This window comes from Malania oleifera, chromosome 1, assembly GCF_029873635.1.
Source record: "Malania oleifera isolate guangnan ecotype guangnan chromosome 1, ASM2987363v1, whole genome shotgun sequence".
NCBI classification, from domain to species: domain Eukaryota; kingdom Viridiplantae; phylum Streptophyta; class Magnoliopsida; order Santalales; family Ximeniaceae; genus Malania; species Malania oleifera.
The window spans coordinates 111469594-111541682 of NC_080417.1; the positions used below are offsets into that span (position 1 = coordinate 111469594).

General features: G+C 34.7%; 2 protein-coding genes across 5 annotated transcripts; both read right to left on the minus strand.

Moving 5' to 3' along the window:
• Positions 1-16590: 16590 nt before the first annotated feature.
• LOC131154200 (zinc finger transcription factor YY1) lies at positions 16591-37807 on the minus strand. 4 transcript variants are annotated; one of them, XR_009136388.1, is made up of 7 exons: positions 37394-37721; positions 31734-31792; positions 22233-22432; positions 19404-19493; positions 18754-18897; positions 17176-17853; positions 16591-16716 (listed from the first exon to the last, which is right to left on the minus strand). XR_009136388.1 is itself a non-coding variant. In XM_058106833.1 (7 exons), exons 1-6 carry the CDS (start codon positions 37477-37479, stop codon positions 17317-17319), a joined length of 1116 nt encoding a protein of 371 aa, XP_057962816.1. In that variant the 5' UTR covers positions 37480-37721; the 3' UTR covers positions 16591-16716; positions 17298-17316. The 4 variants fall into 4 exon arrangements, 3 of the variants coding, with proteins under 3 accessions (XP_057962816.1, XP_057962796.1, XP_057962805.1); XM_058106833.1 differs by having other exon boundaries at positions 17298-17853; XM_058106813.1 differs by lacking the exon at positions 16591-16716 and having other exon boundaries at positions 17123-17853; positions 37394-37526; positions 37674-37807.
• Positions 37808-41230: 3423 nt separating this feature from the next.
• LOC131159082 (syntaxin-132-like) lies at positions 41231-58605 on the minus strand. Its single transcript, XM_058113858.1, has 13 exons — positions 58143-58605; positions 56988-57098; positions 56743-56799; positions 50378-50426; positions 45403-45491; positions 45261-45334; positions 44458-44500; positions 44307-44367; positions 44176-44201; positions 44022-44099; positions 43304-43384; positions 41831-41896; positions 41231-41681 (listed from the first exon to the last, which is right to left on the minus strand). The coding sequence occupies exons 1-13, from the start codon at positions 58158-58160 to the stop codon at positions 41508-41510; spliced, it is 927 nt and encodes a 308-aa protein (XP_057969841.1). The 5' UTR covers positions 58161-58605; the 3' UTR covers positions 41231-41507.
• Positions 58606-72089: the final 13484 nt, after the last annotated feature.

The window sequence follows — 72089 nt, forward strand, 5'->3', positions numbered from 1 at the left end:
AAGAGGAGACCATCATTTATGGTGGCTTTCAAATATCTGAGTATGCGCTTCATCGTACTCCAATGAGATGCGTTTGGGGAATGCATGAATTGACAGACCTTGTTGACGGAGAAGAAAATGTTTGGTCTTGTAATCAAGAGATATTGCAAGCCTCCCACAATACTACGATATAGAGTAACATCCTCAAAATCTAGAGTATCTGATTTGGACAATTTTCGGGAGGCAGCCATGGGTGGAGAAATTAGTTTGGCATGAAACATATTAATGCGGTTAAGAATATAACAACCCGGCCCACTAAGTGAGCCCAATGCCACGTCATTAATCCATCTAAACTTGATACTTAATTCAATCACGCAGCAGAAAACACAATTATAATCCTTCAACAATAAAATACCAAAGTTTCTAACTATAATTGTAGTGACCCAAAAAATAATAGTTTTTAAATAATAAGAGAGAGAGAGAGAGAGAGAGAGAGAGAGAGAGAGAGAGAGAAATAGATACAGAAACAGAAGGGGAGTGTAGACTTCGTCGACAACATTGCATTTTGAGGGAAATAAAAATTTCAAAAATTTCCAAGATTTCGTTGACGAATACAGGGTTTCGTCGACGAAGGTATAAAGGATTTTATCGACGAACACAGGTCTTCGTTGACAAGAAAATACCGAGCGATGGTTCAAGCTGCTCTGAATTTCGTCAACGAATATAGGGTCTCGTCGATGAATTTTATGAAGGGCTCGTCGACGAGGTGACGGGTATCATCGACGAACCTGGCCCTATAAATAGTAGAAACCCGGGATATTTATCATTTTCACCGCGCCTCTCTCTCTTTCTCTCTCTACGTCTCCCTCTCCCTTCTCTCTTCGATTTCGACCCCACCAGTTGTCAGATCGACGATCCAAAGCTACCACGACACTCCTGGCGGAGTTCTCTGCAAATCTATCAGAGTGGATCGTCGGGAAAACAGAGTTGAAATTCATCCCAAATTCAGGGTAAGGCATTTTAGTTCCCTCTTGGCCTTATGACAATTATAGGAAATGATGTAGGTAGAGAAATACTGATATTATGTTCTAACATATATTATTTTTAGGGTGTTTTGTAGGAGGCCCTGCGGGTGTTAGGCTGGTATTCTGTAGAGACTTTCCAGTAGTCAGGTAAGAGAAATATGCTATGCTAGGCATTTTTAAAATATTATGCAGTTTATTAATTGATGAAAATTATGTATTACAGTATCATGTGGCTTTTGATTATGAATATAGTACGAATGTATATTTTATGATATTTCAGTATTTTGATTTTACGATATTTCAGTACCATGATTATACGAATATCAGTATTATGATTATGCAGTTTCAGTATTATGATTATGCAGATGATAGTGTTATGAGTATACGATTCTCAATATTACGTATGAACTACAGTTATAATTTATGCAGCATCATGGTTATTTTAGTACTTCAGAATCATGGTAAATCGGATAGATATGTATAGAAATATATATTATATGATATCAGACCCTGTTGGACTTACAGTTACAGAGCACGGTACCGTTGCTACAGACATTATGTTACTTTATGAGTGCAACCACCTATTTAGATAATACGTGGTAAGGTCGATCACCTAGGCCCTTGAAGAGGTCAGGCTCCCCATCCAGATATGGGTTGAGGTGGGCAGATCGACTGACGGAGGATAGTGATTTATTCCTAGTTAACCAGCTAGGGTAAATCCAGCCTACGGACCGCACAACCCTGTCATGAGGGGGCAAGTCATGACACACAGATAGCCACAGGGAACAGTTTCAGTTACTATTACATACGTATGGATTTACCGAAACAGGGACCATACTTATGTACACTAGAAGTACTTTGAATTATAATCTATAATACTGCTATGTTAAGCAACATGGAAAAGGGGTGGTGTATTTTATTATTGGTACTGTGCTTTGTTTTCAGTTACTCGTGTTTATATGAAAACAGATTATATATATATATATATATATATATATATATAGTAGCTCATTTGCCACACACTAGTAATAGCATATTTCTTCTTACTGAGCGTTGGCTTATCCTAGTGTTGGTATATTTTTCAGGTGATCTAGGTAGGCGAGCAAACCAGGCTCGCAAATAGAAGGGCTTCAGTAGTGCCCTATCAGGGGAGAGTGAGTATATTTCTAGGAATGATTTTGTAAACCCTCAATAATTGAGGGTATTTTTGGGAACAAATATATGTTCATATTTGGGAAAAACATGGTAGTACTCTAGTATTGGTATATATGATATGAACGTGTTTATTCATTTTATGCTTTTCGCTGCTTAGGTTAATAATTGGGTTTTTCTATAGTATGGTATCAGAGCATGTTAGACATCATGGTATAAAAAATAAAATAAAAAAGCCCTAATTTATTAAGCAGGTCGTTACAATAACAACCTAAATAATCCATCCATCAACCTGCATTTACATATATATATATATATATATATATATATATATATATATATATATATATCCAATAACATAATCTACAACTTCCAGTACTCACAACCATTCTTTTCTTAGAAGACTTAAAACATATAACATAAAATATATACATCCCAAAATATCATCAAAATTATACCCTTTTTCTAAAAAAATGCTATAATAGCTCGAGCTCTCTAAGCTCAATCTAGCGGAAGTCGTGAAAAGATAAATTCATATTTGACTGAGACACATCTCAGTAAGGGAAGAAATAATATATTAAAACAGTGTGTGGCCAACATGAGGTTTGTATATAACATACTATTCATCATTTGCAAATCATTAACATAATTTCTAAAATCATTTTCTAATCCTATTCAAACACATGTAAGGTATTTTACCCATGAGATTACCTAAGGATAGGGATAATTACCCGCCCATACAAGTAGCACCCCTCTGCTCTGATACATTAGGCAACCCAAAGGTCGTAATTGAAGCATACTAGAGCACTCACCTTACTCAGCAAGCCCTTAAATGATAGATTAATCTCGTACTCACACAGTTCAAACAAAAGTTTATTGACGAAGGCTCCCAAGAATAGCGAAATCTACCCGCTCATACAAGTAATTTTCCTGCGCCCTAGCACATTATGCAACCTACTACTACACCTGATTCAACCAGGGCACTCGACTTTCTCATTAAGCCCTCGAGCGAATAGTTTACCTCGCCCAAACGTAACATGTTCTACTAGTATAAATACTGATAATATCATAATACATTATTTTGTTTGTCATTATTTTGCATTTCTCAACTAATCATGTTTTCATCTTTTACATTTCATTTCACTTCATTTCACTTTACGTAACTCTTCCCCATTTTACATTGTTTACATTTCACATTTCATTTCCGTTTTATTCATTTCCATCTTCATTTCATTTCATAACATACCCAGCATCTTTCAGCTGTTTTACCCAACATTTTTCAGCTGTTTTACCCAACATCTTTCAACCATTTTACTCAGCATTTTTTAACTATTTTACCCAACATTTTTCAATTGTTTTATCCAACATCTTTCAGGTTTTACCCAACATCTTTCAACTGTTTTACCCAACATCTTTCAACTGTTTTACATGGTTGCATTAACACTCACATGCAGCATATTTCATATAACATTTTCATATTCAGTTTATTTCCTGTATATCCTACATCTCATACACGTAACATATTTCCACACAGAATTCCTATTACTTATGCCACACTATTTAGCAATAAAACTCTTATATATTTCCTATAAAGTAAGTCAACCTACATTTAACATTTATATGCTAAAAATATACCTTTCATTTCTTACATAATTATCTTCAAAACATATTTCACTTTCATCAGTTCAATTTCACATATACGTATCTAATAAAACAACCCTAGACTTAGAAAGCATAATTTAAACGGTTGGCATTTTAAACTCATACAAAAACATATACACATATATTTATAACATATTTCATTTCCCAATTGATTCATAAAAATCTGGTTTAATATATATATTCCCCCTTACCTGGTTTCTTGAACTACGCCAACAAGGACCCCTAAAAGATACCTGCTGCGTTTACCCGAGTCCTGAAATAAAAATCCTAATTCCATTAAATCAACCCTAAATAAAATACTATTTTAATATTTTCTAGGCTCATAAATTCCAAATAAATAATTATACTTTCAAATATAACCAATTTATTTAATTCCCCAAATTTCACTTTCGCTTTGAAGTGGTGCTTAGGAAACCCAAATTAAAAATTCACTCTGGCCAAAATGACGACGATCGCGACTAGAACCCCGTGGTGGTGCCCAATCGTCAATTTAGCGACAGATTTAAGGAGAAATTGAGAAAATAGAGAAAGTTACCTTACCTCAGGAATAGTGTTTACGCCGCTCTCACGATAAATCTGTTTCGATAGAAATGTCGGTGGCGGAGTTTGGAACCCAATGGTACCTTTTGTTTCTCAATCAACCAAATATCCGCTGAGTAAAAGAGGAGAGAGGGGAGGAGGGATGGAGAGAGACGAAGAAAGGAGAGAGTGAGAGAACAAACGCTAGAGGGGGGGGGGGGGGACTCTGTTTGCGGCAGAATGAGATTTCAATTTGAAATCTCTTAGGCTTCTAGCTTCCTTTTCCTTTTTTTCTTTTTTTTCTTTTTCTTTTTACTTTATTTTATATGATATATATATATATATATATATATATATATATATATATATCACTTATCCTTATATATTTAGGCATATTTATCTATAACCATCATATTATTTAACTTAATTAATTCTATTTAATAATATTTAATTAATTAATTAATTTTTAAATTTTATTTTATTATTTTATTTTATTTTTTTTACATTTTCATGCATATTATTTTCTGGGACGTTACATTCTCCCCTTATAGAAATTTCATCCTCGAAATTTATAAACCGATAATTCTGTGTAGATTCTATTATTAACAAACCACTCCATAACAAATATTCCAATATACTTAATAACTACAAATAACTACATTAATCTAAAACCAAAAATAACGATTGCTTATCTCATAATATAAATTTATTACCTGTTCCTGTGCCACGGCAATGTCCGCACCAGTCGGAATACAAATATTAAACTGGAGAATCAATAAACGTCGAAAATCAAAGTTAGTGCTCAGAAACATCACTGTCAAAGGATTTACCGTGGTTTTCTGAAACTCACGACTGGATCAGAAAATCACAGAAATCCGTCAAGGGATTTCTGCCTCCAAGTTACGTAAAACAACTCAGAATTCTACGAAAAATAACTCAGAATTCCTAACAGTATCTTAATCTACCCATTCCTATCCTCATCCTCACTCGATCTTATACTCTGGTATTAATCCATCCTAGAGTCTACAGAACCTAACAACCTAAAGCTCTGACGTTTCCATAACCAAGCGATGTGAATCTCATCACACTTCAAGCTAGACATTGCTCTGATACCATCTATAACGCCCCGACCCACTAAGTGAGCACGGTGCCACGTCATTAATCCATCTGAACCTGATACTCAATTCAATCTCACAGCGAAAAACACAATTATAATCCTTAAACGATAAAATACCAGGGTTTCTAATTATAACAACCCAAACAATCCATCCATCAACCTACATCTACATATATATACATCTTCAATAACATAATCTACAACTTCTAGTACTCTCAACCATTCTTTTCTCAGAAGACTTAAAACATAAAATATATATACATCCCAAAATATCATCAAAATTATACCCTTTTTTCTCAAAAAATGTTATAACAGCTCGAGCTCTCTATGCTCGATCTAGCGGAAGTCCTAAAAAGATAAGTTCATATTAGGGTGAGACACATCTCAGTAAGGGAAGAAACAATATATTAAAACAGTGTGTGGCCAACATGAGATTTGTATATAATATACTATTCATCATTTGCAAATCATTAACATAATTTCTAAAATTATTTTTTGATCCTATTCAAACACATGTAAGGTATTTTATCCACGAGATTACCTAAGGATAGGGGTGATTACCAACTCACACAAGTAGTACCCCTCCGCTCTGATACATTAGGCAACCCAAAGGTTGTAGTTGAAGCATGCCAGGGTACTCACCTTCCTCAACAAGCCCTCAAGTGATAGATTAATCTCGTACTCACACAGTTCATACCAAAGTTTACCGGCGAAGGCTCCCAAGAATAGGGAAATCTACCCGCCCATACAAGTAGTTTCCCTCTGCCCTAACACGTTATGCAGTCTACTGCTACACCTGATACAACCATAGCACTCGCTTTTCTTAGTAAGCCCTAGGGCGAAGAGTTTACTTCGCCCAAACGTAACATGTTCTACTAGCATAAATACTGATAATACCATAGTACATTATTTTGTTTGCCACTATTCTACATTTCTCAACTGTGTATGTTTTCATCTTTTACATTTCATTTCATTTCACTTCACGTGACTCTTCCTCATTTTACATTGTTCACATTTCACATTTCATTTTTGTTTCATTTATTTCCATTTTCATTTCATTTCATAACATACCCAACATCTTTCAACTGTTTTACCTAGCGTCTTTCAGTTGTTTTACCCAACATCTTTCAACTGTTTTACCCAGCATCTTTCAATTGTTTTACCCAGCATCTTTCAATTGTTTTACCCAATATCTTTCAATTATTTTATCCAACATCTTTCAGCTATTTTACCCAACATTTTTTAATTGTTTTACCCAGCATCTCTCAGTTGTTTTACCCAACATCTTTCAGCTGTTTTACCCAGCATCTTTCAGCTATTTTACATAGTTGCCTTAACACTCACATGCAGCATATTTCATATAACATTTTCATATTTAGTTCATTTCCTGTATATCTTGCATCTCATACATATAAAATATTTCCACACAAAATTCCTATTTACTCATGTCACACTATTTAGCAGTAAAATTCATATATATTTCCTATAAAGTAAGTCAACCTACATTTAACATTTATATGCTGAAAATATACCTTTCATTTCTTACATAATTATCTTGAAAATATCTTTCACTTTCATCAATTCAATTTCACATATACGTATCTAATAAAACAGTCTTAAGCTTAAAAAGCATAATTTAAACAATTGGCATTTTAAATTCATACAAAAACATATACACGTATATTCATAACATATTCATTTCCCAATTAATTCATAAAAATCTGGTTTACTATATATATTCCCCCTTACCTGATTTCTCGAACTACGCCAACAGGGACCCCAAAAAGATACCTGTGGCGCTCACTCGAGTCCTGAAATAAAAATCTTAATTCCATTAAATCAATCCTAAATGAAATATTATTTTAATATTTTCTAGGCTTATAAATTCCAAATAAATATTTATACCCTCAAATATAACCAATTTACTTAATTCCTCAAATCCCACTCTCGCTTCGAAGTGGTGTCTAGGAAATCCAAATTGAAAATTTGCTCCGACCAAAATGACGATGATCTTGACTAGAACCCCTTGGTGGTGCCTGATCATCTATTTAGCAGTAGATTTAAGGAGAAATTGATAAAATAGGAAAAGGTTATCTTACCCAAGGAATGGTACTTACGCCGCTCCCACGACAAATCCACTCTTGTAAAAATGTCGGTGGCAGAGTTAGGAACCCAACGATACCTTTCATTTCTCGATCAGTCAAATATCCGCCGAGTAAATGAGGAGAGAGGGGAGAAGGGACGAAGAGAGACGAAGAAAGGAGAGAGTGAGAGAATGAACGCTGGGGGGGACTCTCTCTGTAGTAGAATGAGATTTCAATTTGAAATCTCTTACCACACGAAGCTTCTAGCTTCCTTTTTCTTTTTTCTTTTTTTCTTTTTCATTTTACTTTATTATATATCGTAATAATATTATATTATATTTTATATATATATATATATATATATATATATATATATATATATACTTATCCTTATATATTTAGGCATATTTATTTATAACCATCATATTACTTAACTTAATTAATTCTATTTAATAATATTTAATTAATTAATTAATATTTTAAAATTTATTTATTTATTTATTTATTTTTATTTTATTTTTTTTACACTTTCATGCATATTATTTTCTAGGGCATTACAAGGAAGATGCTTGATATATTTTCTTTAGGATAAGACAAAACCATGAGCGGTGTAATCAACTTCAATACCCAAAAAGAATGATAGAGGACCAAGATCTTTTACCGGAAAGGAAAGTCCCATATCATTAATGAAATCAGTGATAGCGGACTCTTTGGAGGATTTGATGACTATATCATCCACATATATAAGCAAGTACATATGAAGATCATTGCAATTGAGAATAAACAGAGATGGGTGAACTCTAGAAGTAATAAAGCCAAAATCAAGGAGCCAGGAACTTAACTGAGCAAACCACGCACGTGGTGCTTGCTTAAGCCCATAGATAGCTTTCTCAAGCTTGCAGATGTGGGAAAGCCGAGAGGAATCCACAAAACCTTGAGGTTGCTGTATATGGATATCATCAGTGAGCACACCATGTAAGAATGCATTTTCAATGTCAATTTGATGCAAACACCAGCCACGAGAGAGAATAATAGATAGAATAAGCCGAATGGTGGAGGGTTTTACTATGGGGCTAAATGTGTAGTCATGGAAGTCAACACCTTTTGCAACAATAAGAGCCTTTCATCTCTCAAAAGTACCATCAGCTAGAGTTTTGGTGCGAAGAACCCAATGACATCCTAGTATATTCATGTGAGGTATAGGATACCAAATTCTATGTCTGATTCCGAATGAGAGCTTTGTATTCTTTGATCATGGCCTCCTTCCATTCTGTGTGGTTGATAGCCTCGGAAAAACTTGAAGGATCATATGGTACACCTGCAGAGACAGTGAGACAATTTCGAGTAGGGTACAACATGGTTCCATCAGTAAAACTCCGTAGATGAGATGAGTTGGTATAAGATCGAGTGATGATAGGGGAACGAGGTTGAAACTCACCTCCCCCATCTATTTGTAAAGGGATGAGCTTGGTGTTAAAAATTCTTTCAATGAATGGTAAAAAGGTGGTGAAAATATGGAAGCCATCAGACATTGACTTGATGGGAAAAATCCAAGTGAAGCGTGTAAAAGAGTCCACAAATGAAAGATAATATTTATAGCCATTTCGTGAGACATAGTGGACTGGACCCCATAGATCAGCACATAACAATTGTAAGGGCTTGTTATAATGGGCATGTTTTGAGGAGAAAGGAAACTAATGACATTTTGTTGGGGGACATTCAAAACATAGAAACACATAATCAGTGGGAGATAATGGAAGGTTCTTGGACAGTAGGACTTGAGAGACCAAGGTTAAAGAACGGTGACCAAGCCTTCGATGCCATTGATCCATGGAGGTTCATTCACCAATATGGGTTGATAGAGATAACGAAATGGTTGTAGCCGATGGAAAATGGTAGAGACCATCACGGGTTGGACTAGTGAGGAGGATTTTCTGGGTTGCCTTGTCCTTCACCAGAGTTTTTGATTGGAAGTCCATTGCCATCATCCACCTATATGGTCTCACTACCTGCATATGCTTCAGAAGATAAGTTCAAGCTAGAAAGGTCATTTTTTAGAGTTTTTTCCCATTTTATTATTAAAAAAATAATACTCTTATTGGGAAAAAATTTCTCAAACTGATGCTCACGTAATCTTACAACTTGGTGCTGCGAGATTTAAAAGTCCAGCGAGTGAGAAGCTGACGCGTGACACGGTTGCAGAGAAAATCTCGCAGCATGAATGTAAAGACCCAAAAATTTAAAAGGATTAAAATAATTTGAAAAAAAATAATAAATAAAGTAACATATAGATAAATAAAAGGAATGGTGTGGGAAAAAGAAAAAAAATTAAAAATAAAGAAATTAAATTAAATTAAGATAAATTAAATAATTAAATAGCTAGTTGTTAAATTAAATATTATTGTATTGGATTTAAAAAAAATAATTAAAATAAGATATATATATATATATTATATATATATATATATATATATATATATATAAAGTTACTGACAGAAGAAAAGTAAAAGAAGAAGAAAGAAGAAAGAAGAAGCTGGAGAAGAGGCAGACACGCCCCCCCCCCCTGAATACTTTCCTGCACGTGCTGGCCCTCCGTCTCCGCTTCTCTCCTTCTCTCAATTACTCGGCGAGTTTGCGACGGATCAAGAAACGGAAGGTGCCGTTGGAATCCTAGTTCCGCTGCTGACATTTCTATTGAAGCAGATTTTTCATGGGAATGGCTTAGGCACTACTCCTAGGGAAATGTAGTTTTTCCCCCATTTTCTCAATTTCGCCGTTAATATGTGGTTAAATCGACGAACAGACACCACCACGGGGTTCTAGTTGTTGTCATCGTCATTTTGACGTATGTAATTTTTCAATTGGGGTTTTCTAGGCCTTACTCCAAAACGAGAGTGGGATTTGGAAAATTTGGCAATTTGGCTAAATTTAAGGGTATTATTATTTATTTAGGAATTATGGCCCTAGGAAATACTTAAATAATATTTTATTCAGGAATAATTTATTGGAAGTAGGAATTTAATTTCAGGATCCGGGTGAGCGCCGCAGGTATTTTTCGGAGTCCCCGTTGGCATAGTTCAAGAAACCAGGTAAAGGAGAAATTTATATATTAAATCAGATTTTTCATGAATTATAAATGAACTTTTGTTATTTATGTATATATATATATATATATATATATTTTTTTTTTATGTGAGTTTAAAATGTCAGCCATGAAATTTATGTTTTCTGAGCCTAGGATTGTTGATATAGTTATGTATGTGTGAAAGTAAACAAACGAAAGTGAAAGAAATTTTCTAAGAAATTATATAAGAAATGAAGTGTATTTTGACCATGTAAATGTTAAATGTGGGTTGGCTTATTTAATGAGAAATATGTATGAATTCTACTGCTAAATTGTGTGGCATGAGAATTTGTGCAAATTATATGTTAAATGTATGAGATGCAGGCTAAGTAAGTAAAACAATGAGAATAAAATATGATATAGACAATGTTGCCTGTGTATGTTAAATACAATCATGTGAATGTAAGACAGCTAAAAGAGAGCCATGTTAGCAAATCTAGCACACTTCTGTGTAGACTAACTGATGACAACTAAAATGAGCTGTGTTAGCAAATTTAGCACGTTTCTACGTAGACTAACTGATGATGGCTAAAGACCAACTATAGTACGAAGTAATGAAATGAAATGTTATGCAATGAAATGACTAATGAAATGGCAATGAAATGAAATGACAAAGGCAAATGATGTAAATGGGAAAAAGTCACTTAAAGTGAAACGAAATGTAAAGTTAAGTTATGAATAGGAATGAATGTGCATGAATGTATAATGACAGAACAGAATGATGTATTATGATATTAGAAGTACGTATGTACGAAGAACATGTTACGATTGGGCGAGGCGTACCTTTCGCCTGAGGGCTTGCTGAGTAAGGCGAGTGCACTAGTAGCTACAGATGTGGCAATAGCCACATAACGTACTAGGGCAGAGGGAACCTATTTGTATGGGAGGGTAGAATTCCCTATCCTTAGGGCCTTTGCCGATAAACTATTATTGAATGCGTGAGTACGAGATTAATTTATCACTTGAGGGCTTACTGAGTAAGGTGAGTGCCCTGGTATGCTTAAATTGTGACCTTCGGGTTGCCAAATGTATCAGAGCAGAGCGGTGCTACTTGTATAGGCGGGTAATCACCCCTATCCTCAGGAAATCTCATGAGTTAAACATTCGCATGTGTTTGATTAGGATCAGGGAATGCTTTTGAAAATTATGTTAAGGATTTTCAAATGTTAAATATTATGTTATATATAAACTCATGTTAGCCACACACTGCTTTAATATATAGTTTCTTCCCTTACTGAGATGTGTCTCACCCGAATATAAATTTATTTTTTTTTTCAGGATTTCATTGAGATCGAACTTAGAGAGCTCGAGGTTTTATAACATTATTGGGAAATAGTAAAAGAAAATGGTATATTTCTATGTTAATTATGAGATGCAAAAATTTATGTTTTACGTCCTTATATTTTAAGTCTATAGAGAAAAGAAAGTTTGTGAACATACTGAATTATTTTGGGAGTTATGTATATTTATGAAAATGCAGGTATTGGATGATTTAATATAGATTATAGTTAGAATTAGTAAACTCTGATATTATGTTATATGGAGATTATGATCATATTTTTCCGCTGCGTATGTTTTGGAATATGATTTATGAGGATATGATCAGGTATAACGCACCGGACCCGGGTTTAAGGGTTCGGGGCGTTTCAATGAAGCTGCGAGATTTAAAGGCTCAACCCAATAGGGTGATGACGCGTGGCACTGAGCAAATCTCGCAGGTTAGTCCTGCGAGATTTACCGGCTATATATATATAGCATAACATTTGAACTTTCCCTCTTTACAAATTTAAATTTAAATAATATATTATTGTGATATTAAAAAGTACTTATTAATTACAAACATGTATTTTATTATGGAAGTGTTTGTATACATTCAATTATAAGAAAAGTGATTATCCAATAATTAATTATTGCCAAATGCAACCTGATCAATCAAATAAAAAAAATCCTCACATAAAGAAATTATTGATTATAAACAAGTATTTTGTCATAAAAACTTGGATAAAATCCAAAAAAAAAATTCAAAATACGACTCTAACCCCTGAATTTTCAAAAAAAATGCTAAAAATTTTATTATAATTTAATTTTATTGACGAAATGAATATTTTGTTAGTTAACTATTAAGTGCATGTGGAATAACAAAATTTGTCCTTAATAGAATGATATTTTAAAATGACATTAATTTAGTAAATAAAAAATATATATGATTAATATAATGATTAATGTCAAATAAGTGGATTAGGGACCGAACAAAAATTTTGAATGGACTACTTTGATGCTTTGGGTCAACTAATTATATAAGTATGACAAAATAATTTGTATTATTTCAAAATTTTTTAAAAATATAATTGGAAATACTCAATAAGTTATAAAAATGTCTAGTAATTATAATGCTGCAAAATGTTTATTGGATGTAATATTTAAAATTAACAATTAAACACATCATAAAATAAATAAAATATAATTTAATATTTTTAGAGTCAAGTAATGTATCAAATATAGTATTAAAAAAATGTATTATTTAAATTTAAATTTGTAAAGAGGGAATGTCTTATAATTGAATGTATACAAACACTTCCATAATAAAATACTTATTTGTAATTAATAAGTATTTTTTAATATCACAATAATATATTATTTAAATTTAAATTTGTAAAGGGAGAAAGTTCAAATGTTAAGTTACATATTTAGCCCGTAATTTTGCAGGACTAACCTGCGAGATTTGCTCAATGCCACGCGTCACCATCATGTTGGGCTGAGCCTTTAAATCTCGTAATTTCATGTTAAGAGATTTTCTCTGCAACCGTACTACATGTCAACTTCTCACTCGCTGGGCTTTTAAATCTCGCAATCTGATGCTGCGAGATTACGTTAGCATCAGTTTGAAAAAATTTTTCCCAAGAACATTATTTAATATTTTATTTTTTTTTAATAATAAAATGGGAAAAAACTCTCATTTTTTATATGATGAGTGGCTGCAGAATCGGGGTACCAAACAGATTCAGAAAATGGAGTCTAGGTAGTGTAGTGAGCGGAGAAATTGTTGGGAGCTTCAAATTGGTACGCATGGTTTTGAAACGTTGTTGGCACTGAAGAGCAAGATGGCCGGCCTTGTTGCAAACCTGACAAATTGGTCGGTGCGCATTGTAATGCTGAGATGAATGGGAAGGAGATGGAGGTCTACCACCACGACCACTGTTGGAGTACCGACCTCTGCCACGACCTTGGCGTCCTCCCCAGTTAGGGCCACGACCTCGTTGGTCTCTTGTAGATGAAGAGAAATGGGCAGATGGTTCGAGAGAAGTAGTGATGGATCAATTTGCAAGAGCGAGGCGATATTCATGGTTGAGGAGAAGTTGATAGAGCTCGTGGAAGGAAACAGGGGTGGGTTTGGTGGTGATGGAGGTGACGAAGTTTTCGTTCGAGGAGCCAAGCCCATTCAACAGGTACGTGACCAGATCTTTATCAGAGAGAGGATTACCAGTCACAGTGATGGGGTCAACAAGGAGATGAACTTTGCCAACGTAATCGGAGATGGACTGATCAACCTCGGGGCAGATTTGTGAGTGGGAAACGAATTTGGAATTCTTTGGCATGAGCTTGAGTGAAGAATATGGACGAAATGGAGGTCCATAGTTGATGGGAGGTTTTGGAGGATAGAACGTGACCGAAAATGGAGTCTGAGAGAGATGAGAAGAGAGTGCTAAGAACCAGCTGGTCGAGACGTCTCTAAGATTGAAAATCAGGATTGGGTTTAGGATTAGATTGGGAGGAATTTGGAAGAAATTCTGAGGGAGGTGTGGCAGAACCATCGACAAAGGGAAATAGATCATGTCTGTGAAGGTAAGCTGAAATTTGAGCATTCCAAAGCATATAATTGTCTGTGGAGAGTTTTGTTGTCACTATGTGAGAGAAGGACGAAGTAGCTGAGAATTGAGGAGAAGAGGAAGAAGATAGGCTGGCTGCCACCGAAGGAGGATCGGCGAGACTTGTGGTCTATGGCTCTGATACCATGTTAATCGAATGGGAGATTCAAAATTTTGAAATTCTTCTCACTGTATTCTCATTGATTATGCAGGTGTATATATATATATACACAGTAAAAGAGAATAATCAAAACAGAAAGAATTTGATACAATTGGTTGAGTAAAACAGAAAAAGGGAATAAAAGAATATAAAGCAATAACAAATTACGGTGGTGCAGATTCTTGCACAACAACTGTTTGGGAAAATACATCCTTGTGTGCAGCTAGGTTGTATAGCTTAATACCCGCGGTGCACGTAAGCTTTGCTTGTGTGCGTCAATTTTGAATTGTGATATGAGTGCTTCTCTTGGGAACTTGTGCATCCGCCCTCTCTCCCCGAGGCTTCCTTGGGAGCTGTGAGTGCGTAGGCGCTGTCTGCGTGTGAACTGGATCGTCATCCTCGTCTCCGTCACCTTCTTCGTCACTCGCCATTGCTCTGTCACCTTCTTTGTCTCCCTCACTCGTCAATACGTAGGAACATATTGCATGCGTCAGCCCCTCCTATGATCACTAAATCCGAAAATTCGTCTTTGCATGAGGGATGCTTGCTTGGCATTGGGGAGTAGATTAATTTTTCAAAACTGATCTGGGCTTGTCTGCTTCGAGCTCCACCTTAAAGCTAACGTCTCCGTCAACCAGGAAAATGGAATCTAGGATTTCATTCGTTCCCTTCAATTTGATTTTGATGTTTTCTCCCATCAAGTAATCGACTATTTTTCCCCCACATGTGACCGCGATGGCCTCCGTGGTTGCCCGGCTTGTAATCAAGGCAAAAAGCAAAGGGGATAAGCGCTCATGGTGGTCGTAGGAGGCCAGTCCACCTATGAGTAATCGACTATTTGTCCCCCACATGTGACCGCGATCGCCTCCATAGTTGCCCGGCTTGTAATCGAGGAAAAAAGCAAAGGGGATAAGCAATCATGGTGGTCGTAGGTGGGTGTCAACTGTTACTAGTGGAGGGCGATACAAAAGCAGAGGAGATGCGCAGGTAGAGTGTAGTACTAGCTTTGGGGGTTGGGGAGACCTAGTTGGCTTGTAGTCTGAGGCAAAAAGAAAAAGGGATAAGCAATGCTAGAGGTATCACTAAAATGTCATTTTAGTTATAACGTTATTCCACATCATGAAAATGAAAATGACACCATTTTTGCTTCATTTCCTACATACTCTTCCGCGACAAGTATATGTCCACCAGCCTACGAAACCAAATTTTCTTTCCCAATCATCCTTTCACAATGAGACTAGCAAAGTCATCCTCAAAGGCATATGCTCTTAAGGTTTTGGCGGTGATTATCAATTTCATCCCTAAAAGGGACTTCCTTTTAGGGATGATAATTAATTTTTCTCTCTAAGTATTTGCGCTAAAGATACTATCCAAAAGAAATAGACTATTAATGATCGACCAAAACTATCGCGAAAAAATAAAAAATAAAAAATTGTCAATTCATTATCAAAATAATACATCCAAGACTACAAAACAATAATTGTAAAATAAACTAGTATATAATTTAACAAATAGTGTCTAAAGAATTTCAAAACAATATAATAAAAAACTACTCAAAATATTTACTAAGACGCATGGAACCATCTGACTTTGAACTATATATAAAAACTAACTCAGTTTTAAGTATACTTCAAATCTGAAGGCATTTTAGAATACCATGAGCTCCAACGTCACGAACGTCTCGAAACTAATCCTGCTTGTAGACACCCCATTTTATTTGGAGCATTATACACCAAAGTTATTCTTTTAAGTGATAAATTTGGGGTGGCCCATTTTTTTTAAAATAAAAAAATTTTAATATAAGGTCTCCTATAACGTAGCCCCTCTGGCATTTTGCATCTCTAAACCCCACCCCCCCCCCCCCCCCCCCCCCCCCCTTCTCTTTATTCTCGCACACAATGAAAGCAAAGTTCCACCATTGACATTCCTCTTTACATAAACCACCATCAATACATACATGCATACATCATAAACATACACAAATATTGCATGATCTTCAAGCCTTCATCCACATAGCATCATTATCACCTGCACAAAAGATCATTGGAGGTTAGGACTGGTATTTGGGCTTTAAATTGAGGCCCAATCTGGGCCTTTCTTTGTAAATGAAATCCAAATCAGGCTATTGTGTGCAATCGGAGGCCTTTACTTGCAATTGAGTACCAATTGGGCCTCTGTTTGAAATTATAGCCCTTTGTGGACTTTGGTTTTCAACTAAACCCAGCATGGGCTTGGTTGGAGTGGTGAGGCCCATTTGGGCCATTCTGGGAGCCAGTTAAGCTGAACTTCTACTCATGCACAACCCCACTCTCTTCCTACGTGGGCAATCCCACATGTGCTGCAGCCACCCAATTGGAGCAAAAACCAAAGGGAAAATAAGAGGACCCAAAAAAAAAAAAAATTCGGAATTTGGTGCCACTTGGCGGCCTCCTAATAATCCAAAAAATAAATCAAATTGAAAAATATTCTCCCTAACAAAATCCCCACCTAGCAGCTTGTCATTCCGTCAGCAGATATCCCATTTTCTGAGAATGAATATGAAAGCTAAATAGACTCGTCCCAAAAAGTAAAGCTATACAAGCATCTATGGCCCGAGGAGGAAAGCATACAGAATATCCCAAATAGGCTTTAGTCTTCATACTCGGTCTCCTCATCATCATCATCATTATTTTCAGTATATCTCCATCGATCCTCAACGTTGTCACGGTCTTCCTCTGTTTCTTCACTATCTTCATCATCCTCGTACAATTCTTCTTTGATTGGCCATTGCTTTTTTATTATATTGGCATTGGCAGGAGATGGGCTAGACCCCTTGCGCTGTGCCATTTTTGAAGGAGGCAATTTCATGTTTGGCTTGGACCTGCTTTGTTTCATACTTTTTCCATTGCTTCGTTTTCCAACATATCCATCTTGGTCACTCGCTTCATCCACCTCATTATCAACATTCAGTGGGGCATTCTTAGCGTTATCTTCTGGAATATGGCCAGGATGCTCTCTCCTCAAGTGCAGGTTTAGCTTGTATTCATGTATGTAGGACTTTTCACACCCTTCATAAGGGCAAGAATATGGACGGTCTGACGATGCAGAGCCATAAGCTCCAGCAGGTTTAGAAGTTTTCGTTGGCTTCTCTGGCACTGGAGCATACTTTGTTGCATCAACCATATTCTAAAAAAAATATATTTATAGAACATATCAAAGAGGGAAAAAACAATTTCCTTTGGACAATTAAGAAAAGCACCATATTATCTAATACCCACAAATAAAACACAGCTGTCAAATCTCTAACCATCGTATTTTACCAGAATTTGAAATCTGTCCTCTGAATTTTATATAATTCAAAATGAGACAATTCCACACATGAATAGCTCACGTTGATGAGATTCAAGGAAACAGTGATCATTTAACCATATGTCTAGTATTCAAGAATGGAATGGAATCACCCCCAGGGTATGGTTCAGGTGGTAGCGTGGGCTGCGGGAGTGCCTCTGATGAGGTTAGGTGTTCAAACCCTCCTGGGCTCATTTCCGCCCCTGAACTCCTGAATTTATCCTCCCTTTGGAGTTGTGGGATCAACTTCAAGGGACGTAAGATTAGTCACGTGGACCGTAAAACGGACACGTGGATACCCGGTGCGTAATCCAAAAAAAAAAATGGAATGGAATCAAATTTATCACTTGATTTTTTGCATATTTTTCCTTCAGTTTTTCATTCCATTCCCTTCCCACCCCTTCCGCAAACCAAACGACATAAACATCCATTAATAATTTTTTCATGATTAACACCAATTCTTTGCAATGTCTCTAACTTCTCTATCAAGCATTCTCTGGCACATGATTAAAATCACCCTTTTCTATAACACCAATTCTTTTGTGTATCGATCACAGAGACACAAACTTATTAATATTGTCCGAGTTAATAACCTAAATCAAAAAAAATTAGAAAAATATATTCTAAAATCAATAACTTGGATTGAAATTTCATAATAAGGGGCTAAAGAACAGATGCCCTTAAAAAGAACAGTGGTCACTAAGGAATTACTTCAAAATGAAGGAGAACAATTAATACCTTTTCGTGATGAGAAATTATGTGATTCTTAAGCTTGTACTCATGAGCGTATCTTTTCCCACAATCCACAAATGGGCAGATATGATAGTTCTCTTGCGAATGTGTCTTCATATGTGACCTCAGGTTGAAATCTAGAGAGAAAGCCTGCATTTTTTGTATTAAAAATTTATCAGATGCATATATATATATATATATATATATATATGAAGTGCATGCACGCACACAAATAGAATCACAAGTTGGCCGGACATTGAGTATAGGACAATACATACAAGTTCAATTTATAACTCTCATGAAAATGCAGGCCCATAAAAAAAGTATAAAGTTGCTATGCTTTGATAATCCATTCTCTCTAGATTACATAACTCAATGTTGACACTAATCACTATCTACCAGTAAAATGTTAATCAACACAAACACGTCTTGACTTCAGACACAACTTGGACAGAAGTGCAGTAGCAGAGTAAATGCCAACATAAACCTATAGTTCAGATATGGTACAGGTGCAGAACTTTAATTACACCAGAACTAGACAACATAATTCAGGCATACACAAGCCGGTCATGATGGGGTGAAGACCATGCTGACAAAAACCAACAATGTGCATTGGAAGAATGTAATGGAATCATCATAATGGATAGATTGATCACCTTACCACAGCCTTCATGAGGGCATACAAAATCTCTCTCCCCTGTATGAATGAGGAAATGTCGTTTCAGCTTTGAACTATCCAAAAATTTCTGCAAGACAGAGACGACTGCTTTAAAGACTGTATAACAAGCCCCAAACCAGGCCACATACATGTAATAATAGAGTTTATGCGTGAAATTTTATTCAGAAATTCCTTTTCTTGTAAAGAAGTAAATTCTATTAAATACATCAAAACAGAAAAGAGAAATAAAAATTGGTAAAAAGAACCTGCCACCATGTGTAAGGAAATTCTCGAACTATTAATTCCAGAAAACCATAATAAAAAGGCGTCCCCGGGCCATAAGGCTCCCTGCTTTGCAAGGGTAGGGGGAGGGTCATCAGTGTATGCAGCCTTACCACTGCTTTTATGCAGAGAAGCTGTTTTCTTTGACTTGAACCCATGACCAACCGGTAACAAAGGAGCAACCTTACCATTGATCCAAGGCCAGCCCTAGCAAAGCAGGGAGCCATAATCTAGAGAATCAAAATTATGCTATATATATATATATATATATATATGAGTGATTTTTCATATATTTTCTAAAAAAAATTGGTGCACATGTATTGAAATTTAACTATTGTACATTAGTCAAACTGGCTATACAACCAATTTTCCATATCATGTCTTCATATCATACTAATACAATGCACCATAAAACACGTAAATATAAAAAAAATAAAAAATCAATCAAATTGATAATCAAAACAAACACTAATACTACGGATAAAATAATATCCATGCACATCAAACACAAAATTATAGGGTTTCATTAAGATATATTTTTTCTCATCAAAATACAATTCAAATGTCGTTCATTGCATCCTGTTCATAAACAAAATGCTAGTAAAGTGAAGGCAATATTTTTGGATGTAGGCATTCTTTCTTGCCACCCACTACCCTACACAAAATGCTAACCCAACAAAATCCAGTTCTGCCCAGATTAGTCAATTGCAATCTTCTGGGGTTCATGCATGCATTGTTCCAATTGAAGAAACTGCACCAGAGCAACAATTTACCATTCTTCAATGGAAAAATCTTCAAATTTTAACAACCTTCCATAATATAATAGAAAATGTTATTCTGACATCAATTTTGCATTAAAATTTTATATTCAATGCATCTCAATTATCAGATGTATCAAAGATAAAAGCCCAACATGTGATGCATAATTGACAATGCTCTTACATAATTACATTTAGGGAAAAAAAAATTACATGATCATGCATCACAAGTTCACTCCAATGATTCGCAGCCCACACCGAAACAGTGCTTTACCCCTTAGATGTCCAGTCAACTGCTGTGACTCCTACAGGGGGCAGCAGTGGGGAATTTTCCGCCGGAATCGTTAGTAATCACCGGTCAGCCATACAGCGGTCTATCATCGATCAGAGATTTCTCTATGAAAAATGTTTTTCTATAAGATAAGAATTTGGTTCGGTAACCTATGGAGGAAAACTCCAGTGAAATTACAGCAGTTAGCACAGAAGTGTCTTGGTTTCTTTTTAAGATAACAAAGAACATTTTTCATAAAAGAAATAAATTACCAAAGAAAGAAAGAGACAAAGAATGTGAAGATGTCCACCAAAAGCAAATCAAAAAACAAAGTGAACAATAAAAATATCAGTAAAGCAACTCCCACCAATCCATTTACATATCTGCCACCCAAAGTACAGAAAGTCAAGCAAGAAAACAATTCTACTCAAAACCAAGTCAGAGGAATTCTTCTGACCTTTAAAAGTTCTAGCATTCCACGCATATAGCATGTCTTGTTTAAATGTGAATTCTAAGCATAGTTATCAAATCAATATTTGAATCATGAATCGAAATTCCAATTTGAGGAATTGAGAATCGAATTGAATAATAAGATTCAGCACAAAAATCCAAAATCAATTCCAAAATATTGATGTTCAAACAAGCAGCAAAATAGAAGAAAACATTGAAATTTTGACAGCAGAAAAGAAGAATCATATTTCATGTATATATATATTTATTGAAAAAAAAAAAAAGCCAGCCCGGTGCACAAAGCTCCTACATATGCGGGGTCCAGGGAAGGGCCGGACCACAATGGAAGAGAGTTGAGAAAAAAATTAATAAATAAAATTAACTATATTTTGTTTAAGGGAAGAAATCAAGAAAAAATAAAAAATAAAAAAACTGAACTTTTGGTGCTTATCGACAATTTAAAAAACCATGTTTCATGCATATCCTTTCTCTAATTAAAAGAAAGATAACAACTAATATAAAAACTGATAATAATTAAACCAACTTTTAAATCTTTACAACACAATTAATCATGAGCACCACCTTAGCCAAAGACTTCGCTCCTCCTCAATGGCAGAACACTATATTCCTCCAAGAGTGAAGAATATAAGAAAAGTTCTATTCTCCTTCCTTTTTTTAGCACAGAACTGACGTAAATGAAAGGTAATCACATAAAAATAAAAGCAATAAAAAGAAAAAGAAATGCTGTTTTGGGGGATTTAAACTAGTCAGGCCTATCGGGATGTGATAGGCCTATTAATCGTGTGAATTGATTGATTCGAATCGATTAGCTAGATTCACAGGGTGAATAGATAGATTCAGCAATGATCCAGTGGTTCTTTGATTCACTAGTAAGATTTCAATTGATTTGGAGTGGAATTGATACAAATTGTATGAATCAAATCACAAATAGTAAAATTCTAACAACTATGTTCTTTTGAAGAGCTTAGGGAGTCTAGGAGAACAGTTTCAACATTGCTACACCATACATAAAAGAATTGGAACAATAGGTACAATGAAAGGCTACCTTTCCACATCCTTCATAATGACAAACATATTGTCTCTCTCCATGGATATGAGAATGCTTCCTCAAAGCCCCCGCATCAATAAAAGTTTTTCCACATCCTTCATAACTGCAAAGGAAAAGAACTTCAGTAGTTGGTTCTGGTTCTGGCTCTGGAGCCTCTGGCTCTTTGGATTTCTCTTTCAAGGCCTTCACAGTGTCCTCTGGAAAAAAAGAACCATTAGGGAACAAGAAGCATGAAGGAAAAATTAGAAAACAGAAGATTACTCCATCAACAGAAGAGTTCCCCAACTCGTATTCTATTCAAAATATCAAATTCATATTCTTACCTAGGGTTCAGTTACTGCATGACAATCAAACACAATATGCGCCATATGTAGCTTATCCCATCAAACCAACTGTAAACTAGAAGAATATATAATTCCATATATAAACCACAGACTTAATCATGGTCATAAATTTCCACGAAATTGTCAAAATTTCCGGTGAAATTTCCGGTTTCCATCACCTCGAAATCGAAATGGCAGTCGATTTCCATCTTGCGTAATTTCCGTCAAAATCTCAACGAATCATATCCAAATTTTAGCAAAACTTATCGAAATTTTAATTATACAATGAAATTTCCTCGGAATTAAAATAAGAGATTTAGGAGTGAAGTGAAATTTTTCTCTTAATTTATTTTATTTATTTTTATCGAAACAAAATATTATTACAAATGCTTTCGAAATTATATGAAAAAAAAATAAACTTACAGCAACATTTTATTTAACCATTTATGTCCAAATTATCATTATTTTTATAATAAATAATATTTAAATGATCTATGAATTTCATTTGTATTAGCTGAATATGTATATTGTACATTATCTTACAATTATGTTTGATACACATACTATATTACAACTTTTTCACCTCATACACAACATAGATGTATTTAACTTGTAATATATCAGTCCTAAAACTTACATTATTATGTTTGTTAACCATTTCTAAAGTTTCACAAAGAATTTCATGCTTTACTATTGATTTCTGTTATTTTTTCAAATTGAAATCGAAATTGACATCAAAATCGAAATTTCTGTACTTTTAGAGCTTCTAAATTTGAGTCAAGATCGAAATTTAAGACCTTGGACCCAATCATCTTACAACATTTCATTGTGACTTAAAAAAAAAATGCATTTGGGGAGAACAAGAAAGGAAGAAGAAGCCAACCACAAAATACCCAATTCCATGTAACACAACAGTAATCAGACAAGATGATGAAACTTTGAGTCATTTGATTAACAGAAAAAAAAAACCATGTAGGACCATTGAAGACTTTAAATTTGATCTTCAATCTTGAGTCAAGTCCCTTGGACTCGCTATTCATTTTTCATATGTGCATAAATACATATATTTTATCAAGCGGAGAAACCTTTAGACAATGGTAAATTACATTATCAAAGTAATCGTCTTCTTTTGTGTATGGTGTAGAGGGACTGAATTTTATATATATACATATATATATATGTATATATATAACATAGAGAGTCTAACATGGATATTGCAATCATGACTGGTATATAAATATGCTTGCATCAGAGGAAACAATTTGACAAAGATAATGAGCAAATAAATATTTCATTGCATGAGCTAAACATTTGATCCTTTTTTTTTGGATAACACATTTATTAGTTTGCATCCAACAGGAGGTATGTCAGACCACTCCATTTCCATACATGTTATGCCTATGGAACACAGATAAATACATTTTTTCAAGTGTCTATCGAGTATAGAACATAGATTACATTCATGAAACCCCATGCATAGGTTAAACTAAAAGCTTTTGAAACAAACAAAAAAGATAGGAGCTATACAACATGTCATAGTGAAATTAAATGATCCCACTACCAAGCAATGCAACAAGATTGCCTGCAGACGCTTATTATCCTTGCGCATGAATTTACCACTTGGAATCTTCAGAAATGTATTTACCTACGTGCTATTATGATGTTCTAAACAATCGTTCAAGCAAAAGGTACTACTTCAAATGGGACAAGCGAGCACCAGAAAACCTTGAAAGAAAAAAACAAGCAACCAATCGTTCCCTTTCTCTCAACCTCCCAACCCCACCAGAAAAAAAAAATCACAAAAACACAAAAAAAGCCAAATAGAATAGAACACAGAATAACTAAGAAAACATAGATGGCACAAAAAGGGATTATTGACTGTTGAGTGCCCACAAAGATTCCCTATGGATAGCATTCGCAATTGCTATCAGAATGTGATGCAGAACAGAAACGATAAATTACTGCCACGACAGAAATTGGAAGAGAAATTTTATTTTATTTTTATTTGGATGAGAGATTTTAATAATGACTGAAACAAAGTACAATAAATAGGACAAGGTGTCCTCAAAAAACGAAGAGTAAAAACATAAAAAGATTACAAAAGAGCTGCCTTCCAATCCCTCTGAAGGTTGGGCAGCTATAAACCCCAGAAGAATCCAAATGACCAAAAGGAAGCCAAAAACACCACTCTATTCAATAGAAAACAAGGAGTTGCACAACCTTTGAATGTTCTTGCCTTCCTCTCAGCCTGAAGGATAGAAAAAACCTCACCACTCCATAACACACATCCCTTTCTGCTTCAGTTAAAACCCCAATGTCTAACGAACAAGAGATATCCCAAGTTCTGAGGTGCACCCAAGCTTCACCAAAGCAAGAGTCCAAAAATGAGTTGCCACCTAACAATGGTGGAAAAGATGAGCGTTCTTTGGAGTTGCAGGACATCAAGCACATGTCAAGACTGAGGACATGTAGGGCCTTCTTGTCTATAACAATCTTGTGTATTCATCCTGTTTAGGGTCACAATCCAGATGAAGGTCCATATCATTAAAGGAACCTTAGCCTTTCAAATTATGCGGCTCCAAGGAAAAACATTGGGAGAAGGGGCTCTAAGAGGCGTAAAAAAATAGATTTTGAAGAAAACAAACCCAAAGAATCTCTGTCCCAAACCCTCTCATCATCCCCCCTATTCAAAGGAGAAAAGCAATTCAACACAGTAATCAAGGTGGTAAGCTTATAGACCTCTCTTTCATTAAGATTCCTAAAAAAATGAATCCCAAAAAAACAGAGCACTCCAAATAAGAAAAGAATGAACTAATAGGTGCACCGCAAAGAGAAATTAGAAGAGAAATAGATGGGAGAAGGAAAAAAGAAGATGAGGAAGAAGGAAGAAGGAGGAAAAAGAGGGAAGAAGGACAAAGGAAGAAGAAAGAAGGAACAAGGAACAAGGAAAGGAAGAAGAAGACACAATGCCAGGAAAGACATATTCACTTCAATTAGCAAATTCACAAAATCTACCCCTTACATGGCTTTCACACCTTAGTTATAAGAAAGCCTAAAGATACAATAAAATAATAAATAAGCTCCTAGAGTATACAAGAAATTACAAATGAATCCCTAAGCCCCTGTTTGGGAGCACTTAAATAAAAGTGCTTACAGCACTTACCACTTAAAAAGAGCACTTTACCAAAAAAAAAAAAAGGTGGCGTTTGGCTTGTACAACAAACACTTATTGCAAAAAGTGTTTTTTCAAAATCACTTTTTTGAAACTTTTTAAGTGAATTTTGAGAAGCAATCTACGATAACTTTTTGGCAACTTATAAGTTACACTGTTCATGGGCAGGATCAATTTTGTAAATATAAGAAAATTTAGTGGCTATTTTATAATTTTAAAAATACATAGAAGATAATCATATACTATTTTATTATGTAATATAACATTAATTATTAATAAAACATAATTCAATTATGGAATGAAGAAGAAAAACCATCTATTAACTTGAAATAATACCAAAAATTATTAATATTAATTTAATTAATAATATTATTTTAATGTAAATTAATATGATAATCATATGTTATAAATATAAATTAACAAGATTATTGTAAATCAAAAAATAATATTATATTATTTTTAATTAATAAAAATAACAGTTAACATAATTATTAATTAAATTGTTAATTAAAAATTAACCATATATTATTTTACTATGCATTATAGCCTATTAATTATTAATAAAATATAATTAAATTCTGGAATGAACAAGAAGAACCATCTATAAACTTAAATCAACATTAAATAAATTAAATTTTTTAATTTAGTTATTAATACTATTTTTAACATAACTTAATGTGATAATCATATGACATAAATATACATTAATAATAATATTATTGATAATTAATAAATAAGAGATTATTTTAGTTAATAAAAAATATTTAAATTTTGAATAGAAAATTAATATGATTATCATTTAAATTTAGTTATCAAATATTTTAATTTTTTATTTAAAAATTTTATTTTTTATTTAAAATATACTTAAAAAAAACTATGTATTATTTTACCATGTCTTATGGTATATTAGCTATTATATTCCAATTCTGGATTGAACAAGAACTATTTATTAATTTAAATAAACATAAATAAATTAAAATCTTGAATTTAATTAATAATATTATTTTTATCATAATTTAATATGATAGTAATACATTATAAATAAACATTAATAACAAGATTATTGTTAATTAAGAATAATAATCTAATATTATTTTTTTAATAGAAAATATTTAAATGTTAATCATAAATAATTAAAATAATTATTAATGAAATTGTTAATTTAAAAATATTAATATTTATAATCTAAAATATGTTTAAAAGTAATCATATAGTACCATATAATAAAAGTATGTATCCAAATACCACTTATATTAAACACAACCAAATACCACTCATAACTTTCAACACTTCTCCCATTCAACACTTATTATCAGCACTTATTAAATTTAGTACTTTTTTTCTGAAAAGCACTTCCACATAAGTTATTCTAAACGAACCCTAAAAGACACATATACTACAAACCCCAAATACACAAAAGCCTACTTCTAATTAGTGTTTAAAAGGTGAAAGTGTAATGTGAGTTATTTTACCGCTAACAAGGCAAGGCATAAGACTTTTAGGAATTTAATTTTTATTCACAAATAAGTCTAAATAAAATATACATGCTAAAAATAATATGAATTTTATTACATAACTAAAATAAAACAAGTTCTTAAAATTTTACCCCTGAAAAATAGCTTATAGAGTCTAAACTCAAGCTGGATGCGAGGGTATTTGCCCATGAATTACACCACCACTCCCATGCACCCATCCAATCAGCTTAAAAATTTTACGCCAACCATTGCCTTTCCTAGTTAAAGGTGATTCTCTCTCTCTCTCTCTCTCTCTCTCTCTTAGATAACTCCAAAATGGAATTAAAGAGAGATCTCTTAGTCATTGTGGCTCCTTGAAGTGAGAGATGTCACTTGCAAAGAGTAAGGTTTCCACATGAAGATATGGAGAAGATCTGAAGTAGTTGAGGGTGGAAGATCTGAATTAGGTCCTCCATATGGGAAAGAAGTCGCCAAAGAAGATTGGAAATCGTGATTCTTGATCGGCTGAAAAGAGACGACTGCCTAATCATCCTGCTGGACAGCTGCTTTGTCAATGTCGAAGGAAGCTGTTTCTGCTTTGTAACTTGCACAAACAATGGGGTCCAAAATATGCATGCCCTCGTCTGTTCAGGCATGAGATGCAAACTTTTTTGTTTTAATGAAGCGCATGCCCAGCTCCAAAATGTGTACACTTTTAAAGACTTTTCCCTTTTACATTATGCCTTGAGGCATTTTAGCTTCAAAACATGTCAAGAAGGAACACCTTTTAAATCAGTTTCTAATTAAACTATACACACATTATAGCTACTATTACTAAATAACTAAAAGCATTTGGGCTTAGGACCTAACAATCCCTTGGCCCTCTATTCTTATAAATTAGTATCCAAATTGGGTCAAAATGATCCATCCAAATGCCCACTCCTCCATCCTACATAAATTCCCTCTGCTTAAAAAACACTCGACTCCTTCAAGATGTGTCAAGCACCAGGGAAAGAGTCATCATGATTCATACGAAAGGAACCAATGCACTTCAATTTGGAAAGTGCATCAACTCATAATTCTTATTGTCAATGGAGAAGGTGTAAGAGTTTTCATAGGCATCACGCTTAACACTACTATCAAAAGACAATGGACAGCCCAAAAGGATATGAGAAATCTTGATAGGAAGGATATCAGTATCACACTACAATACCTCTACAATTGAACCAATCATGAAGGTCAGCAAGCAACAATTATGGACCTTCAAGATATCATTATTCACCCTAGGAATTTTGTATGGATCAAGGATGTGGTTCACCTCCAAATTTAACTTCCTCACAACTTCTTCAAAAACTACATTTGTATAACCATTGGGATTAAAAATTAAAGTACAAAGTTGCTTACGACACAATACCTGAGTTTGAAAGATGTCGATCTGTCTCCAACCTTCTTCAACCTTGTGGGAAAGGGGGGTTTGAAGTACCAAAGTGCTCCTCATGTTGCCATCTTCATCCAAGTCACTTGGGACTAGTGTCCCAAGTCTTAACTTCAATGACTTGGATGACATCATCATCTTCTTTTTCTACAATTGCCAGTTCGGACATTGAGCACCCCGATGCTTAAAAACCTTGACATTTGAAGCACTTCATCATTAGTTGGGCTTTAGAAATTGTCTTGGAATGCTCAAGGGGAGCTGCTGAGATTACTTCAGCACAAGTGCACAACCCCCTAGCAGTATTCTCAAACTGAGAGGTTGATGTAGCTCTAGGAGGATTACATTGCACAGCCACCTCCATCTGAGTAGCAATTGGTAATGCATCTCCAACTCGAGATGACATGCAGCAAGTTTGGACGCACTAGCACCTCAACCCCTTTCTATACAAACAAACCATCACATCCTTTTTCCATCCTATATCACCAACCCCTTGCTCCAACATGGCTTGCTTCGTCTCATCCCATATCACACCATATCTCTTTCTTCTCAAGATCTCCCATTGTTTAAACCACTAAATTCAAGCAATTCCTTTCAATTTCAATTCAGCCAAATACAATTCCAAGCCTCACTCATGTCATACCATTGGAAATCATACTCCAAAGAATACAACAAATCATCAAAATTCATGAGGAGGACCATCACAATTAAAATCTGAAACTTCCAATTTAATTCCTTAAATGATCATTTCAACCTTCACACAAGCATGAAGAGCAACAGTCCCAATACCACTTTTTTTTTGTTTGGTAGGAAAATCAATCGGCTTTTTTTTACCCAAGGTAGCAACTTCAGTTGTTAGCTTATTCAAAGGATTAGCAACAGTCTCCAAAGCATTCTCCATTTTTTATACTCTATAAGACAACAACTCCATCTTTGCAGACAACTCAACATCAGTCACCATGCCGCTGTTTTTTTTTTTTTTCTAAAATATATATTCATCCAACTATGTATATCACCAAAGACCTTTAATATCATTTACCCACAATTCTCAATGCAAAACCACAAGCTTGACTCCCAACTTCTCAAGAACTATCTTCAATTCACCTTAATCCTTAATCTCATGCAGAAATTAAACACCTGAAATTTTAAAAGAAAAAAAAAAATCACAAACAGCAGCAATGGAACCTGATTCTTGATGGCAGTGACAATTAACTCTTGAAAATGCTGATGGTACAATGGCAGTCCAATTTCTAGCAATTCTGATCAAAATATCGCACATGAATGCAAAATATCATGGTTGCAATCAAATTATTCCACTGCAGATCAAAATTTAAAATGCTGGATTCCGATCACATGCGAGTTGAATGCATGGGCCGCATGCACTGCTGGTCTTCCTGGTGCAGTAGATCGAGGGATGAGGATTGTGGTGGTAGTGGTGAGGTGAGAAAAGCACAGGAAATGGGGGATTTAAGAGGGGCAACAACCAGAGTTTCTTTCGCCAGTGTATGGGGCCACACAGGTGGTTGGACATCGATAATATTTTAGGAATCTACTGGTCGGCACTGATGGTAGTGGTGGGGTTACCATGGGGTTGCAAAATAGTTCCCAAGAAGTGTTTGAAACAGGGGCAGTGTCTGTAATTTCAGAATTTTCTGGCAATGAATCAGTGTTGCAGTGAAACTAATTTCTGATATGCAACAATGATTATAGAGAGAGAGAGTGATTGTGGAGGAAGAGGGGATAGATTGTGGAATTGGATAAAAAAAGAGTTGGATTGAAGAGGTGAGATGAAATGTGGGAAGTTACAGCAGCAGATTGTGTGGAACTGAATCAGTCCTGCTTTACTATCAAATGATGCAGAACAGAAATGAGAGATTGCTGCCAAGAGAAATAGATAGGAGAAAGGAAGAGAAGAAATGGGAAGAAAGAATACGAAAGGAGGAAGAAGGAGATACAATGAAGGAAAACACACCTTCACTTCAATTCTCAAATTCACAAAAACTACCACTTACATAGCTTTCACACACTTTTTATAAGAAAGCCTAAAGATACAAGAAGAAGACAAAGAAACCCTAAATACACAAGAAATTACAAATGAACCCCTTAAACACATATATTACAAACAAAGCCCCAAATTCACGTAAGCCTACTACTAGTTAAACTACACACACATAATATAGCTACTAATTAAATAAACACATTTGGGTTCGATTCTTTGAAAATTGTCCCCAATAGGGTCAAAATTATTCATCCAGATACCTGCCTCCCATCCTACATCACAATGAAATTTTCCACACCATAGTTCTGGAAGATGTTATGATTTAGCAGGAAAAGTGAGGAAAGTCATTGCTGTCCCAAACATGTGCTTAGACCACTTGTGGAATCCCTCCATACAGACGACAAGGGATTAACTCTCCTACTCTGCTCTTATCTCCTCTCCTCTCCGACTAACCAATCAAGAATTCCCTTGTGGCACTAAAATGGACAACTTTCCATACAACATCAAATTGACATGTTTGCTATGCTGTTGGTTATGAAGTGAAGTCCGCGATGCCAAGGGGTTTGCAAATGGGGGTATTTCAGGGTTTTCAGATGGGTGATATGTACTTGCCGCTGACAATCAAAATAAAGGAAAATTTTGCAGAGCCTCTGGCACTGAACCACATAAATTGTTGTGTTCTCTTTCTTTTTTCTGTTTGCTCTAGGTGTACTCATATCCCAGCAGATTGTTTTTCACAACAAAAGGAATTTTCACAATTTCTTGTTCCATTCCCCATGATCTATGCAAGGAGCAACCTTTATTGATTTGAAATTTAAGGGACTGGAGATTTGCCAATTCAATCAGAAAAACTGTCATGCCATGTATTGTTTTTTATTTTTATTTTATTTTTATCAAATTCTAAGTTACAGGGATTTAAACAGATAGTCCCTCTCTCCTCTCCGTTTTGGATTATCTTTTCTCAATTGATTTCCAACACGGCATCCATGAACCCATCTATTATAGGAATTTGCCATCATTGTTACCTTAGAAATGATTAAATCAAAAAACACTATTTCACCCTTCAAATTTAAGAACATATGAATAACAAATGCCTCGATAAATCAAGTAAAACTCACCATTGACCCATTTCAAAAGCAAGCACTTCCCACCAGTGGCTACAACATCTTGGGGAACCCTATAAAAAAAATAGATCAGAGTATTAGTGCAATGCAGGTAATATAAGGAGGAAATATAACAAACAATATTCAAGCATTTGAATAAAATGGTTTATGAAATCTAGAAATATTTTTTTAAATCTATTATTAACGGAAACACTTGGATTTCAAAAAGGATGGAAGAAATTCAAGAAACATCAAATGATTTAGTGCCTATTTATTTACATTTTTCCATTTCTAGTTATCCAAATAATTATAAAAAAGTGATTTTGTTTTCCAATTTTTCAAGATTTATGGGCAAATCCTAGAAAACAACAAAAACATGTTTTCCAAAATTTTCTTACAAATGATTTCCCATGCATCTCTCTCAATATCAAAAAAAAAAAAAAGAACAATATTATTTTAAAATATTAATATCATTTCTTATTTTACACTCATCCTCCAAAAACGACTCATTTCTTCAAACTTCCATGCAACTACAAATTTGGGCTTGTTACGTTGTGGAAAACAATTTTCATTTTCCATTTTTGTTTTACAAAAATTATAAGAATACCAGCAAATTTTTAAATTTTCCAATATTTTTATTAAAAAGGCAAAAAATAAAGGGTTTGTTTAGTTACAAAAAACAGCTTTCATTTCATTTCTAGATTTCCAAATAAATTTTTAAAAAAACTTTTTTTTCAATTTCTAAAAAAGTAAATCAGAAATCAGAAATCAGAAATATAGAAAACACTTAAAAAAATGTTTTCTAACTTTCTATAAAAATTCAGAAAATTGGAAAACAATGTGGCATTTTTGTAATTATTTGAAAAAGGGAAATGGAAAGTAAAACTATTTTTTCCCACAAGTGAATAGTGCAAAAAATTTTATTGTTTTCTATATTTTTTATACAAATGTTGTGAAACTCAAAAATCTGTCTTTTCGTAATTCTTTGAAAAATAAAAAATGAAAACTATTTTCCATAACTAAACAGGCCATTAAAGATTTTGAATTATTCTAAAACTATAACATCTCAAAGAGCAAAGTAATTTTGAAGATCAAACTCATCTATCATTTGCTTGGATTACATGTCATACACAGCATGTGTGCCCTATATTTATTACCATTAAAAAAGTCATATCTCTCCCTATTTTGGCTCGCACCAATAATGACAAATTTCTTAAACAATAGAGGAAAAGAATATAACAAGGTTACCATGAACATGTATCATAATGGTCCATGGAACTGGACAGGGAACACAGAACATAGGCGTAGCATCGAACTAGACATGATAAGGGCAGGCTTCTTTTACCATAAAGAATCACAATTTATGAACTAAATATGTTATAAAACGTAATAAAGAAGCAACTGCAGTGTCACAGGGCCATCGAAAGTTACTAGAGAAATTTGCTAGTCCACTCATATGCCTTATTTGCTTGCAAACAGATCTATAATCCATTCTTATACAATAGGCTTTGCAAATGATACCACATACATACATTTTTTTGGAATAAACATTGTATTCAAATCACTAATGATCCACATTTCAACACAGAGGTTTCTAATCATAATTTGCCAGAGGGATGACAAATTACAGTACTTCGGGTTACATAAAACAGTAACCAAGGACACTTATGAAATCCACTTGAATTCTATAATAAGTAATGACCATGGTTTCTCATGCAATTCTTCTATAAAGTTTGAACTCAATTCAAATTTAAAAAAGGCCAAAAAATTATCAACTGACGGGAGACAAACATGAATTTCAACCTATGCAAAAGCACTATAAGGAATCAGTTTAAAATATCAAAAAAGAATAACAAGACCCTAGAAGGAAAGGGTGAAAGGAGATAGATAACAGGGGATATTTATTACATTCATTTGCCATTGCACTCCACATCCACTCAAACAATATCAACAAATTTCATGTTTTTCCCCATTAACATTCCCTTTATTTTGTTCATATTTTTCTCTTCATCTCTAGTCCACACATAAAATCTTGTTCGGCACCTGCAAGTGTCAACACATGTACTCCAATTCTACACAAGGCACAGGATGAATTGAGACATTTTAACCCGCTTGGGAAAGAGAATCAGCTGTATCCAGAACAATATGGAGTGTTAGAGTGAGCAGTTTGTTCAAAATAGTTTTTTCATAATAAAAAAATTAATTAATTAAGAAAACAAGAAATTACAAGAATAAGAGGATAAGAAATCCCCCAGGCAGAAAAAAACAAAATCACAGCAGTGCGGCCTTCCAATCCCTTTGAATATCATACAGTGATGATCCCCAGAAAAAAACCCGAAGGAATGTGCCCAAAAGAAGCAAAAAAAGCGACTTTCTCTCACGGAAAAGGCAAATAAGTCTTCTGATATCTAAAAATCCTAGCATTCCTTTCGAACCAAAGTACCCAGAGAATAGCAAATAAAAGACAATTCCAAAAAATCCTGCCTTTTTAATCTTTCCAAAACCCCAAAAATTCACCAACAAATAGTCAAGCACATAACTTCGCCATAACAGGTACACAATGAGTTCCATAAGTACCTGCCACCAGTCAGTGAAGAAAAAGATGAGCATGAGTCTCATTTGCCCCATGGCAAAGCACACAAATGTCTGGACTAAGAGCTTTACGAGGTCTCCTTTTCTGTAGGTCATTCATATTAGTCCACATGAGAGCCTGAACCTTAAAAAGGAACTTTTGCTGCAAGCAGCTTTTTTCAAATAAAATGAGCTCGGACTTGAAGATTTTAAAAGATGATTAAGACAAAATTTTGAAGAGAAAGACCTCGAAGAATCCCCAACACACAACCTAACGTCCCCCCCTTCAAAGTAGGAACAAAAGAATTCAGCACGCCCAATAAAAGAGATAAGCTCATCAACCTTTCTTTCGTTGAGACTGCTAAAGAAATCGAAATCCCAATGAAAAGAGCCCCCCCTCAAAAAGATAAAAAGCTGAAATCAGTGCATTATGAATAGAAGAAAGTCCAAACAAATGCAACACTAACAGCTCCAAAGAAGTCTCACGACTCTCACACACTCAAGCATCCTCCCAAACCAAATTCCATCACCATTACCCACTCACAGCAAGCGAAGGAAAGGAAAGACAAGCTACCTCATAAACAAACTTCCATGAACTCGCATGGGTAATGTTGCCAATCCCCTTGGTATCCCCCACCCATTCCGATGCACTCCAAACTTGCTCTTAACAACCTGAAGCCATAAGGAGGTAGACTCCAAAGGAAACATCCATAACCATTTTCCAATTAAAGAGATGTTCTTAGAAACCACATTGCGGGCCAGTCTCCCCTTAGATTTCAGTCTCCTAACCGCCTCCCAACTACTAAGATGATCCCTCTCATCCTCCCCAAAACCAAACTACAAGAATTCTATAATTCCCTCCAAGGCCCCATTCACTCTAGTAAGGATTCTAAAAAGTGATAAAAAAGATAAATGGAAATATTGGAGAGGGAAGCATTAATGAGAGTGATCTTACTCACCAATGAAAGATAAGCCCTCCTCCACCCTACTCTCTCAATGACTCGATCCTAAAAAAAGCACTATACGATAAATTGCCTTGTAAATAAAGACCAAGGTACAATATAGGCCAATCTCAGGAATTGCAACCAGCTAGAAATCTAAAGTTCTCCAACTCTCTACCCAAATTAATGCCCGCTAAGCCACTTTTGGACAAATTGTTCTTCAGCCCCAAGATGTTAGGAGAAATTCAGGCATGAGCCATGCGAAACTTCTCAACATTGCTCCAAAAAAACAAAAAAACAAAAAAAACCATTGTTCGTAAACTAAAGATGAGACACCTCCACCTCCTCCCCTACCAACCAAAAGACCCTAAATCATCCCTAAACCCTGAGCAGAAAGAACCAGCCTACTCAGACCATCCATCACCAAAGTGAATAAAAAAGGTGCAATGGATACTCTCGTCTTAAACCCCGAGAATTCCTAAACCAATCTCTAGGATGACCATTAACAATCACAAACAAGTTAGCAGAGCCAAGACATCCTCTAATCCAATTACGCCAAAGAATTCCAAAAGCCTTCTTATGCATCACTTTACCAAAAACACTCCAATTAACCTTGTAGTAGGCCTTTTCAACATCCAATTTGAAAACCATGTCCTTCTTTCCCCTCTTCCTTACATACTCAATCATCTCATTAGCTACCAAAATTGCATCTAAAATTTACCTGTTCCCAATGAAAGCAGATTGATCTATCAACATTGTACACCCCAAGACTCCCTAAATCCACGTGATAGAACTTCTGTTAGAACCTTCATCCTCCTAGAAGACCTATCTTTTTAAGGAATGAGGACAATGAAAGTGGAGGTAGTACTCCTGCACACCACCCCACTGCGATGGAACTCCACAAAAAACCTCATGTGGCATACTTGTAGCACATCCCAACTATCCTTTAAAATAAAATATTTTAAAAAACACTCATCATAAAACCATCCAGACATGGTGCTTTATCCCTATCCATGTCAAACACCACCCCTCTAACTTCCTCCAATTCAAAAGGCCTCTCCAACCAATTTGTAGCCTCCTCCCCAACAGAAACTCCAACCAACACCCCTCCACTATCAGTGTATCCACACAATTGTCACAATACAACAATTTAAAGAAATTTATAATCTCAACCCCAATTTGTGTATGATCCTTGACCACCCTCCCCGAATCTAACACCAGCTCCTTAATTAAAATTTTTTGCCTCCTCCCACTGCCAAGGAGGTGAAACAACCTAGAATTACAATCCCACTCTTTAACCCAGCCAATCCTCGACTTTCCATGCCAACTCCTCACTTCCCTCAACAGAATCACCACCAACTCATTACAAAGATGAACCCTTCTAACTCTATCATTCACCCTCAACAAACCACACTCCTCCAACCTATCCAAACTATTAATTTCAGAAAGAATATTATTTTTCTTCTCCTTAGTATTCCCGGGCACCTCTTTGTTGAAGTCCCTAAGCTTATTTTTAACAAAACCTTAATATCCCTGAACTTGGCTCTCCTTCCACTAATCCATAACAATTTGAGTATATAGAAACATGCAAACAAGTTATGGGTGATGAACAAGTTCACGTTATACAAAAACAGGGTAAAGATTACAATTTCATAGTGATTCATGGTGCATTGAGAAGCACAAACTCTTTCACACGGCATCATTGTCAAAATAATGATGCTTATATCAACTGTGATAATAACAGGACTGCTTGTTCGAATCCTAGGAGTTTTATTTTGTACAAGTGCTTGAAAAAATTAATAAATAAAAAGAACAAGAAAAAAAAAAAAAACAGCATACAATCATTGAATTTTAGTCTCCCCTCTTGGAATAACATCATGGAATGATCTTAACCAAAATAGAGCAAAACAACCAGAAAATAGAAAGGATAGAGAAACAAAAACTACAACTGATTCAATTAATACAGGACAAAAATGAGAAATGCAGGACAAGAGAAGATGCCCAAGCCTCGAATCCCAGAGTTCTCATCTAAGTCTAAAACAACAATTAAACATAGGAAGAAAAAAAAAAAGATATTTTATTTCATCCTCCTGCTCAGATTTCTCAGCAACCAAAGCCCTAGAAACCGAGACGAGTGAGAAGATTAGGAATTTTGGGCTTTACCATTCCTTGAACCATTTAACAGCGGGAGTCTTGGACTTGAGAAAGGAGCGCCTCTCAAACATGGGATGATTCATCGGAGCCTCCATCTTCCTTATCCCTTCCACTTTCTCTTATTACTTACTCGCATTAATTTCTGCAAATAAACAACGTCTTGCCCGTTACCCTTCTAGGGTTAGTATTCTACATCTACAGGCAACCTTGCGTGCGTGCGTGCGTGCGTGTGTGTGTGTGTGTGTGTGTGAGAGAGAGAGAGAGAGAGAGAGAGAGAAAGATTCCGGACGCCATATGAGCCTCCAATGTTGGGCTTAATTGTTTTGGGACCGGAAGGGTCACGGCGGGAGGAACCGGCCTGGATCTGGATAAAACCTGAGGGTTGATCGAGCCGGCCGGTTCATGAGCTTCTGCGTGGGCCTTGGCCGGTTAATGGTTTGAGTTGATAAAAGGAAGAAAGTAAAATTACTATTCAGGACCAGCAGTGGTATTGGCGTGACAAGGAAATTTTCTAAGAAAAACAAGAACGTTTGCTTAGTCGTGGAAAATAATTTTATTTTTTATTTTTTAAAAATTTATTAAAATGTACAATAATTTTCTAACATTTATATAAAAGAAATGATAAATAATATCAAAATTTTAGATCTGTTTCTATTTTAAAATTTTTAAATAACTGTATAAAAATTTTTAAATACATGCCTTTATTATTTTGTAGATTTCAAATTTCTCACATAATATTTGCAATTTAAAAAAAAAAAAAAGATGTCATATTTGTAGTATATTAAAAATATATAAATTAAAAATTAATATTGCTTTCCACAACTATTTATTGTACTTTTTAAATAGGAATCTTGGAGAACTAAAAATAAAAACTAGCATTTTGTAGCTTTTATAAAAACAAAAAAAAAAACCACAATTAAACAAGCTCTAGGTTCCTAATATTTTAAGTATTCCAATTTCACAAGTTGTGGATTTCCATAATATTCCCAAGACAAAATTTTAAGGGCCTATGTGATTATGTGTTGAGCACTTAAATATCAAGTACAACACCTGGTCGAGTCAAATTAGGCCCAAAATTTTAACTCATTCGATCAAAATTTAAGTTGAATAATTGAATATGCAGTTTAAGTCTGTTTGAGTTAGTTTGATTTTCACGTAGGTTGAAGATTGAAGAAGAAGAGAAAATGACATAAAGTATGTGTGGCACTAAGATTAATAAAATACAATAAAAATATGTTACTTTGAAAGCACTAAGTGTGATAGTGTAATCAAAGCTAAAAAAAAATTTGTTAGATTTCTCATTAAAAAAAAAAGAGATATTAACCAATAGATCCATATATTTGGGTCCCCCTTATTATTGTCATTTTGCAATTACACCATTTATATTTGGTTCGCGTGAGAGACAAGTGGATTCTACTTTGGTTAACTGCATTCATAAATTGAACTAATCTCCGACCCATATATTGTTTACAATCATTTTTTTTAGAACTCAAATTGAGTGGCTTGGATGAATCTTTGAGCAACCCTAATAATGTGGACATGGAGAGGATCAATGATGTATTATTTAGAAAAAGTGAGTCATCGGTTGCTACAAGATAAGATACTATCATTATTGTCTAAATAATTAGACATCCAACTCGTAATTGCAAGGACTCTATTGCTAGAACAAAGCTTTATTACCTAAGCTAGATCCCCTCAAGCCAAGTGGAGCATGCATGAAAGAGTCAAATGCTTCTTATATTTTTTTTTTTTTCCTTGGTGTAATTGGGTCATCCTACACTTGAACTAGAGACCTTGCTCATCTCTGGTTCAAGTGGGCAAGTATAAGTCTATTATGTATAGTTCCATTATTTGAAGCAATGGTGAGTGCAAATATGATACTTGGATGATAAGTATAGCACTATTGTTAATTGTTATGTCTTGTACACATTTTCTTAGTGTAATCAATAATTTATTTAGTTCAATATGCTATTTTTAGCCTAGTACATAATTATTCAACCTAGTTGTATAGATTTTAGTTTAATGTGTTTGAATGTTAAGCTTGGCGCATATATAATTATATAACTAAATAGTTAAATATTTGTTTAAGCTGGTAACACTATGTTAAAATAAAACTTATATGATTATGATGCACAGGCCTTGCAATCCATCTTGATATCAAAATTTATTTCAATATTTAATCAACCTTATCTCAAATTAGCTCAGTCTTCCATCTACTCGGTTCAACTTTTCAAATATATATATATATATATATAGTAAACAAGTCAACTTGACCTCATCAATATGTGGTAAGAGCCTTAAACACTAATAAGTTAGGTATCTAAACCTAATAAAGTAAAAAGGAGCAAGTAAAAACTTATTCTTGACTCCTACTCCTAGTCAAATGAAACCTAGTTTTCAAAGACCCTAGTTCAATCCAAAATTAGCTTGTAAAGACATATTTTTAGGTTCCTCTGACCTATGAGTAAAAAAATATGATAAAATCATGTTCTCAGATTCTACACCAACTTAAAAATTAAACACTCCGATTCACCACTTAATGACATCTAGCTCAAATATGAAAATGGGAGAGGAAGGAATGTAAGGAAATTTGAACAATGCACAATAGGCTAAAGAGCCACTTAGAGAGTAAAACACAAGCATTGGTTATTAGGGAGATGATAATTGCAACTATTTCTAATTGAAATAAACTCATGTAGTCATGTGCTAATGTACTAACTTCCACCTTACTGAGAAGTGTCTTACCCCAATCTTACAACCTTTGTTTCAGGTCCTACAGGACGTCGATCCTAATTTTTCTAGAGGGACTTTGGCGCGTATAGTCTTATTAGTAGACGTAAGTTTTTGTATCGATACTGGGTTGTTAGCCTGGTATAATGTAAGAGAATGTAATATAGTTTATGTTTTAAACATGGATCTTGTGTACTGAAAATACAGATAGAACTCTAGTATATGTCTAATAGAACCCCGTAAGAATGTTTATGTTTTTTGCTGTGCATGAATACAGATATGTATGAGATATACCTGTTTGTCCCTGTTTAGGGCGGATTGTTTATGTATGCTTATCAGATACTGGTATAACGTATGTATAGTAATACTTTGGGTTCGTATAAAGGATCGGGATGTTACAAAAAATGTAAGGAAATTTGAACAATGCACAATTGGCTAAAGAGCCAATTAGAGAGTAAAACACAAGCATTGATTATTAAGGAGATGATAATTGCAATCTTGATTGGTAGATCAACAAAAATATAAAATGACTTATAGCACCACTTACAAAATTATGCCTCTATTAAATGCACTGGTTACACCTCTCTATTAAATGCACCTTCTAATAGATCTGCTCATTAACTTGTATAATCTTTTAAATGTGATTTTTTCAAGATAGGGGATCCTAAACTCACTCACATATCAGAATTAATAATATTTACTCCAACTAAGGTTAACTTCATCATAGCAGGTGGCCTCCTAAGTATCTTCTCTACCATTGCAAGTAAAGTAAGATCCAAGATACCGTACCAAGAGACCAGTTTCATTAAAGGAATATGTAATAGCTCATTGAAGACATGGAAAACAGATAAACCTTGTGGGAAAATGACTCTTAAAGCCTAATAAAATCATTAGGAAAGACCAATATTAATATATGGAGTTTGGAGCTCTGTCGATAGGAGATCGCAATTGAAATGTGACTTTTGACTTTCTTGAAGGCTGGCTGAATTATGTATAGATATTTCGATTTTTGAACATTTTTTAAGCTATCCAATTTAATATATTTCTGGCAGATCCAGTTCTTTGTGTGGCGTAATGAAGAAAAATGTGCAAGTAAAAATGAGAACGCAGCAAAGGTATCAAACAGAACAAAGTAGAATAGTGCTATAAATGACAAGTCCAGGACAAATATCCTTCTACAGATCTCCCAAAAATATAGAATATTTCGTATTTGTTCCAATTACCAATGGTACACACTCAAATATGTAATCTATTATAGATTATGATAATGAAGCCAGAACTTAGGTACAGAAAACATCTCAACCATGAATAAAAAAATGCCGGGAGGGATTCCAGAGGTATCAATTTCACAACTCTTTTCAAGTATATCTTTATATTACAAGGAGCCAAGCAGCTAAGCACCCTTGCTGCTGTTCCATGGCTTGACCACGGCCAAAACAATGATAACGACAATGATGAGGAGGATAATGATGGCAATGCACATCCATTTCCTGCTGTTCTTCTGCAGCCTCTTCGCCTTTTGGAGGGCAGTATTTCCTGACTGCACGTGGTCTACAGCACTTGAGACCTGAAAAAAGTGAGATGGGGACTCCTCAACTCACAAATTCAAATACGAAAGACCCCTCGTGCACTATTATTATCTTCTCAGATAGAACCCTGATTTGTTGAGAGTAATAAAACAAGCAGAAAAGTAATCTTGAGAATGAGTCACATTACGTGTGATTCTATATTGTCAAGCATGTCTCCTTGAGCATCCACCAACACAGCCATATCTAGGAATATCTGCACAAGACAAAGGCATCTACATTTGAGATGAAGAATCAGAGGTTCTGCAAGGGATACACAGTTATCTTTCTAACTTTACTTTGAAAACTGCAAACAGCCTCCCCATAAAAAGATCAATGAAAATGTGGCTAGCAGGAGAGTGTTGGCCCAGATACAGCTCTATTGTCTCCTTCTGTGGGTCCATGTCTCGGCATGCCAATTACAAATGAAGTTACCAGCGCAATATTTGGAAAATGAATTCCTAGGAAGTTTCTATACATGAGCAAAACCCACATGAACACAGCCCGGACCCCATTTAATCCAGTACATTAATTTCAAAGTTGCAAGGCATATTACTGTAAGGTTGAAAGATCACTTATTCAGAATCCATGGACTGGACAAGAAGACCATCTAAAAATTCACCACCACCAATTGTTGAATCATGATAGCATAAAAAATCTCTCCAGGTTCTAATCTTTAGGTTCAAGCCAGGAAGTCTCGACACACATCCTCATGCTGTCATGCAGAAGCATGCATATGCTCAAAACCATATGTTGTGTGGTATGTGGAAGACAATGAAAACAAAAAACTAAGCTGTTCTAAGCTTCATCAAGCTCTGTTTGGCCTTAAGATGCTGACTTGATTCAGCTCATATCAGATTTAGAGCAATAATTAATTTATATTTGATACATACATCATGAATCATTAATAAAATTTCTTGCCAAAAAAAAGAATAGAAGCAACTCACATTCTTTCCTAGACCAACTGTTATATACAACTACTCAGCAGACAACTTTCACGTTGCGCATTCAATAATATATAGCAACCATATACCTTGTTTATTAAACCAAGTTTCGCACCAACATACTAACTCATGCTAATGTCTTTCACTACAAAAACTCAGTATTACTCAACATAATGTTATTTTTAGACTGATTAAGATGTCAGCGCCAATTATATCCAAAGGACATGCAGCTATGCCATGATTTCATAGTTCAAATTTGAAACATCCCCACCAATTCTGGTCTGATCATCCTCTAAAGGAAGAGGAAAAAATTCATTCAATCACGAGACATATGCCAGCATTGACCATCAATTCCCAAGCACTTCAGTTTCTTCATATCATGTCAATCAGCAATGGCATAATCAAATCCTTCCCTGAGTAAAGACAAATATCCATTGCTCACTACGTGTAACCTCTCTTGGACTGTTCTTGTCCATGTGATGGGATAAACAATAGCCAGGCTAAAAATAGCTCAGCCTCAACACTCATAAGCTAGTTAACTGAACTAAGGCTCAGCCAAAGACTAGCCAATTCAATGTTGACTAAGAATCCCATAGAACATCCAGTTGAGCAACCAAAGTCAACAATGCAAGGCCATATTTAACATTCTAAAATTTCAGGTCCAGCAAACTGCAGCATACCTGTTGCAACTCAAGAAGCTTTCTCTCTACTTCTCTAACTGCATCATGGCGCTCTTGAATCTCTGCCAGCGTGTCCATTATCTATAAGCACAACAAATAGGCAAATTGTAAATATTTGAATTTTCCACTATAGTCAAATAGTTGATCTTCGGGTGTATCATCAACTCTACAGCCCAGTCAATGAAGGAGGGAGCGGTGCAATTGTCCCTGCAAAGTTCTGAATGTTGGCCTATGTAGCTATAGGCATTTATGACTTCACAAAGTTGTAGTTTTATGTTGCCCCTCCAAGAAATGGTTTTTTTTTTTTTATTCATAAGAAAAAGGTTTGCTTAAGTTCTACATTTATTACACATTAATGCTATCCCTTTTCTTTTCTTTTTGTTTTTTTTTTTTTCCCTTTTTTGCAAGATTTCTGGTCTGTGCGCATTGCACAAGGCCAATTGTGTCTACCTGCCCCACCTCAGGGGAGTTCTGCTGCTCCAAGTTTCAAATCCAACAAGCAGCTTCTAGGGATGGGCTGTGAGACTACCATGAGTCCGTGACCAGTCCAGTTACAGCTTATTATCCGGAAAATTTCTCTTTAGTTCCCCGAGAGGAATTTTCTTTAACTTTAAGATCATTATCAAAACTTCTAACATTGCAAGAAATTCTATGAATAAAAAAATAGGAGAAAATCCACAAACAGTCAAGAAGAGTGGTGAGAAGGAGAAGGACAAACCTGGCCTCGCCCTTGCTCTTGGATTGCTTTCTGGAAAATTTGTTCACTGTCTCCAGTCTCAATCAATCGATCAATTGTCTGTTAAGTTTTCAATTAATCAGAATATGAGCATAAAGATACAACATTATTAAATTTAAACTACGACATTTATCACCTCTTCATCAGCTCTCGTGCCCGTCACTGAAACAAGGAAATAAAGCAATAAGCTCTATATGATGGAAAATTCAGCACATCAAATTGCAAAAACCTACAGCTTTTGATCTTTAGCGAATCAAGGATTTAAACCTGTAAAAACACGCCTCTCAACAACTTCCCGATACTCTTGATGGATGGTTTCCCTTAGGGTCTGCAAACATATTTAAGCAACCGTAAAATTGAGAGAACTCGAGGAATGATGGGGAAAAAAAGGATCCTGGTCCAAAATGGAGTCACCAACCTGAAATTCAGTCATCTTATCTTTTAGCTTCTTTTTCAAGGCACTACATTGGATAAAATCACATCCAAAGTGAGACTTGTTGAGTTGATTATTGAAATTCAACTAAACTATACAAATGGAAAAGGAAATTTAGAATTAAAAAAAAAAACTGTTAAAAGAATCCATCAGTATCTATTGGCTAGATGATGAAAAAATTAACTTCATGACCTCCAAAGATACTAATCTTTGACTTACCTTTCAAACTATCTCATGTGAAAAGAAAAATAGCTCTCTGCAAGCAGGTAAGTCATCTAACATTATAGATAACAAGAAGGAAAAAGATTTTGGGGGAAATATAGGGAGTTAAGCTGTAAGTAATTCAACACAATAAAACTACCCGTGAATCAGTCATGCACCTTTAGACATATAAATGAGGTTTTGTGAAGGTTGGCTGTAAACATAGAATGAATATTTACGCCAACATTATTAAATGGAATGTGCACCTTGATTGATACACCAATTTGCATCAAAGCATTTCTGCTTTACAGAAATTTCAGAAATTTGATAAGCAAGAATCTTTTCATTTGTTTACTGGTGGAAAAAAAAGCATAGTTTGTTTGCCAATAAATGTGAGCACTTGTTAACATTTATTATATTGCAAAACAAAATTTATAACACCACAAAAACTACCACCAATTTATTTTAACAAATGTTGGCATAAAATTGTCCCTGACAAGCAAGTTTAGGATAAAAACATTGGTGGTTAGATAACAGCTCAGTTTAAAGGGAATAGAAAAGAGAAGGAAAAATGGAGAGTAGATTACCCAGTAGTTGCTGTTCTTGATCTATCTACGCCTGTTCCTTTCCCACATCCAGGCTTCTGCCTACTGGCCAAATTCTGGGCCAAAAGTTTGGTCATGAGAATTCCAAGTATTATCAATAAGAAAGAGAAGCGAAGTATCTTACATCTTTATCAAGTTCTTCAACTTTTGATTTTAAAAAACGGGCAATTCTTCCAACTTCATCAACATCTTTCTCCATTCGTTTCTTGATTGCTGGAGATGGTAAAAAGAAAAGGGGAAAAAAATGATCACTAATTTTTTAAAAGAATCAAATATATGGGAAAAAATTATCATTAAGAGAAACCAAAATGTACTCATGAAATAAATAAGTGATAACAGAATCGGTAAATTGAATTTTGAGAGAGAATGCAAATTTGAGTATGATGAACCCATAATAGCTTAATACTTGATGAAGTGTGTATCCACAACAACAAAGAAACCTCAAAGCACATCATGTTTAAATTTCTTTCTCTGATTGCTTCAAATTATCGTGCTCAAGTATGTTCATGCATGCATGCATCAGCCAGCTATGGCATCTATTAAGCATGGGTTGGACTTGAAGTGTTCATGTCGGGCTTTGTCATTGCAGAGTCTGCATTGAGACTGTTTTTCCAAAAGAGATTTGTGTTCAGTCAACTTCCACAATAGCCAAACCAAGAGCATGATAAGTGGGTTATAATTGCTGGCATAATTATATGATTGTCATTTCAAGAATGGAAGGCGCATAATACAAATTACAACTGTGAAAATTTATTTCTTCTCAGTTTCCCTTTTATCCTGCATTAATTATCACTCGACATTAGAGAGTGGGATTTCAAGTCTGAAAGGTTGAAGTATCACTTGGAAAATAGTAATTTGTGCACTTCAAATTATGTTAGATGCATGCTGTTCCACAAGTAAAAAAGAAGTCCCCACTGACATTGAAAATCAAGCAGTAACTGAAAATTACTTTAAATCACCAATGGATTCCTTGTTATAATAGCACTATACAAAAGGAATCAAGTGGTAATTAAATTTTTTTTTATAATGAACAGTAGAATGCAAAATGAAACCAGTGACTAAAGCTTCAACTCTTACAAGATGCACCGACAACATTTTCCAGCATTGAAGATGTCAAATTCAAATTGATAATTCAAAAAACATATATATTAAAAAACTAGCAAAATGACTGTCTCAGTTGAACCACCTAATAATTGTACTACACCTTGACATGGGAGTTATAATTGATTTCAGTGGAAATTTAAAATAACCCAAATTACAGAAATGTCAACAGAAATTTTACCAATTTCAATTCCAAAAGATAACAAGAATTAGCAGCAAAACATGGAAAATGAAGCTTTCTAAGAAATAAATTATGACAGCAGCGAATATTTGAAAATTGATGTGCAATAAAAAAAAATGCATAATTTCTAGCATGCAACTTATAAATTGCAAAAAATCATCTAGTACATTATCAATATCAATTAAAAATATTTTGATTCAAAATCAGAATGATGCATAAATTACAGGTATGTGGTATATGGGTTGCAAAATTGTGTGCTGTTAATCATATAACCAAAATTAACTAATAAAATATTTTTATTCTAATTCATGAATTTTTTTTTTCACATTGCTTTATTTTCTCCTTCGCATGATCCAAACTAACCCCTTCTTTAATATCATTTCAGTCAAGCACAACATACTGTCAAGGCATTTTTTCACGCACAAATTTCACTGAAAGATCAAAATCTACCGACAGATGATGATTCCCATTTAGGAGAATCAAATTGATCAAGATCAACTAATATAGACCCTTCTTCTAAAGTACTTAGGGGTCGTTTGGTTCGCGGCATAAAAAAAAAATTCCCATGGAATGACATTCTTGGATTCCCAATAGGATGCTTGCCTCATGGAAATATTTTTGTTTAGTTTGCATTGTAAGATTCCCAAGAATTTACAAAGAATACCCATGTCGATGTTTGGTTAAACATGGGAATTGAGGCAGGTATTTTAAGATGACCATTACACCCTTGACATGTAAGATATGAAGAACAATTATGTTTTTCAACCCAAAAACCTACTCAAATAACGTACTTAATTAAATCTATGTCCTAAAATTTTCAACAACTATTAATTTAAAAAATTAATAATTGATTAACTAAAATAATTGAGGGCAAAATAGTGCCTAAACATTAACCATTATATTAAGTTTTTATATGACAATAATATATTACTTTTATTTAATTAATTAAAATTTCAATTAAAATGTCAATTAACATAAATATTTACAATTTTAATAGACATTATAAAATAATTTATATATTTAAAAATTTATATATATTTTTTAATTAAAAATAATTAATATTTATACTAACTTAAATTTTTTCATTTTATTTTATTAATAATTTATTATTTTAAATATAATAATAGAGTGTGATTACATTATATTATAGGGGCAAAAGCCAAAATAGTGAGGGCAATTTCGTAAAAAAATGTACGATTCCCATGAAATTTACCCATGGGGAAGGCGTGAAGAGTGTCCATGTTTCAACGGAATCCTTTCATTTTCAGGAATGTGAACATGCCCGCCACGTCAAATTCCCATGCTCAAACAAATGTGAGAATGTGATGTGATGGGCATCACATTCTCGGAAATCTTGAAAGATGCCACAAAACATACACCCCTTTAAATCACCAATTGCTGATAAGAAGTAATCATACTAAATTAGTAGCATTTGGGTACTCATCAGAAAAGTGCTTATAACCCCAATTAGTCTTTAAAAATCTCTTAAAGAAGAGATCTTCCAAGTTGTATTTGGGAGATGGCTGGTATATGAAGTTGAACAATATGTTCTTGTATTATACATTGATTGCAAATATAATATATGATATATGATATGATAATATCATATAACAGAATAATAAAATATATATTGAAGAAATTACAACCTAAGAGAGAACAAGAAATCATAAAAAGAAAAACCAAAAGAAATAAAGAAAAATGCAAAGAAAAAAAGGAAAAGTAAAAAAAAATTTAACAAAGATATAGTAAAGAAAACCCCTCTTTAAACCCCTGCCATCTTAATTCACTGAACACTGCAAAATTTGCCAATTTTCCCTGGTCTTTCTTCACCTTTCTTGTGCCCCCATCTATATGGACTTCCTTTCCTCTAGGATCAGATAGCCATAACCCCATGATATCCAGTAATTGTTGGGCTTCTACATCCTACCCATTAATTTCCCCCACAGGAACACTTAAAATCCCGTCCTTAAATTGCTGCTCATTATGCATATGGGCTTTTATTTTATTGTAAAATGATTTCTTATCCTTTTGTATGTACATTTCATTTTCTTTTAATATCTTTTCTCCTATATCAAAAAAATAATTACACATGAGTATATCTATTATCATATAACTGATAATACTATTATAATACAACATATTAATATATTAATATATGTATATAATGCAAATTATTATTATTAAATTCTTGTGACAATATTACTAGTCAAATCAATATTTATTTTCTTATATTGCGAAACACTTGTTCTGGCTTTCAGTAACTGCAAAAAGTACCTACTACCTATTATCAGCAATAACTAAATTAAGTAAAACCAATTAAAGCTTAATTCATTTGTTTTTGTCAAAAGAATTTAAAATATTTGAATGGCCAATGAGTTTTCCATATCTGTATGAAGTAAAAAACATGATAATCAGGTGGTTTAAAATCAATCTGTCATGCTTAAGTTTCGTATATTTGTCATCTCAAGGCAGACCTGTCAAGGAGTTTATTTCAATTATTGTCACCTAAAGGATAGTTTATTTTAGGTGGTTGTGGTACAGCTCCAATAGCAATGTACAAGCTCTGCCCAGTACACTGTAAGAAGGGGATAGGCCAACTCTTAGGGCCAATTGATCAGGGAGCCGTTATTCAAGTAACATGGTGTGAATGTCTAACTGTGTCTCAGCAGGTGTATACATAAAATAAATAACAAAAGAAGATGCATTACAAAAATGGGAAAATAAACGCCAATTTAAAAGATTTAAAATTTGGAGATTTCATGCATCAAGATATAAGTTACTAAAGTAGTGCACAGATGGAACTTTAGATGATCATAATCTATATGCAAAGAAGTCACCTAAAGGATAGTTTTTAGGTGATTGTGGTACAGCTCCAATAGCAATGTACAAGCTCTGCCCAGTACATTGTAAGAAGGGGATAGGCCAACTCTTAGGGCCAATTGATCAGGGAGCTGTTATTCAAGTAACATGGTGTGAATGTCTAATTGTCAGTGTGTCAGCAGGTTTATACATAAAATAAATAACAAAAGAAGATGCATCACAAAAATGGGAAAATAAACGCCAATTCAAAAGATTTAAAATTTGGAGATTTCATGCATCAAGATATAAGTTACTAAAGTAGTGCACAGATAGAACTTTAAATGATGATAATCTATACGCAAAGAAGTCATTAAATAAAACTATGCAAACAGAAATTTGACTGAATATAGTCTCTCTCCCTCTCTCTCTAAACAAACTATAGGCTTCACTTAATTAGTAAATCCAGTTCAATAATTAAGTATTTGTGTTGTGTAGTGAAAAAGAAGGATTCAATTATATATTGAGGAAAATCTTAAAGGCTATAATCTCTTCTCTTTTTTTTTCTTTTTTTTTTCTTTGGGTATAAGACCATAGGCTTTAATTTTCAACCATATATAAATCAAAAAGGGTAATTCAAGAGACTTATCTCTTCTCAGGAATATCTCAAAACCACAAAAGTCTTCTGATTCTTGATCCTTGTACAGTTAGGAGGGATAAACTGTCCCAACTGCCAGATCCAAGATTTAACATACTTCAATATAATGTAGTTATGTTGCTACCATTAGCTCATTTTTAGCAGTGTGTGAGGTATTTTAAGGTGTGTGTCAAGCCCTAAAACCACAGGCATGCAAATGATCATAGGAACATCTCATGTTATTGCATTTTTTCATAGCTCTTGCAAGTATGGAACTTTGAACTAATATTGGACTCGGGTCCAGCTCTTTCACGTGGATTTTTTATTCTTTCCCGGAAAAGGGTAATCCCCTGCAAAATGCAACAGCAAAAGCAAGCAAATTACCTTTCAAGGCAGCAGGCTTAGTCACAGCTTTGGACTCCTCATGTGCATCCTGCATGTATGTTTTGTCACAAAAAGATAATGAAAGCATGCTAGGTAAGTCATGCTGTAACTGGCTAGTAATTTGACTATTTCACAATAGCCTTATGGAACTGTAAAGCCATAATAAAATATAGAGAGCACATAGCACTATCTAATGATAATTCATTTAAGTAGTTTGTTAAAATGAAAAATAAATGTCATTATGAAGCTTGAATTCTTCTCTTAAACCCATGTACCAGCGTCAACAAAACATAACTCTAGCATGGGTCTGAGATCTGTGTCTTACACCTATGAATCCTTGTATACATTGTGTTAGTAGCCAAAAGAAACTAAACAAACTGCAGCATTGACATGCTTGATTCATGAGAAATATTAGGATATTGTACCAGATATTTAGAAATGGTTGAGAACATAGTTACCCGGGTCACTGCCCCCCCACCACTATACCGCAATCCAGATTGCAGGTACCAATTGGAGGGTCAATAGCATCCCAGATTGATGGTAATCAAGATCCAAATCACCAAAAGTGGTGACCCAGATTTGTTAATCGTTTTCAATTAAAAAATCATACAAAATATTTAGAAAGTTAGAAAAAAAAAAAAACATTGTAAGAAGATTGCAGATGAATAGTTCCTGAAAAAAATTACAAACATTTGAGTGAATTTGTTGAAGTTAGAGCTCAAACTGTGCTTGAGTGGTAAAACAGAGAGATGGTAGAGCAGTAATCACTGCCACAAATCTGCAGTGGCCTCTTGGAAATTTGAACTGTGCTTGAATAGGGACAACGATTTAGAGAGAGAGAGAGAGAGAGAGGGCTCCCTGATGCTGGGAAGCCTGCAATGGTTCATTGATTGGATTGGATGGGGAGAGAGAGAGGGGGGGTTTTCTGCTGCTGGTATGATGGATGGATTCAAACAGGTGGGGAGAGGGAGAGGGAGAGAGAGAGAGAGAGAGAGATCTTTGAATGACCTAACAGGTATTCCAGTTGACATTAACTCTTAATTTACATCGAGGGAGACAAATAATCTTTTACTTTTATTGTTTATTAGTATGGAATTTTGAACTTCAATTGCACCAAAACCATTTACTAACAAATCCATGTCTGGTAAAAACAAGTCAAATGCCTAGGTAGATACCCACACCCAATGCTCACACCTTAGTTCAAGCAACATAGAAGTTAGAAAGTTCAAATTCATAATTATTTAAACATTTATTGATTGATTTAGTTATCTATTGTGTTTCTTCTTAAATAAACAAAGAACTCTTTTAGGAGATAAAGAAAGATAAAACATCAAGGACAAGGCATCCCTCCAACCAATCAAAGAAGCAACAAAAGAACAAGAAAAAATAATCCACAAAACTAAACTAAAAGAAGAAAGGATTAGTGTTAGAAATATGAGTAAACAAAGCAAAAGCAATATTTGCAAGAAATATTTGCAATTGTTCTAAACCCAACTTCTCATGTCCCTCCACAAAGATCTACAAAAAGAAATGACATTCAACAAGAAGATTAGATCATTAGTCTCCCTCTCATTGAGGTTCCCCACAAAATAAAATTTCCAAGGTCCACACTCAAGTTAAGAAGAAATCAGAGTTAGCATCATAAAGGCTAGATAAACGAAAAGACACATAAAAGCTTTAATCAAAGGAGAGTCCCCAACCCAATGATCCCCAAAAGCAGACTCTCTCCCTATTACCAACCATATAATGAACATATGGAGGGGAAAAAAAGTGGTATATCTGTCAAACAAATTTCCAAGTATTTTGGTAAGATATGTTTGCTTCAACATCCCACTCATTCTGGTAAAGCATACACTTACTATGAATTATCTTGTGCCATGGAAAGTCAGGTTCTAAAGGAAACTGAAACAACGACTTCCCACCAAGCAAATGTTTTTTTGATACAGAATTACCCAAACCCAACACTCCCTCCCTAGACAAACCAACCATCCCCCAATTTGATAGATGATATCTAGTCTGATCCCCTTTACACCCCACCTGCCCCCCTCCCCCACCCCCACAAACAAAAAAACAAAACAAAACAAAACAAAAAATCCCTCATCAACTTCTCTAACTTACGAGCCATCTTCATAGAAATCCTAAATGCTGACCAGTAAAACAATGGGATCATAGCAAGACAAGCCTGAATGAGAGCATACAGCCCCTACCATACACAAAGCCCCCCCGTCTAACCTCCAACAAACCCTCCCATAAACTAGTCTACAAAAACTAGGGCTGCAAACGAGCCGAGCCGGGCTGAGCTTTAGCATGTTCAAGCTTGGCTCGAAAGAAGAGTAGCTTAGCTTGAGCTTGGGCTTCGTTCAATTCGAGCTCATGAAAACAAGGTCGAGCTCGGCTCGAAAATTTAATTAATGGCTTGGGCTCGGCACAGATTAATGTTTAAAATTTTAAAAGCCCATTTAATATTTAAAATTCTGAAACCCACTCAAGCCCATTCTCTGGGCTTAAAATAGTACTAATAGCACACAACATAGGCCTATGAACAATATATTATATATAATAATAATAATGCAATAATGGAAGGATAAAAGCCCAAGTCAGATTTCCAGCAGGCCCCGCTGCAGAGCAGGCCTGAAATCTTGAGAGGGAATAAAGGAAAAGTTGGTCTGGACAATGGATTTTATAAGCAGTAGAGGAAGCAATTTTCCCTTTGCTTTCCGATGTGGGACCACCATGGTACCAGCGAAACCACCTTGAGTCATCGGATTTGCAGGGCCGGCAATTTCTACAGCATCCAACGATGACTTCAACTCCGATGGTGTCTCCTGATCTGTACTTGGGCACATCTGATCCCACCTCCCATATCTTGTGCCTGACTTTCTCAAAACAAATCACAGCAAAGAAGGAAGTAAATTAAATCAAAAATCAACGAGAGAAGGTATAGGGGATTTGTATCCAGGAAGAACCATGGGGTTGTTGGACATACCCAAATCACTTTTTATCTAGAGTAATTTGTGCAGGAACCTTCCCTTTTCCCCCACCCACTAACTCCCATTTCCCTTCCTTTTTCCCCCACCTCAACTCTTATTTCTATCCCACATCATAAGATGAGTCTCCCTAGAGTCTCACCTCTTCTATATAAGTCTCTTTCCCATTTATGTAATTCATTTTTTTAATAAATCTAATAATTATGCTAAGTTAATTAATTGGCTGATTAGTGTGTGAAGCACTAGTTAATTTATAAATAAATAAATAAAAATATCTAAGTACTAAATTTGAAATTGAACTTATTAGTGAACCTCTAATCGAGTTGCTCACGAGCCGAAACGAACCGAGCCCACATGTGTTCAGGCTTGGCTTGTTTACTAAACGAGCTGAAAAATTGGGCTTGAGAATCGCTCATTTGAGTAATAAACGAGCCCAAACGAGCTCTTACCAAGACGAGCTCCTGAGCTGGTTCGTATGCAGCCCTAACAAAGACATGTTGGATTACAACCCAAAGGAACAACTAGGTAAGTACCAAGACAACTGAAGACACCACAACCCGCTATCTTGAAAAATGAGAAAGAACAGTCAACTCTACATAAAATCCCATTACTCCACTCCTAGAGAAGTTTAATTCTCAACCTCAAGATTGTTTCAAAGATCTACAGAATGGTTAACACATTAAGAAAATTATCCATACATTAGACAAGGAAATAATGGGGTATCATAACTCACCTTAATCCCTGTCACCAAGCCTCTATGTATCCCTCTCTCTCTCATCCTAGTCAAAGCATCAACTACAACTATGAAAAGAAATGGACAAAGTGGATCCCTATGTCTGACACACCTAGATGCTTCAAACCAATGCTTTTCATAATAATAGAGAAAACATTAAAAAGAGAGACATCTTCCGATCCACTTTCTCCATCTCATCCAATAGCTATTTGTATTTAAAAGCCTACCCAAAAACATCAAAGTAACACTATCATATGCCTTCACAACCTTTCCTTCCTCTTCTAATAGCATCTTCCACAACCTCATTCACCACCAAAGCTGCATCTGAACTCTATCGACCACCAATAGAAACACTCTGATTTTGATTCATTAGCTACTTATTTTGGCACCTTACACAAAACTTCTGGCCAGATTCAACATATATTAGGTCAGACATCCTTTATTTGAGGCCTAGAGAACAAATAGTTATAAAAGTCATGAAAATAAATAGTAGACTTTTAAAATTAGAGTCAGAAGATGTAGATATATGTACATTTGGTATATAAATCTCTAGAAATGTTGATGTGTCCCATTGTCATATAGTCAGGAACTCCTTAAGTTTCATGCAATTCTCTTCCAGAAGTTGGTTTTGATATGGTTATAAGCGCAAATGTACTCCCTTGATAATGCCTATTTATACTTGTACATCTTCAATGACTATATCTTATTAAAAATGAGAGTTTAATACTTACATAAAGGATGATTCCGCAGTTGGTGCAGGTTCAAAGGGAGAATGATAACGGCACTAGAAGTGATGGTATTTTACCAATAAAATAATTCCACCAGAGGAACATAAGAGATAAGGATAGGGAAGCTCAGACCCTTCTGGATAAATTGGTCTTGAGATTGACTGATACTAAAGGGCAGGAAATTAGACTGGAAGGTGTTAAAGGAGAGAAGAAAAAGAGCTAGAGAGAGCTTAAGAATTTCAATTGCTCCATTAACTATGATAAGACAGACCTTAGGAAAGTTTTTTCTAACACAATCATCATCTGCTTGGTGTTTTTTACACAAAATAAACAACATTAAATCAGGAAATCCTTCCAATATCGCTGAAATTTTGAAAAGCAGGTCCCCTTGAAACAACCAGGCCCAAAGAGACAAATAAACGATTTATCCTAATGCAAAGTAAATTCAAAGCCCATAAAAATGCACACATTCCTTTCAAGCCATATGCCCTACAATATATTGGTATCATTTATCCATACCAAAAACTTAGAAAGATGCCAGCAAAAAAGCCTTTATAGAGTCCAGGCAAACCCAACTCTCTCCAAACAATTAAACAATCCATGCCAAAAATCCCATGCAGCCAAACAATGCAGTAGAAAAAAGGACGGCAATGAGTCTCAGCATATCAAATCACATATATCTGGGGATTAAGCCTTACAGGACCTCCTTCTCTGCTAAATCCTTGACCTTAGAAGAAATTTTAGCTTCCCAAATACAATTAACAAGAGGAAAAGACCTGGAAGGCCAAATCAAACTATCGAGGAACAACTTACAAGAAAATGACCCAAACCCACCCAAAATCTACACCCTAGAGTCCCTCTTTGCAGAAAGGCACAAAGCATCCAGCAAAGTAAACATAGAAGGAATCTCCTCCACCTCCTGATCATTTTTTAATCAATAAATGGAGATTTCTTAATAAGGGCGCCAAGGGGGTGCCGGACATGTACAAGTAAATAAAAGAGAAGAGAATTTTTTTTAAAAAAAGTTTACTTTACTGTGTGATGGGGTCCTCCACCTCCTTTTAGCGAAATTAAAATCCCAGTAAATAGATTTCCCTTAAAAAAACCATTAAAGAAGAAACAGGAGCAATACAAACCATGGAAAGCTGAAAGGAGGAGGAAAATGTCTGAAAATACAAAATCTTTTCTACGATCATTAATTAACATCACGCTCATAACTCACTACAAATTCATGCAGAGATGGTAAAGAGATGAGGAAGAAATTTAATGAAAAACAAATTTTACAGACATGATGTCAAGATATTGAGGAGATGACTAACATAAAGCTAAATATCAACAGCTAAAATTGAGTATTTCCTCATAATTTGCATGACCAATAGATTATAACCAATGCATTACAATCCAACCAAACACATTCCATAGAAATAGTAGCAAGATTCACTATTTGAGCAACTATGCAAGTCGATTGCACGTACTCCACTGCCAAGTACAAATTTCATTTGCCAAAGTGTCAAACACATTAACAGCAACAGAACCAGACCAGTAAATATCAGGATTTAAAGCTTGATTTCTTGAAATACGTAGTCAAAACACATTTGAGTATAATATGCTACGTTCAATACTACCATGGTATTGCCCTAAACTCCTAGCAGGTTCACTGTTCACAGCTTGAAAAAGAATCTGAGCATGTCTATTGGCAGAACATATTTGAATAGATACACCAAAAAAAGAACCCAAAAAGGAAAAAGTTTGACAGCAGAGTAAAAACTCCTCAGCTTCAGAAGTGTCTTGGAAGAGTATATTCCTACTTCTCCCATGAGTTAATGATGCTTGGATAAACAATGAGGGCATGAAAGAAAACAACAAAATAACCTTCACAAACAATAAAATTAAAAAACAAAACAACATAATCCATACCTGGAGCTTTTTGAGTAGCTTATCCAGCTTATCATATTGTTTATCAATCTCTTGAACCTGGCAAAGAAGGGAGACCACAATATAGATTGACCATATCAAATTAGGATAGATAAGCCAACACCATGTGCTACATTTATAAACATAAAAGCTTAAAAAAGTTACCAAATAAATCAAAAGAAGCAAATAGCATCAACTACTATTCTTTCTTTGCCAAATAAGTAAAAAACAATAGAAATTAAAGCAACCTGTTTAAAGAAATTTTCCAAGCCCAGTTCTCCTGAATTCATCGAAGCTTGTGCTCCTAATTCAATATCTCCACCTCTAGAAGCTTGACCCTGGGGGATCTCAAACGAGTCCTACATAATTAAAATAACATAAAACCATCGAAGGTGAAATTTTCTAGAATAGGAAAAAGGATAAAACTTCAACAAAAAAGGATCCACAAAAATGCCTTACATACTACAATACATAGTTATTAAAAGAAAAATGTTGTATTTATTCAATAAATCATTTTTTTACACCAAACATTGAAAAAACTTACTTCATAAGATCCTATTTTTTGCCTATAGTACTATGATTTCAATTTTCAAATAGATTTTTTTATGTTTCCCACTTTGCATTCATTGGTTCATCACAAGCTGGTGGCAAAGCACAAATACTATGTAGTGTTGCATCATAAAAAATACCAAATAAAAAGGATACTTTAATTAATTCCTAATTTGCCTGTTTTAAAAAATATATTATGTTCTGTTATAACGATAATTTCTAAAAGTAACTACAATGGCTTTGCGAGGGACCTCCATGTGCCCTCGTGTGATATACAAAGTGTTCTGTCTCTGTGTGGACGCTCCATAGCACAATATATTTGTTTTAAAACCCAGGTGTTCCACAATGGACTAATTCAATTTCAATTTCCATACTTTGTCCAGACATAGACAGAAGTATTTGAGGCTTTATATTTAATTTTCAAATTTATTTCAGCTTCATCAAAAGTAATATAAACAGAAACAGATGCCCACAAAATTAGACAACAAGAAACAACACCTAAATATGAAGTGTTCAAGCGTAAGAATAAACTATCCTCATGAATAAACTACGAATCCAAAGCACCCAATGATTGATTGGAAGTCGAATTTTAACCACCAAACAAGCATTCCACGAATTCTCAATCCATGTTTATATAGACAAACAACAGTCGCATTCAGCAACGAACTAATTCATATTGCACTCTAAACAAAGTAACGATCTAAGCCAATTACAAAGGGAACGCGTAATTAACAGCAGATTTGGGCCAACAATGCGAATCACAAAATTAAAACTATGCTCTGCGTAGATATATCATCACAAGCGAGAAACAAAACATCCGAGATGTGTGTAAATTTAGGAGCAGAAAAAGGTACCGTTAGAAGATCGTTCATGGTGAAAGTAGCTTTGGGAGACTCTGTGACTGAGAGAAAGAGATAGAGCGGGCGATCAGACGTTCTTGAAATCTGAGAACACGATAAACGTAGAGCGACTAAGATCTGGAGAGGAACTCTTCCAGCTATCGACCTGGTTTCGGATGGGAAACCAGGTCTAAGAGCCTCGAGGATAGAGAAAGAGCCAGCGACGGAGAGAGAGAGAGAGAGAGACAGCGAAGAGAGAGAGAAAAAGGAGGGGAGAGAGAGATCAGCAAGACGGCAACACAGCGTGTTGTAGGGAAATTTTGAAACTTTTTTTCATTCAATTCTTTTATGTTTGCGCGTTTCCCTTCTCATAAATAACAATTTACGTTTCAAAGGATCTTTGAAATGACGCATTTGACCCTCAGGTAGCATCTTTTTACCAGTAATGGCATTCCCAACTACGAGACGACGCAGCTCCGTTCGAGCTATGCGTACCGGGAATGTAGTGTTACCGGAACGGGGGCATTTGTGTCATAAAAAGAAGGCTGACGAGGTCACGGCCCGGACTCCGGGGGCTGAATATGGGGAACCCAGGGAAAAGCCCAAGCAGGCATTATATAATTTATATTTTATAATTATTAATTATTTATTTTATGTTCTAGACAAACATTCTGTATTTTGGACATTTTTAATCTTTGACTTTCTTCATTTTCATAATTAAACTAAAAAACTAACTTAGTTTAAACTCTTTTGGAAATAAATTTTGTTAATCTAGATTCTTAAATAGCAATGAAAACTAGTGAATTATCAAGAAAGGAGAATTAGAAAAATTTTAAAAGTATAGGAATAATGATTTTAGGGCGAGTGTTGATGGGAAATATCTTTCCAAATGGATGAAAAAGGTAATTTTTAAGTGTTAACTATTATTGATTGCTAAATTCAAATCTAAACCAATTTTAAATTGAACTTGAGTCGATCACTAAATCTAAATACTGAATTCTTTTAATTGTTTAGTATCGAATGTTTGAGTATGTCTTGTTTTTTTTTTTTTTTTTAAACCATATCAACTCTTAGAAGCATAAATATTTGATAAAATCAACAAACACATACATAAACTAAAAGTTTTTAATTTAATATTAGTAATATGTTTGTCACGTATTTAATTAATAATTATAAATAATATAATATAATTTATTTTTAAGTAAAAAATTATTATTTTAATTTTAACCACTTGGGTGTTGAGTTTTTTATAATTTCCAATTTTTACAAATGATAAAATTTGAAAAGAGACCTTTGAATTTTCTACTTACTGAATCAAACACGTTTCCAAGTTCGTTTCCATTAGACTAATTTTAAGACCAATTAACTTATTTAATGAACCAGTTCATACATAACCTCTATTCAAAGGTTATTTAGATCAAACAAATGCCCCTCAACTCTATACAAGTTTTCCCTTCTTGTTGGCTTGATACATGTTGCTCTAGCCAATGCTAAGGAAAATTAGCAACCCACGCAACTTTCAAGCATATAATTGTAGAAAACTACGAGCCCTCAAGACCTCAACTTATAGGTGAATATATTTTTTTGCATTTGTTAACTCATAACCCCTTCCTTGGTTAAATAGCCCTTCTAGTGAGCTTTTGTAATTATCTTCAAGGGATTCCCATGAATTTTAACAACCCAAGAAATTAATAAGGTTTTCGTCGATGAACACAAGGGATTTGTTGACGAGGATACAAGAGGATCTCGTCGACGAGGACAGGTTTCGTCAACGAGAAGATACCGAAAGGCGGTTTATGGCTGTCTGAAATTCGTAGACGAGGGGTTCGGGTTCGTCAACGAACTTTTTCAGGAACTCGTCGACGAGATGACGTGTCTCGTCGACGAATCTGGGGCTATAAATAGCAAAAACCCAGATTTTTGTATATCAGTTTATTATCCAGTTTTTACAGAATAAGAGTTATAAATGTATGTGTGGCCTGAGTAGATACTTTTTGATACATAATTTATATAGCATATCATACTATACAGTATATACAGTTATAGATTGATATACTCAGATATTTGTTTAGATCAGTATATTACTGTTTTTATTCAGATTAGTATAACACAGTTTATTCAGAATTAGTATATATAGTATTTACAGAGTGTCATGTTCCTAATGCCATAACACTCAGTTTATACAAGCAAATTATACAGACAGTTTATACAGACAGATTATACAATTATAGCATCAAGATGTTATAGTTATATGATACATATATTACAGTATTTACAGTACAGAAATTATAGTATTATGGTTATTTTGGGAACATGATGAAAACAGTAGAAAGATTATAGTATTATATATATATGATATCATATCCATGTGAAAAGATTATAGACAGATACAGATTACATAGCACGGTACCATTGCTATATACAGAATAGAGTGCAACCACATATCTCAGATAGTGTGTGGGTACCGTCAAACCGTGCTCGGGGTGGATGTAGCTCCCTAATTCGCTGGGTTGAGGCGACCGATTTGACGAGGCGGTAGTCCAGTTCTGTGACTAGGAGTGGATGCAGTTTGGTCAGGCTAAGGTAGTGTAGAGTATAATGACTTACCTGGAGGGCCGACCAGAGTTAAGTCCCTCCTACGGGCCGCACAACCCTATCATGAGGGGTCAAATCATGACATACAAAATTTCAGGGAAAAACACAGTTATATATTTATGTATATACATTTTTACAGCATTTGATAAATATAGAATGATATCAACAGTATGGAAGATAGACAGTTCGGATGATACAGTTATATTTTAAGCTACGACAAATGTAAAATATTTTTATTGATTTGCCAAATTTTACAATATCAAATGTTGTTATTATGGTTATGTGACTTAGTTGCCACACACTAATAATAGCATATTTCCTCTTACTGAGCGTCGACTCACCCCATTACTTTAACATTTTTCAGGTGAGTCAGCTAGGCGAGCAGATCAGGCTCGCGGATAGAGATTACCTGCTTACCCTTATTATAGGGGGTAAGTTTGTGCAGAGTGGTGTATTTTTGGGTTAGGGGATATTGGAGAGAGAGATGTATTATATAGCTGTGGTCTGAAAATACTGAGTTATGGTATTGTATATTTGTATATATGGATATGCGATTTGTGTTTTTTCCGCTACATAGGGGTGCCCATTACATACAGATATTTGAGTTGTTTATAATTAAAAAATAATAATATATGAAATAGTATTTAGGGCATTACATGAATACCAATGAAATTGGGTCATAATTGTTAATGCTTTCATTGGTGATAAAGGGGAAATAGTTGTTGTCTTACTAAATTGGTGTGACCTTAAAGGGTACCCTCTAACCTCATAAGTACAACCTATAATGGACGAATAACCTTCCTATAACATATCATGGAGCTGTAATCTCATCATAAAGCATTATGGAGGTGTAAAACTCCTCATGATGCTTAAGTAACTCCTTATTGATGTAGGCAATTAGCCCCTTGAAGAAACTTATAAAAGGGAAGTTAAAAGGAGAAAGAAGTTGAGCAACCTCTTCAAAGACTACAAGAGTTCTCAATCATATCATATTTACTCATTTTTTGGCACAAACTTAAGTATCGGAGATGACCCAAGGATCTCAAACTTTTCTTCTAAAGGCAGCAAGCAAATGTTATTCAATTGTTGGTGTAAGAATCAGAGTTTGGCCAAGGCCAATTTTTGTATCAATAGTTTGGTGACATCTTTGAGAACAATTGACTTCCCGAAAATATAATAGCATTCACTTTTATCCACCTAGCTCTCAAAAAATCAATGTCAAACTAATGTCTTTGCAAGCAAGGACTCTTTGGCAAAGAATGATGATGATAAGATCCACCTACCCTTTGTGAGCAACCTTTGCCAAAGTGCAACGTGGCAACAATTGTATCCCTATGCCCTCTGTGAGTGAGGTCTCCTTGCTAGCATACAAACTAGAAATAATCAAAATGATCCACCTGCTCTCCTTGAGTAATGGCTCCTAATGAAGTGTGACATGGCAACGAACAAATCCGCGAGGTTCCTTTATCAAAGTGCAATATGAAGACAATCATATTTGTTTGCCGTCAATGAGTGCTCCTTACCAAAGTATGAACCATGATAATCAACCCACCTTTTCTTTCGTGTGAAACGACACCTTACTAGAGTGCAACATAGTAGCAATTATGTGATGGGGATCAACATGCTTTGACAATATCCTTTATCGATATGGTGACACGTGTATGACCTCCCGATATCCACTATTACTCATAATTGTTTTGTAGGTACACATGGAATTACTTGAAGATCATCTACCTTTTAATGTAAGACTTGAAGACTTTTGAAGACTTTATTATTTGTGGATGTGTTCTTGAAGATGATACTTTATGTTGGACTTTATATTTTGCACAGACACTTTAACTTGGACTTGGAAATTTTATTTCAAAACTTTATGGACTCAAATGGATTGAAAATTTGAAGACTTAGATATTTATTCTTGAAGACTAGCTATTGGGTGCATGAAGACCCAAGTAAAGATGTTGAAGCAAGATCAAGCCCCAAGACCTATGTGGGCCCCACATGATTTTATGTTCCATGGGCCACACGATTTTGGCCTCCTTTTGGCATATGTTTGAGTCTTAAATTTGAATTGTAATAATGCATGACAACTAAACTTGAGTTGTGTGTCTATGGTTGAATATTGAAGAAAACTCTATTGTTGAAACTTGAAACTTTGTCCAATCTAGTGATTGCGCAGTGTGAGGCTACACTGTTCTCGCCGGAGATCAAGTGGTGAGAGACCACTCTATCCAATACCACCATCACCCCATCCTCCCTCTCTCGCCCACATGGCCTGCCCCTCTAAACACCCACACTACCATCTCTCTCTTCACATCTATACCCACTTTTATCTTTGTATTTCAAAGCTTGATTGAAAGACTTCTAGCATGGTCTAAGCTCGTGTTGAACAACATTAAATCATCCAAGATTCTCTTAGGTAAACTTGTTACTTTTCTTGAATCCTTGCTTGATTGTGTGAACCATTGCTTGAAACCTAGAATACCATATTAGAGGAGCCCACTTGAATCCTTAGATTTCAATATTATCACTTGTTAATATCAATCTTAAGAATGTCAAGTTGTTAACTTAGAACTTGCATTCTTGAATTTTGAAAATAGCATCTTTCCGCATGAAAACTTGATTCCTTGATAAAGGAACGCTTGGGATCACTTGATTTATGGACAAAATCATACATTTTTTTCAAAAATCTTACAACATGTGAATTGTCGCATAAGTTAAGATGTTTTTATTTGGTTGATTGAATTCTTGAATCAAAGTGTTCACGTGTAGGTGCTTGCATGAGGGTTGACCGTAGGACTAGGCTGACCAAACCCGTCCTACATCTTATAGATCTATATATTCTACCACCTATGGATTAATCAAGGTTTTTTATTATGCGATTCACTAGAATATGCTTTTACGAAGGTTGACATGGTAGCAATTAAATCCACTTCCCCTCCGTAAGCAAGGCCTCATTGCTAGAATGTGACATGGCAGTGATAAGATATGTGTTCCCTCCATAAATGAGGTCTCTTTGCGAGAATAGCTTGGCTATAATCAAACAAGGACTCCTTAACAAGGTTCTAACATAACTATGATCATATTTGGATTGTGCTCTCTCTAATTCCCTATGGCTCTATATTTTCCCAGAACTTTGATTTTTCATCTTCCTCAAACATTCTCAAATCATAGTTAATTGATCCACTGGGTTTAGATCTTGCCCAAAATTGAACCCTTTTATTTTAAAAGCATCTTAGATGGCCCATCGAGATTTTGAATGCATAGTTGAAATAGCTTGGCATTTTGAGTTTCATTTGTTTCCTTTGTCCCATAGTGCTATTGAAAGGGCCACCAAGGATTTTAATGAAAATTTGTTTGGGAATGTATCAAAAAGGAAGAGGAGAATCCTTGTAGGTATTAGGGTCATTCAACAACTCTTTGTTTATGCCATTCAAATAATATAGATGTCCTAGAGAGAGATTTTGCTAAGGAATATAATAGCATCCTATTACAAGAGGAATTGCTCTAATGTCGAACATCTCATGTTCAAAATGTTAAAATTGAGGATAAAGGCATAAATTTCTTTCATGTCGCGATGATTACAAGAAAGAATCAAAATAAAATTAAGAGTTTAGATTTAAGGGATGGAAGATGGTAATTTGATCAAAATGAGCTCAAAGTGGTAAGTAATCATTTTCAAAAGTTATTTTGTTATCTGGAGAGTATTTCACCTTATTGATTCCTATTAATTGTGAAGAAGTTTGATTGGCCTTAAATTTAATGAAGCTTGAACCTTTAGGTTCTGATGGTTTTCAACATGTTTTATTGATGAGATATTGGCATAGAGTGGGAGTTTCAATTCTTATAATGATGAATTAGGTATTTGTTGATGAATTGACAAAGATTCTGGTTGCTCTTATTCTTAAAAAGAAGAATCCTATAAACATATCTCATTTTTTTTATATCTATTTGCCATTTTAATGTGATTTTCAAGCTATAAACTGAAGTCATTGTTACTCTTTCAAGGCCTTATTTATGTCAGTCATTTCTTCTTATTAGAGCAGTGTCATTCATAGGCAAGGTACTCTTAATAGTATTATTGGTGCCCAAGAAATTATTCACACTTTTAGAAATACTAAAAGTAAAAAAATATCTATCAAAATTGACACAACGAAAGCTTATGATATAATTTATTAGAGATTTTTTTTAACACACTTTTTTTTTTGTTAGGACAGGAGGAGCCCATGGGTGGGCTTGATACACATAAGTGAACACCAATTTGACCCAAAAGTTCAAGCTAATTGGGTCTTGGGTCCATCCATGTATATAAGCACCCATTATCCACTTTAATTTTTCAATGTGGGATAAGCTCACAAGTGGAATTCTCAACAATCTCCCCCTCACTTGTGAGTTCTTGCTCTCCCTTGAATGGAAATCGTCTCCCTTCTGGGACAATTCTCCAACAGTTGCTCAAGTGGGCCTTACCACTGGCGTCTTACATGCCTCAAATTGCATTCCAAGTGCCTCCAAACCAATCCTACCTCCCACGTCTTGACCCTATTCGGATCCATCCGCAGCCTAGATGATCCTTATTGGTCTCAGCCACACACTTGGTCCTCCAACTGTTAGCACGTCAAAAGAATTAGCTTTCTGTCTCGACTTTTTACGATGTCGCTCACCCAGAGTTACAAACCGTCGACTCTGATACCACTTGTTAGGACCCTGTGAGCATCCAGATCAAAGTGACACCAAGAATTTTACGTGATTCAGTCAATAACAACCTACGTCCACGGAGCTTTGACTGAGCTTTTCAGAGTTGTTTTGGGTTCGTTTTTTGAGCGACTCAAATCATTTCTAGAGTTTTCGATCATTCCGGATCCATCCATGCTATTCATTTGAGCTAATTCCATCTCTAGATTAGCAAATCGAGATGTCAAATGAAAGGAGCTCAAAAATCGAAATGTTCAATGGAAACAATTTTGATTTTTGGAAGATGCAGATAGAGGATTATTTGTTTGGGAAGGATTACACTTACCGTAGGGTAAGCCAACATCTATGAACGAGGACGAGTGGGAGTTGCTTGATCGAAAAGCCCTCGGAGCCATCAGAATGACGTTGTCGAAATCTGTAGCATTCAATATCAAGCATATAACATCTACCAAGTCTCTGATGGATGTGCTCTCTAATATGTACGAGCAGCCTTTAGCCGCAAACAAGGTACATCTCATGAAAAGACTATTTACAATGAACATGTCTGCAGGTGAGAGTTTTAGCAGGCATCTAAATAACTTCAATGAGTTGTCTTATCAACTCGCCTCAATCGGGATAACGTTTGATAATGAAATTTGGGCTCTACTGATTCTCAGTCAGTTGCTTGAAAATTGGAATGGTGTCGTCACTACTATCAGTAGCTCCACAGGAAAATTGAAACTTGTATACGATGAGATCATTAGCATGATTTTGACAGAGGAAATAAGAATGCAGTTGAACCATAGCTCCAATTCGAGTTCAGCCTTGACCATGGAGAGTCAAGACAGAGGAAACAGGCATGGATGATCAAACAACCATGGCAGATCTAGGCCCAGGCAGTCTCAATCCGGAAATCCCAGAGGTACTCAGGATACAGGTTCCTAGAGCACTAAAGTTATTGAGTGCTGGAACTGTGGAAAGACTGGTCATTACAGGAACCAGTGCAGGAGTCAGAAGAAAGAATTCAAGATGAGGGCAAAGACAGAAGCAAATATTGCTTCTGAGAATGATGAGATGTTGATCTGCTCTTTGGAAAGCAAGCAGGAGTCTTGGGTCATAGACTCCGGAGCCTCATTTCATGCCACATGCTGCAGAGATTGCTTAGAGGGATATACATAAGGTAATTTCGGTAAAGTTTATCTAGGCAATGATCAACCGTGCGACATTGCCGGTAAGGGGACAGTAAAGATCAAAATGAATGGGTCAGTATGGAAACTGAGAGATGTCAGGTATATTCTAGACCTGAGGAAGAATTTGATCTCAGTCGGCCAATTGGCAGATAAAGGCTATAACACATCTTTCATTGGTGATGAATGTAAGATTTCGAAGGGTGCATTGACAATTGCTCGAGGTAAGAAAAGTGGTACTCTTTATATAACTCCTGATACATGTTTATCTATTACAGTTGCTACAGGAAATGATGACAACAACATCTGGCACTAATGACTTGGTCACATGAGCGAGAAGGGACTCAGGGTGATGCACTCAAAGGAAAAATTGAGTGGTCTATAGTCAAAGCAGGTTGACATGTGTGAGGATTGTATAGTCAGAAAACAGAAGAGGGTTAGTTTTCAGATAAACATTCATGAATGTGTTGGGACACATCAGCAGAATACCGAGAATCTTCAAGTGGAGGAACCAGTGGAGGAAATCGTCGCACCACCATCTCCTACTCCAGCTCCGGAGCTTAGGAGCTACTCGGTCACATTTACCAGATAGAAGGTACATTGATTACTTACTTCCTACAGATGGAGGAGAGCTCGAATGCAATGATAAAGCATGTCAGGTGGCATATACGAACAAGTGGGAGCTTGCGATGAAGGATGAGATGAAGTCTCTCGCCTCCAACAGAACGTGGAAGTTGCCCAAAGGCCTTCACAACAAGTGGGTGTACAGAATTGAAGAGGAGCATGACGGCTTCAGAAGGTATAAGCCTCAGTTGGTAGTCAAAGACTTCGAGCAGAAGGACGGGATTGACTACACCGACATTTTTACACCAGCTGTGAAGATGACAGCCATCAGATTAGTCCGCAGAAATCAAGCAGACAGGAAGGTGACGACTACAGAGAAGCTGAAATTGTTTTCAACTTCAGTTGGTCTTCATGTCTGAAGACATATGTTATGAGCACATCATTTATTCATGATACTGGTTTAGGAGGTGTCTCTATCTCCAAGTGGGAGATTGTTAGAGATGGAGCCAGAAGACAACCAGGAGATGACGCATTGCTGAGTCAGAAAACGCGTGGAATTTATTCTCTATTAATCTCTTCATTATAAACTTCCAATTATGATTAATTTGATTGGTTTTATCTTAATTGTAATTTACATTCAAAGCCTATAAAAGGAGGGCTGTGGAAGATGTATTGCATAGCACAAAAGTGCAGAGATAGCACATGTGTGTGCAAAACAGCACAAAGAGAGTGCAGAGAGAGCAAGAGAGAGAGAGAGAGAGAGAATTGTAATATTTTCTGGTGAGTTAGTGAATTTTGGTGTGTGCTCCGTGGACATAGGTCGTTATTGACCGAACCACGTAAAATTCTTGGTGTCACTTTGATCTGGATGCTCACAGGGTCCTAACATTTTTGGTTGTATTGACACATTAATTCATCTCATTATTAATTATGTGTCAAGCCCAAAGTTTTCTCCCTTATGGAATGGAGAAAATTTACCAAGTTTTTTTTCTTCATATAAAGGTCTGGGATCCTCTTTGCCCATATCTTTCGTTCTATGTATGGAGAAACTCTCTCTTTTTTTTTTGGGAATGAGATGTCTTAGAAGGAAAGGATTTTGATCTAATCTTCTTTTTGTTGATGACGTGTTACTATCTGCCTAGGCTATAGTTTCAAAGCTAGAGTAAGGAGACTCATAATTTCAGAGTTTGTTCATTACTTAGGTATGCTATTAAACATGATGAAATCTAATTTTTTTCCTTCTCGCTCCACCTATCGAAGTAGGCATAAGAGAATCCATTTTGTTTTTTAATATCAAAATGAATTTTGACTCAAGGTAGTATCTAGGAGATCCTATAATTCATGGAGAGGTGGATGGTAATCTTTTTAAATTTGTCTTAGACAAAATAAATAGAAGATTAGCAACTTGGAAACCGAAGCTTCTAAATTTTTTTAGGAGATCAAGTCTTGATTTAGTCAATTCTTATTATTGTTACTTTTAGTCTATATGCAAGTGCAAATCGATTTTTGTATTGATTAAGATTGGCTAGAGGCTTCCTTTGGAGTTCCTCTGTTGATGGAAGGGGTATCCATATGATGTGCCACAATTCCTAAGAGGTTAGGAGCTTGTTGTACATAAAATTCAAGGCTAAATAATACCAAATTGGTCTAGCTTGTTGTCTTTGATTTTGAGAAACTTTGGGTTGGTATTGTGAAGGCTAAGTATCTTTTCTCATATTCTCCCCAAAATTGCTTCTTTCACATCTTTTTGGTTTGATAGATTAGTTGGTAAAGGTCCTTTATCAAAGGTAATTCATGGCATTCATCCCTTGAAAGCATATTTGAAGGTTCAATGTATTATCTCTAGCGATAAGACATGAGATTTCAATTCTCTACATGTTCAAGTTTCAAATAAAGTTAACATTGAATATGCAATTTGTTTTATTTGTGTTTCCTTTTTTTTTCCCCAAATATTTGTACTATAGTAGATAAAGAAATATTAAAGGAAGATAACTTAGGTGATTATTTGAGAAGCTTGGGTTATATGTATTTGTTGAGTAGAAGTCTGATGGGGGTGTTAAATGAAAAGCAATGGTCGATTTGGAATTTGAATGTTCATCAGAAGATGATATTATTTGTATGGCTTATCCCTAAAGGTCGCATCCTTATGATTGTGGAGAGAATTCAGAGGAGGTTAGTGGCCTCTAACATATGTTCTTTATGCTATAATAGTAAATCAATTTGCATCTCTTGCATGATTGACCAAATAGTTCTCAATTTTGGATGTGGATTGGTGATTTTAATTGGGTCATGAATTTCTTCCAATTGGATTTGGTTTTTTGGATGGTCGATAAAATTTTCATAGGTAGTAAGAAATATAGGGATATCTTTCAAGATATTAAATTGAATTCGTAAGGTAAAATTGATACACTTTATATATTGTTTTCAAATTATTTGAAGGCTTTTGGTTTGGGTACGTGCCCCTTGAGTGATCAAGGATTGGACTTTATTTATTAGATTCCCCTCCTAAAGGTGTAATTGAAGTAAATGTAAATATAAGCTCATCCATGGGAATCCGATGTCGGTGGCATAAGCTATGAAAATTTAGGCAGGTGGGTAATATGCTTCTTTAGTCATTTGGGTAAACAGATAAATATGATGGTATAATTATAAGCCATTCACCACTACCTTTCCATGGTTTGGGTTTGGCATTTAGAAAGGTATAAATAGAAATAGACTCACATGAAGTAATTATGATTACATTGAATATTGTTGCGCATCCTCAATTTGCTTTTATCCTAGAGATTCAGGAATTGTTGGCTAGACAATAAGAGAGTGATGTTTATTTTATTTTTATTTTTATTTTATATATATATATATATATTTTTTTTTTTCAAGAAGAAAATGCTTGTGCACAAATTGGCAAAAATGGTGCTACTTGAGATGAGCAACTCATCACTAGCTAGGGATCATTCTTCAAATTGCTTACAAGACTCAAAGATTACCTTTTCAGATTCCTTGTGACTTCAATTATTTGGTGCTCCATTTATTGTTGTAGTTCCTTTCTTTTAACTTTAATTAGCTTATTTTTCATTTCTTTTATTTAAAAACGGCACTCTAATGTCCCAACCCGCATTAATTTTCAAAATATAACCATAAGATTCACATAATGCATTTTGAAACACCCTAAACACTATTGGTGTGTGTGTGTGTGTGTGTATAGATTGTTGTAGTTTACTTGAAATGACAATGTTAAGGAGCTTTGATTCGCTATAGCTTTTGCTTTTAACTCTTCATGACGACAATCCTCAACCACCCTCTAAAAATGAAAAAAGAAAATAAAAATGCAAAAAATCATGCTTGTAATTAACATGCTTTTCAATAATTATTCATGCTTTGACTATGTTTTGCGGTGATCACATCTACACAAATCATCCGTCATCCATACGCTAAAAGGCAAAGAAGGTTGTTTGCTTTTGGTAATTTACTAAAATAAACGTGACAAAGGCTAACCACCTTCTTCTTTTTTTTACCCTTAATACATAGGATCAAAACAAACAACTTACCAAAGTGAGCTAGAATATATAAAGTAAGCACATATAAAAGTAGAGCTATTTTCCATACGTAGAAAAATGGGTAGAATTTTTAAAATCATTTTTTAAAATTATATATATTTTTTAATAAAAGATATCAAAATCAACTCGATTAAGAAATTTGCATGCCTTTCTTTCCAAAAATATTGAAATCATTGCCTTCCACAAATTGACATTCAGAAAATTGCATCATAAAGAAAAAAAAATGCACACCTACATACATAATTTTTTTTGAAAAGAGTTGGAAGCCACCCACGGTCTATACAAACATAATTGAAATGCAAATATGAGAATCAAAAGAGAAAGGTGATCGGACTAACTTGAATCTTAAAAGCACTATAAACTACTAGGAAAAAGATCACCCACAGTTATATACATATATATATATATATATATATGTAAATACACACCCTTATATACATATATATACCACACACTACTACTTATAAACATATAAATACACATATAAAAATACATATATATTGAAATATAAATACATACATATACGATACACATAAACACATACACTAATATATAGAAATACACACGCACACACACACACACTACATACACACTTATTTATGCATATTACTTACATAATATACATAGTACATATATACATACTTATGCATATTACTTTCATAATATTAAATATATACATATATACATACTTATGCATATTACTTGCATAATATTAAATATTATTCATATACATATTAATAAATATATGTACATTTATTATGTATACATATATTCATACATATATATATATATTTACATTCACAATATATATGTTTACACATATTTAAAACACATATATATTAGATATATACATATACATATTAAATATATATATGTAAAAAAATATATATATTAATATATACATATACATATAAATATAATTACACTTATATACATACCTATACATATGTACATATATACAAATATACACACATATATATAATATACATACAAATATATATACACACACACACACACACAAACACACACATAAATATCATACAAATACATGAACATAAATACATATTAATACATACACATACATATACACAACAATATACATATAAAATACATATTAAACAATAATAAACATATAAATATTATATAAAATACATACACATATATATAATATATATATATATATATATAAAAATTAAGCCTAACCAGGTCAATTCAAGTGGTAAGGGCGACTTGTGACTTTGGTGATCCCAAGGTCACGAGTTCAAATCCCCCTTGAGGCATTATGTCGGTGAATTACCATAGGTGCGTCAATGGGCAAGTCACTTTCACACCTTTGGGTTTGGTGCTGCACCATAGTATCCAAAGTGGCATGATGGTGGCTGGAATCCCCGTGT

Bases quoted from the DNA above. Each gene is read 5' to 3' on its own strand.
- LOC131159082 (XM_058113858.1), bottom strand. The intron at 56,800-56,987 runs GTTGCTTTAATT...CTTCTTTGCCAG, and splicing joins TGGAAAATTTCTTTAAACAG to GTTCAAGAGATTGATAAACA. The intron at 41,682-41,830 runs GTAATGTGACTC...CACTTTTTTCAG, and splicing joins TTGACAATATAGAATCACAC to GTCTCAAGTGCTGTAGACCA.
- LOC131154200 (XM_058106833.1), bottom strand. From the start codon at position 37,479: ATGGAGGCTCCGATGAATCATCCCATGTTTGAGAGGCGCTCCTTTCTC. The intron at 31,793-37,393 runs GTAAAGCCCAAA...TTTTTTTTATAG, and splicing joins GTTAAATGGTTCAAGGAATG to GGTTCCCCAAGATGTTGTAG. The intron at 17,854-18,753 runs GTATTAATTGTT...TATTTTTTTTAG, and splicing joins TAATTTCTCATCACGAAAAG to AATATGGTTGATGCAACAAA.